General features: G+C 37.4%; 3 protein-coding genes across 5 annotated transcripts; all 3 read left to right on the forward strand.

The window, feature by feature from the left end:
• Nucleotides 1-11,321: 11,321 nt before the first annotated feature.
• Nucleotides 11,322-16,162, forward strand: LOC107786974 (DEAD-box ATP-dependent RNA helicase 7). Its single transcript, XM_016608489.2, has 14 exons — nt 11,322-11,928; nt 12,603-12,737; nt 12,826-12,966; nt 13,075-13,186; nt 13,390-13,460; nt 13,652-13,806; nt 13,911-14,022; nt 14,307-14,408; nt 14,492-14,552; nt 14,638-14,806; nt 14,888-14,984; nt 15,066-15,160; nt 15,305-15,438; nt 15,620-16,162. The coding sequence occupies exons 1-14, from the start codon at nt 11,422-11,424 to the stop codon at nt 15,802-15,804; spliced, it is 2,076 nt and encodes a 691-aa protein (XP_016463975.1). The 5' UTR covers nt 11,322-11,421; the 3' UTR covers nt 15,805-16,162.
• Nucleotides 16,163-25,215: 9,053 nt separating this feature from the next.
• LOC107786972 (mitochondrial metalloendopeptidase OMA1) lies at nt 25,216-30,202 on the forward strand. The gene is made up of 3 exons (XM_016608488.2): nt 25,216-26,431; nt 26,530-26,678; nt 29,230-30,202. Exons 1-3 carry the CDS (start codon nt 25,514-25,516, stop codon nt 29,477-29,479), a joined length of 1,317 nt encoding a protein of 438 aa, XP_016463974.1. The 5' UTR covers nt 25,216-25,513; the 3' UTR covers nt 29,480-30,202.
• An 81-nt stretch (nt 30,203-30,283) lies between these two features.
• On the forward strand, nt 30,284-50,989 carry LOC107786971 (pentatricopeptide repeat-containing protein At5g66520-like). 3 transcript variants are annotated; one of them, XM_016608487.2, is made up of 6 exons: nt 30,284-32,554; nt 34,259-34,360; nt 34,444-34,504; nt 34,590-34,758; nt 50,461-50,594; nt 50,728-50,989. In XM_016608487.2, exon 1 carries the CDS (start codon nt 30,641-30,643, stop codon nt 32,258-32,260), a length of 1,620 nt encoding a protein of 539 aa, XP_016463973.1. In that variant the 5' UTR covers nt 30,284-30,640; the 3' UTR covers nt 32,261-32,554; nt 34,259-34,360; nt 34,444-34,504; nt 34,590-34,758; nt 50,461-50,594; nt 50,728-50,989. The 3 variants fall into 3 exon arrangements, 2 of the variants coding, with proteins under 2 accessions (XP_016463973.1, XP_016463972.1); XM_016608486.2 differs by having other exon boundaries at nt 50,461-50,989; XR_001648260.2 differs by lacking the exon at nt 30,284-32,554 and adding an exon at nt 32,563-34,148 and having other exon boundaries at nt 50,461-50,989.
• Nucleotides 50,990-72,089: the final 21,100 nt, after the last annotated feature.

The raw sequence follows: 72,089 nt of genomic DNA on the forward strand, positions 1-72,089 counted from the left end.
TCCTTGAACTACACGCAACCTGATTCCCTTACGACCCAGGATATGTAGGTTGTCCAAAACCAGGACTCGGTTGCACCATTTCCTTTGTATGTTTTCCCTTTTGAATAAAGAGTTGGTCAAAAATTAGTCACACGACTCACTTTGTCTTTACCTGAAAACTCTTCATGTTTCCAAGTAAAGAAGGACAGCTGTGAGCACCTAATTTTTTACCATACTTGTAATTTTTCAATACTTTTTAGTATGTAAATAATTTTAAGTTTAATCTACATATTTTAAACTTTATTTCATTTTTAATAGGTTGTATTTAAGAAAATTAAAAATCACAAAAAAATTATATGTTCTTGATTTTAAAATATTTAGCCAGTATTTTTATTTTACACTCTTAAAAGAAAAAAAAAATTAATTAAAACAAGAGCCAATAAGTCATTTTTATGTGTCAAGATTTTTCATTTATCTTTTGTAATAAACTCACATGCTCTCCCTAAAAACTCGCATGCCTATACGCACTCTTTTTTCTTGGCCACCAATTAATCTCTATACCTGCACCTATATAACTTCTAATCACACACTCACAAGAGGACGGAATTCAGAGAGCAAAAAACAGGGAGGGATCGAGAACATGCCCCAACACCCATCTTCTTCATTTGGATTTTTCACAAAAATAACACCCATCTTCTTCATTTGGATTTTTGACAAAAATTAACCAGTAGATAGTACCCAAAATAGTAGTTAAGCAAGAAAAGCTTTTGTTTCCATCACTCATAAGCAACATCCGTTTTCCACCATTAAAAGGATCTTTCTTCTTCAGCCAAAATCAACCATGAAAGAGCCTCGAAAGCTCCATGTTCTTCACCCAAAAATCAGCAATAAAACTACCCGAAACATCTCCATACTTCTCCATTAAAATCAGCAGTTTTCTAGCCATGAAACCCACCCGAAAGCGACCTTGAAAAAGTCACAAAACCAGCTCTAAATTCACCAAAATGCAGCTCCAAAACCACCCAAAAACAGCCTTCTTCCTCAACCAAAAACACCCCAAAATCAGCACCAAATCCCAGTTAAGCACACCCCCTGAATAACCTCTTTTCGAACGTAAACAATGGCATCAAAGTGGAGGTCGAGGTTGCTGTTGAGGTCTCGAATCGCCGGTTCTGTTCAATTTTTTCCGATGTGGTTGTGGCTGTTGTTTAAGTTTGATTGCCGATTCGATTTCAAGCTTTGTACGCAGTTGGAATTTCTTTCAAGTAAATAGTATATAGTTTCAATCCTTAAGGTTAGTCTCCATTTTGTTTCGACTGTTTTTGAATAGCTTGAAATCTATGTATTTGTTATTATGTTGCCTTCATTAATTGTTAAGTCAATACCTGATTCGAGTGTTTGCCAATTTCTGATGTTGGTTAGATACTATTGTGCTTAAGAGCTTCTGTGTATATAACTTGGTTAAGAAATTTAGGAGATGATGTTGTCTTTTGATAAATTTGGACCTTTGCGTCTTTACATTGGGCCATGAGTATTGATCTTGTAGAGAAAAGTTGAATAAGCTACTGATTTAGTTTAGTCCAAATTTTGTTTGGGGTTCAAAACGAGCTTTCATATCCATTTTGTTAATGTCCTTTAGTTTGGGATTCAATGTACCTTTCATTATATGATAATAAGTAAAAATGATTAGAAGAATTAGGTAAATATGGGCCAATGTTCATGGGGCTTATTGGATGAGATGCTATTTTATTATGCTTCTAGTTTGTCCTATTAGCTTTATTTATTGAGATTTTTACATAGTTGTTCACTTTTTAAAAACTATTCTCATAAATGATAGTAGACTTTGTTTATTCCAAAAAGGTATATGTTTTTACCTTTTTAGCACTTTTACATTGATAACTCCATTAACTAAGGGATCCCTCTACATTAATATACTTTTTACTACATTTTCTTTTCCCTCACTCTTCCATAATTTCTTTTTTCTCTTCCATAAATAACACTTAGCAAAATATATTAAAGATTCTGCAAGAAGAATATCTCAAAAATAATTCCATCTGCACAATAAGAATTTTAGTATTTGTTTTTTGAGTTTTAAATTTTTTTCTGTACAATTTTATTTTAACTCAAAATATACCTTTAATATATTTCAAGTATATTATATTGTGATAATTTACAATGTAAATATTCCATCAATATGTCATATATATTTTTTATATGTATTTATACCACATATATAACTTACATATATACATCATAATACATGATTATATTGATATTATTCAAAGTATATTGCTAGCAAATACTTTACATAAAATTTAATCTAAAATATTAACATGCAACTAATATGTATATAGAAAACAAATATGTCACATATATTGTATATATACGGATAATTTATACAAATATGCACGTTATATTAGTGCAAAATATAAATGGTATATTAATAATAACTATTTAAATATAAATAAGTGTATAAATAACATATGCATATATACATGATTTTTCCTAAAATAAATACATGATTTATAATATACCACAAACATACATTATATATTTTTCACGAAATATATGTATTTTACTTCATTAGAATATACAGATATATAATTTTGCACAGATTAAGTTGAATAAAAAGGTCCATGTATGAAAAGAAAATAATTTGTTATGGAATGGATCGATGATATATTATTAAATATAAAGACGTATATAAACAACATATGCATATATACATGAAATTTCCTAAAAAATACATGATTTATAATGTATATATACCACAAACATACATTATATTTTTTTCATGAAATATATGTATTTTATTTCATTAGAATATAAAGATATATAATTTTGCTACATTACATTGTATAAAAAGGTCTATGTATGGAAAGGAAAAAATCTATTATGGAATTGATTGGTTTCCAACGAAAATATAAAACATGATATGGAATGAAGGGAAGAAACAAGGAAAGATATTAAATTATAGGACTGCCTTTTTAAGAAGCTTAATTCATGCTTATTTGAATTGAATGAAATCTGTTATATGTATAAATATTTTACTGCCATATTTGTTAATTATTAATTAATGATAATCTTTTGTATTATGTTTTTAATAGTCTGCTATTAATAAAAGTAGCCCTTATTTATTTATTTATTAATTAATTTTGTCTTGTTAGCGCGATTAATAATAAATCATCGTGACTATGGGTATGCTTCTCGTGGCATGGTCACGATACATAAATCCCAACTCAAGTGCGTGTTTCACATGACTTGACCACAACTTTAAATAAATAAAATAAATATGTTGTGATTCACGGGTTGTTTCACGTGGCGTGATTTGCAATATGTACAAAAACAACGAGTGCGCGACATCGCGACTTATTCAAAATAACTCCATAAATACTAAAAAGTGGTTTAAATACATAATTAAAAGCGGTCAAATGTAAAATACACAATAGGTTTAAACGGGTAATAAATAAGATAATTAGACCAAGTATTAATTGTTAAGTGACCGTGCTAAAACCACGGAACTCGGGAGTGCCTCATACCTTCTCCCAGGTTAACATAATTTCTTACCCGGTCTTCTGTGTTCGCGGACCATAAATAGAGTCAAATGTCCTTGATTTGGGATTTAAAATAAATCGGTGATTTGGGACACCATAACTTATTCTAAGTAGCGACTCTGAATTAAATAAATAATCTCATTTCGATTAATGTCACTTTAGTTGGAAAAACTCCTATATCCCCTCGGGGGAAAAAAGGTGTGACATTGATATAGTAAAATAAGGGGGGATTGTGTCTGTACGGTGGGATCGGGCTGCGAGTTGCGACAAATTGTGTATGTTGTGCTCATTGTCGTATTGTGTTAACTTTCAATATTTTCATATGAGATTTTGAGGAATGACATTTCTAGTTTCACTGATTTCAAGAATTGAGTTTGCTTTCGTCAATTAACAGTTTCATCGTTATTTCTTGTGTTATTTTTCTATTGTAATTATTATTATTATATTGTGTATAAGTTATTGTAAGTGACCCGCTTTAGTTTTGTCATTATTGCATCGAGGTTAGGCTCGACACTTACAGAGTACATGGGGTTGGTTGTACTCATACTACACTCTACACTTCTTGTGCAGATTTGGAGTCGGTCCTAACGGCGGTCCGTAGATTGCTCAGATTGATTGCCTGACAGAGACTTAAGGTACAACTGCTCGGCGTTCGCAACCCTAAAGGCTCATTCTACCTTATTCTAGCTGTTTATTTCATTTCAAATAGTTATGTTTTCATTTAGACCATTATTTATATTACTCTAGTCCCTCGTGTACTTGTAACACCAATTCTGAAATTGCATCTAGCTATCGTTGTCATTATGGTTTACTCACTCTATTTCAGCTTTATTCAGTTTCTGGGTATCGTTTAATCAGATTTGTTAAAATGGCGAAAAACCATTCTAACATTGGCTTGCCTAGTAAGTGAAATGTTATGTGTCATCACGGTCCCAGGGTGAAAATTTCGGGTCGTGACACCATGCCATTTTTATATCATTGATTTGACTGATTTTCGATTTTGGTGATTTACTTGGTTATTTCGTGTCTTCATACTTATCGTATTTATTATATCTTCCCCTTTTAGCATGTCCCTTCCCAGTTAGTATTTGATCAGTTTTCTTGTTATTTTGCCGTTTTATATACCCTTGTTCATGTTTAATTACGTAGGTGTCTTATCATAGCCTCGTCACTACTTCGTCAAGGCTAGGCTCGACACTTACGGAGTACATTGTGTTGGTTGTACTCGTACTATACTTCTGCACTTTTTGTGCAGATACTGGTATTGGTCCCACCGGTGCTTGAGGTACGTCGGCTCGAATTCCTTTCACACGGAGACTCGAGGTAGATCTACTAGCGTTCGCAGACCTTGAAGTCCCCCTCTATTTCTCACTTTTACTGTTTATCTCTTTCAAACAATTGTATTTATTTCAGACTATGTTTGTAGGCTTCTAGTTACTTTTATACTCGTGACTCCGGATTTCTGGGAGTAAATATTACCACGTGGTTTATATTAGTACTGTGTTAAATTTGGCATATTTCTCCTTGAATATCATTTTCTTATTTTTAACTGTTAAAATTTGTTAATTAATTATTCCACGTCGACTTGCTTAACAAGTGGATGTTAGGTGCCATCACGACCCCGAGGTTGAGATTTCCTAACAAAAAAATCTCATGCATTTTATATTAAGATCTCCTACATTTTACTATATAAGAATCTCCTGCATTTGTTACTAAGATCTCCTATGTTTTACTATATAAATCTCCTGTTTACACTGTCAAATCTCTTTTCTGGTTCACCTTTTACTTCGAAATACAAATCTCCTGCATTTTATACTATTATCTCCTAAGTGTTAATATACAAAACTCCTGTTTCAGCAATCAAATCTCTTTTCTGGTTCATCTTCTTCTTTGAGTCCTCCTTCTCAAAAAAAATCATAAAATATTTTTTTTTTTTAAAACAAAAGTTTGAAATAGTGTACTATTACTTACCCAAACATCTATGAACTCAATGAAACTATTGTTTCACGCAATGGAAGATTTGGGAGGCTTGGACTGATAACGGATGAAGGAAATTTGTTGGCTTCTTTTTTATCGTTTTCCTAGGTATATGATTTAATAATATTTTAATTACAACGAGGCTCTTCAATTTGTACCAATTTTCCCAACACAATCACAAATGTCGGATGGCTTGTAGGTCCCACAAGGGTCATAAACCAAAATGACAATTTGAAAAAGCCTCTACCCCTAACTTACGGTAGTGGTAAGGTCTGCGTACATACTATCCTCCCCAGATCTCAATAGTAAAATTATATTGGATTGTTGTAGAAATATCCTAAAGCAAAATGACATTTTGTAAAAGATCAAATAATGAATTGACACTTAGACGTAACAACCTCAAAGTTAGTTAATAAAGCGAGGCACAAAGGTGGACCTATGTTATGGGTTGAGGGGTCACGTGACCCCGTTAGCCTCGGTAAAAAGTCTGTATATACATATTATATATATCTACACATTTATATGGGACCCCTTAAATATTTTAAGTGTGCCCCAAAAACAAAGAGGCAGATGAAAGAACTGGTTGCTTTGGGCATTTAAATTCCCAACTTTGCTGGTGACGCAGGTTCGAAACCATGTTAAGCTTTTTTCTCCTCCTTTCTATTTTTATTCTTTGAGTATAATGTAATTTATATTTAATAGAAAATTACTTTATCTTTTACTTTTATCTTCTTTTTTTTAATTCAATTATAATTTAGTACTAATATATAATAGTCAACTTAATTAATATTTTAGTTCTTTGAATACAATGTAATTTATATTTAATTGCAAATTGATTTATTTTTTACTTTTATCTTTTCTTCCTTTTTTTTTTAAATTTATTTATAGTTTAGTACTAATACACAATAGTCAACTTAATTAATTTTATTCCTTCTCTTCCAATAGCACCATTTTGCGACGAAATCTCTCTTTCTGCGAAAAAATCTCTCTTTCTCTCTCCCTCTCTCCCTCTCTCTCTCTCTATATATATTTGTTCGGTTCCTTTGTTTTCTTCAGAACTTTTTTTTAATAATACTTGGATGATAAGTTATCATAATCGTTAAGTTTTCAAAGAGTTGCACGCTGAATTTTATTGCTAGTGATTAGCATACAGTGGTACCCCGTCGTGCTCAAATCCTGGGTCCGCCTCTGGCGAGGCACCATCTCATTCCTTCAAACGATACTCTGATGACTTGTTTGGTTTGAAGGATAGATGAAATAATTATGATATAAAAATTTGGTATAACTTTATTCAATGCTTGATTTGTAATTTAAATCACTTATAATTAATTCTTATATAACTTAATACACCAATTGCTATATTATTTTATGTCACCAGTAACGTGAAATAACTTATCCATATATAAAGCACCAAATGGATAAAACTACCATTGTCTTTCTCCTAGAAGCTAATAATGGTCAAGCACTGATTGCCTTTTAATTTAATTTAAGAGTTCGATCTTTAGTTTGCGTCCTAAGTCCTAATATCCTTCAAGCAAGAATAAAATAATTAAATATTTTACATGATATGTTGTATTAATTTTAGTGCGATGAACCAAATACTTAATAAAAAATAATTTTTTATTACTAATTCTTGCATTGTAATTCCCGTATAATTTATATTCGGCACAAAAAATCCTTGAGTGTAAGTTATATATACCATAAGTGTAAATTTCTTTTTACACTATCAAAATAAAAGTTTAATAAAAGAAGTTTTGCAGTTCAAGTAGGATTTAATTTAAATCAAAATCTTCATTCTAAAACATTGTTACTTGTATTTCTCTCCACTTCTTTCATAATCAAACACATAAAAACACTAAAATTTTAACTTTAAGGGATGTGTTGGTATGAAGGAAAATATTTTCCGGGTTTGGTTGGCTTAAATATTTTGGAAAATATTTTCCTCATGAACTCATTTTTCTCAAATTGGAGGAAAATATTTTCCCTATCAAGAGAAGGGAAAACATTTTCCAAAACTCCTTCTCAACCTTCCCCACCCACCCACCCCCACCCCACCCCAACCCTAAATAAAAATATTATTAATAGTACTTTCTTTTCATGTTATAGATAGATTTTTTTTTATTTCAACAAATGAGTATTATTTTTTCATGATATAAAAAAATATTTTTTCATTTTAACAAAAAAATACTTTATTTTCATGATGTAAAAAAAAGTATTTTTTTTTCATTTCAACAAAATAAGTATTTTCTTTTCATGATGTAAAAAAAATATTTTCTTTTATTTCAATAAAATGAGTACTTTATTTTCATGTTGTAGAAATAATACTTTCTTTCAACTAAAAAAAAGTATTTTTTTTAGTTATGGAGCACAAATTTCAACGTTATTTTTGCGTAAAAAAGTAAAGCAGCACATTAGTTCCTTTGGGTTTATATGAGTTTTTAGAAGAATAATTAAATTCTTAAAGAAAATAAAGTCCTAAAAACGTTGGGTATTTGGGGGAGCAAGGAAACATGGGGACTTGGAGGAGGGGAGGGGGGAGGGGGGGGGGGTGAGGAGGGTAGCATAAAAAAATATTTTCTACTCTCTAATCAAATACTAGAAAATATTTTCCGAAAAAAGTTTTTCACTCACCAATCAAACAAGGGAAAATAATTGATAAAACTAAGAAAATATTTTCTAGGAAAATATTTTCCTTCGTACCAAACACCCTAAATTTGAAGGAAATTCATATACTTCATCTATACTATATTAAAAGTACGAAGGCCCTTAGAGAAATATCGTTCGCCTTTTTTACCCTTTAAAGACAGATTTTATAGTGGATAAAATTGTAATTTAAGTTACTCTCCTAATATTTAGGAATTTAAAATTAATTAATATTTTACTTTCTAAAAATTCTTAATTTCCTTATTTGAAGCAAAACGGATTAAGAAAACAAAATTTTTGTTCTTTTTTCGTTTCAAGGGCTTTGCCGACTTTGCTCAAAGTCTTTAGCTAGCAAATTGTTGTTGCAACCTATTTGCCATATTTTTCTATCGAGATCAAAAAATATTTTCCCAACAGATGCAACTCAATTCTTATTACTTTATTATTTTTTGTTTTTTATTTTTTATTACTGAAAAGTTAACAATATAAAGATTTTTTTTTATTTTCCTTAGCAAGTACACTTAAACAATTTAAAATAGATGAGCTATTATAAGAATCTGAAAAATTAAAGAATTATTCTTAAAGCGCTAAGACCAAATAGTTAAATTTTTTAATTAACTAATTAGCAAAAGAATTCAATTCAATCGAACTGTGTGATAAATCCTAATATTTAGGGGTTTATAATTATTTTAGATTAAAAGATTCATTATGATATATCCATAAATGCAATAACAACTTATTTATGTATGACTTTTACATATATTTCAATATATGAGGTGTTTGATATTAACAATAATAAACATGAGTAGTAATATAACACTCTTTGAAGCTACAAGATACTAGGTTGGTTGCGAGTTGCGATAATACAAAATATATAGAGTTAATCTCTCAAGTTTCATCAAATTTTTACAGTACAATAAATATATATAGTCCATACTTTTATCTAACATGCTATTTTTTAAACAGAAATAGTTTTTATCGTAAAATGGTCCTAAGTATGGGTAAAAAATATCTATCTTTCTTTTCAAAATATATACAATAAATTGAGGGTATCATGTTAGAAGATGCTTAATTATATTGGAGTTATACGAAATTGTAAAAGTTGATGCAATAAAAATTAAAGATGAAAAGATAGAAGGCAAAAGCATATCAAGAAGACCAACAAAAAAAAGAAGAGGAAACATTGAAGACCCATAACTTCTAAAAAATTAAAATTGAAAAAGATTAGTCATTTTTTAAATAGTATAACCTCTAACTATCTTTTTACCAAAATTATAATTTTGTTCAAATACAGAGCAACTTGTGCTAGCACATTATTTAATATTTAGTTAAAAATTTCTAATTGAAATTATTTTAATTCGATTAAAACACGATATTAATATTTATTTGTATGATGAAGAATATAGTTTATCAATAGTTTTTTGTTATTGACTCAACAAACACGTGCTATATTAAAAGCACGAAGGCTCTTAGCGAAATGTCGTTTGCCTTTTTTGCCCCTTAAAAATAGTGTTCACATTGGACAAGATTGTAATTAATTATTTTTTTAATATTTAGGATTTTGAAATCAAATAAATTTTTTCTTATTAAATTTTTCCTTATTTGATCTATGTAAAACTCCTAATATTTAAGAGTTTGAGATTGGGTAAGATTTTACCTCAAAATTTTCTATAAATTAGTCCAAGTAATAACACCTCACTTTTAAGTTCCTTTCACGTTAAGTTATGGATTCCAACAAGTAAATAGGACCGAAATCTATAATTATTTCTTTAAAGAAATACTTTTATAAGGTAAAATTTTAATGAACTTTAAAATTCTAAATATTATGAATTTTTACCTAATTCAAATAAGAAAAGATTTAATAATTTTTAATTTAATTTTAAAGTTACAAATATTAGAAAATATCTAATGTGAAATTAATTTATAAAGGGTAAAAAAGATGAACGATATTTTGCTAAAAATAAAAAATTTAAAATAAAATAATATTATTTAAAATATGTGTTTGCATTATAATATAAAACTTAACGAAAAATGCAAGTTCTAAAATGATAGATGTGTTCATCATGACTAATGTACAAACTCAAATATTTAGGTACTTAAATTATATCATAAAAAATATCTAACTAAATTTATTTAGGTAAACTAATATTAATTAAAACTTCAAAAGGTAAAAGGAACTTTCCACGTTATAAATGTTTGGATAAAATTATTGTTAAATTTAAATATTTAAAGCTTAGATGAGCTAATATGAATTTGAGTCAACAAAAAAATTATTTCCTTTAAGGTGGAGAGCAAATAATTAATGTCCAAATTAATTAACTAATTAGCAATTAAAAGTATCCAATTCAATTTCTTTCCAAATTAATTATATATGTAAAAATTATTTTTCAAGTTGAAAAACTACTAGGCTACATAAAATTGTTTTTATAAGAAGAGCATTGGCAGTTAACGATATAAAAAATAAAGCGAAATAGTTATTCTATAATATTAAAAGTCAAATTGGTAAAAATATAAACTTAAAGCAATAATAATAAAACAGTAGTAGATAAAATGCATTCTAAAATGAATGAATTGGTATTAATATTTTTGTTTCTTTTCACATCCATTTCAACACATGATAGCTCCCTATATTTTTTTATATTGAATTATTTTGGTAAAATATTAATGAAACATTAGTAATTATTTTCAAATCTCTAAAATACCAAACGATTTAACTTTTTAATTTATTTTATTTGAAAAGATTTTTGTGATTTATTTGTTTTTAGTATTAGGTAAAAGAAAATAAGTTTAAAATCACAATAAGGCATTTAAGGACTTTTGTGGAGCAAACTTTTTTTCATTAAGTTAGCTAAATAAGATTAACATTTATTATTTTCAAGAACTTACCCTTTTTAAATTTTTATTTTATATTACCTAATTTTTTAAAATTGTGTATCCCTTAATATAAATACAGGCGCAAAGCGCCCCAAAACTAGTAAAAATTAAATACTAGAGTAGTAGAGTATCAATTAGCAAGGAGCTGATGGTCAAAGTATTCCCGCGAAGTTGGGGATGTTTTAAAAATCGGACGATAAGCAATTAACCTCAGGACTCATTTGCAATCCAACGGCTTCGAAGCGATCCCACCGCCAAACCCTATAAATAAGAAACCCTAAACTCAAGTTTCCTCCTCTTTTCTCCTCCTGCAGCTTAATTGCCACACCATTTGCAGCAGGACCGCCATCTCCTACCTTTCCTCTCTTACTCCAAGCTTAACAAAAGCTTTTTCATGCCTGCACTTGTTGTAAGTGAAACAATGGGGTCTGAAGAGTCGAAGGAGCTGAAGAAGAAGATGAAAAAGAGCGAAAAAGGATCATCCGCCGACACCCTTAAAAAGTCGAAAAAGACCAAGATTGATTCTGGGTCTGATTCAGAAGAGCTTAAGAAGAGTAAGAAGAAAGATAAGAAGCGAAAAGCCTTAAACTTGGATGATGATGATGAGGATGGAAGTTCGGAGATAGTGGAGCCGAGTAATTTGATTGGGGATGACAAGAAGAAAAAGAAGAAAAAGGCTAAATTGGTGGAGAATGATGATGATGAGGAGAAAGAGAAAGAGAAAGAGAAAGAGAGAGAGAAAGAGGAGGATCCTAATGCTTTGTCTAATTTTAGGATTTCGGTGCCTTTAAGAGAGGCTTTGATTGCTAAGGGGATTCAAGCGCTCTTTCCTATTCAAGCTATGACTTTTGATGCTGTCTTTGATGGGAATGACTTAGTTGGTCGAGCTCGCACTGGTCAGGTATATTATACTCTTCGAAATAACAATTCTTCTTTTGTGTTCAGTTAATAATTTTAAGTTGCATGCTGATATTTCAAAAATCTCGCTGTCATAGCAACTTGTCATGTAAAATTTGAAGGTCTCTTGATGTTTACTGGTTTGACTACGGGCTGTTTAGTTTGTGGCGTTTGGAAATTCTAACCCCGAATGCAATAACCTATGTCCATGCTTTCCTTGGAAATTAAGATTAGGCAAGTCATCTATAACCATCTACACATGCATTTGGCTCTTAAGGGGGAGAGATGGAACCTTAGTTCTTTATGTTATTCTCATTCCTGTGCTGTTCACTGAATACCTGACCTACTAAAAAATAGCTCGATTTTTTGGTGTTGTGGTTTCATGTCCCACATTTTGTCGCTCCATTTGTTAGAGGCTTACTGCAAGCTACACAAGTTGCTCTTTTGATGTGAATTATATATCTAAAATGAGTTTTCTGAGAACACGAGAGTTGATAAGAACTTTGTTCATTACTTGGCCATTATGATAAATGAACAATGCCCACTTTTGTTATATTATCATAAGAAAAATAATGAACCGAATTTGCCAGTATTACAAGACATATTTGTAAATATTTCGCTGCGTAAGTAGTCACTAACAAGCATTTATTACTTCAATTTGTGCTCCCACATTTGCAGGGTAAAACATTGGCCTTTGTGTTGCCCATATTGGAGTCCCTGACAAATGGTCCTACTAAAGCATCTCGGAAAACAGGGTATGGGAGAGCTCCTAGTGTTTTGGTGCTTTTACCTACTAGGGAATTGGCACTTCAGGTATTATTTTAGAGGCCCTGCCCAAGTTGACTGCTTCATTGAATGCGTAACCTATGAGTTTTGTTTTCTCACTTCATGTTAACTATAGGTGTTTGCTGACTTTGAAGTTTATGGTCGGGCTGTGGGGCTCACTTCATGTTGTTTGTATGGAAATTCTCCTATGGGACAACAACAAGTTCAGTTGAAAAGAGGAGTTGATATTGTTGTGGGTACTCCTGGAAGAGTTAAGGTAGTGTATTCACTGGTCTTATGTTAGGTGACTCTGGAATATTTGCTGTAGGTTTATGTTTTCATGCTTCAGAGAGTTTAGATTCACTCCTTACAAATTTTGCTGCAGGACCACATTGAAAGAGGAAATATTGATTTCAGGTCTCTAAAGTTCCGTGTTCTTGATGAAGTTGATGAAATGCTGAAAATTGGTTTTGTTGATGATGTGGAATTTATATTAGGTATGATACTATTCATCGGTATCTTACCCTTATTGTCTGATCTTTTCCCCTCTCCTTTATTCGGTGCTGTCACTTACGTGAGTGATATTCTCTGGGAGCTGAAATTTGCGTGTGCATTAAATGTCATTTCCAGGGATTTCCCATCTTATGGTTAATGATTTTGTTATGTTTATTCTTCTCCTTTTCTCTTTTGAATTTTGAAGGCAAGGTTGAAGATGCGAGCCAAGTTCAAACACTTCTTTTCAGTGCCACTTTGCCAAGCTGGGTGAAGCATGTTAGTTCATTATCTCTCCCTTTTTATAAGTACAAATCAGTGTTTTCTCCTCCTGGGAATATTTCTTGCCCCTTCGTTTATTTAGTTAAACAAATTGCTTTTTCCGGGGATTGGAAAATAGATGTACAACCTGTGTGTCCTAAGCTTGCTTTTTTCCCCCTCTCTTGAATAGTGATCTGTTTTCGTGGCAGATATCTTCTAAGTTTCTCAAACCTGATAAGAAAACAGCTGATCTTGTTGGTGATGAGAAAATGAAGGCCAGTAAGAATGTGAGACATATTATTATACCATGCTCTAGTTCAGCCAGAACTCAGCTGATTCCTGATATTATTCGCTGCTACAGCAGGTTGGTTGTATCTCTTTTTTTAGTATCTGTCCTTTGTAATTCTTAGAATGACAATCAACGTATGAATTCATTCTCCAACATTCTTTGTTGCCATGAAATATCAGTGGTGGCCGCACTATTATTTTCACTGAAACAAGGGGTTATGCTTCGGAGCTAGCTGGCTTATTGCCGGGAGCACATGCTTTGCATGGAGAGATTCAACAGTCCCAGCGTGAGGTAAAGTTTTGTTTAAAATAGCTTTATTCTGGTGTGCTCTCTTTTGCCATTCTTCTCGCTCTCCTTTTGATGACTTTCCACTTTAAGAGGATGAGAGTTTCTCCAGAAGCAATCACCATCTGTTGTTGATGTATAAGAATATAAAAACCAAACAGGACTTTGCATAAGTTGTCTGTTTGTCACTTTCCTTGACTCCTTCGACAAATTTTATATTTATGGTATGGGGTACATCCCTTCAATTCTCAACTAACAACTCTTTCCCTGATTGTTGTATGCTGTTACAGGTTACACTATCTGGATTCAGATCAGGAAAATTCCTGACATTAGTGGCCACAAATGTAGCAGCCCGTGGATTGGATATTGACGACGTTCAATTAATTATTCAGGTTTGATATGACTAAATTCATATTCGACTTTGTTGCTCAGACTTTATTTGTATTTGAATGCTGAATTTAACATGTATGGTCAGTGTGAGCCTCCACGCGATGTCGAAGCATATATTCATCGATCTGGAAGGACAGGACGGGCAGGTGACTGCTGATGTTGGAATTGCTTTCATTAGATCATTGAACTTCAGGAACATTCTTACTTATATTTGTTTGTTATGCCATTCAGGAAATACTGGTGTTGCTGTAATGCTTTATGATCCTAAGAAGTCCAACATTTCTAGGATTGAAAGAGAATCTGGTGTGAAGTTCGAGCATCTATCTGCTCCACAGCCAGCTGATGTTGCTAAAGCGGCTGGGAAAGAAGCAGCAGAAGCAGTTGCTGAAATTTCTGATAGGTAAGTTTTTTCATTTGTGCTTTTTATGGATTTTTAATGTACCATCGCTTTATCATAACATTTATTTGCAAATATATGTAGTGTAATACCTGCTTTCAAGGCTGCCGCGGAGGAACTTCTACACACCTCTGAACTATCACCAGCAGAATTGCTTGCCAAGGCACTTGCCAAGGCAGCTGTAAGTATTTCTCTTCATTACTTGTCTGGTGTTGGAACCAAAGGGCCTTATGGTTGACTAGACTGGTCTCTTGCTTTCTAGGGTTACTCTGAGATCAAGACTCGGTCGCTTCTTTCTTCCATGGAGAACTGTGTTACTCTACTTCTTGAGTGTGGGAGGCCCATATTTGCACCTTCGTGAGTATTTAAGCCAATGTTCACAAATGTTTTTCTTGCTTTCTCCGATTAACAAGTCATACCATGATGATGAAGCTCAGTGAGAGCTGCTATGGCCAGACCGAGCCTGCTCTGTTGATCTTTTCTACTTTGTCAATATGGCAGATTTGCATATAATGTTTTGCGGAGGTTCCTACCTGAGGATAAGGTTGAATCAATCAAAGGTCTTACTTTGACAGCTGATGGGAAGGGCGCGGTTTTTGATATATCTGCTGATGACCTGGATATGTTTCTAGCAGGTATGTTTCTTCATTTCCGTTATTGAAATAGATGAGAATCATCCAGACAAAATTCTATTCTAGAGCCTTCCTTCATCATAGTTTGCTTCTTATACCCATGATCAGTGATAAACTGTTGCAGCTTGTCTAATCTCTCTCACTGTATCTCATTGATTTTGCTTACCCCGGTGGGGCTTTGCAGGGAAGAATACCCAAGGTGTAAACTTAGAGGTAGTAAAAGAACTCCCTCGGTTGCAAGAGAAAGACCAGGCAAGAGGTGGAAGATTTGGTGGTGGTCGTGGTGGCTTCTCTGACAGGAGAGGCGGTGGTCGCTTTTCTGGAGGCAGAGGTGGAAGAGGTCGCGGAAACTTCGGCCGTAGATGGTGAAGAATACAAACAGTTTATCCGAACAGTTGACTGTACAGGAATATTTTTTTGCCCCTGCGGGTTCAAAATTTTGCGATGATGAAAAATGTATATTGCGGCTGCTGTTTATGGAACATGATCATTATATTTTCCACATATAGGTTCATGTTATAAGAAATATCAAATTATGGTGTATGTCTACTCTTCCTTAATGATCTTTATCTCAATTGCTTAATGACATTCAATGACATATTTTCTATGTTTAATGACATTCAATAACATATTTTCTTTCACTTTTCATGCCTATATAAAGGCCTTGTAATAGATAGGAAAATATACACAATTGAAGAAGAAATAAGAATCTCTCTCTCTTTCTCCATATATCTCTTAGCTTGTTTTTCCTTGTTCCATATTGTTACTTTGAGTTATATTTTATAACACGTTATCAGTACGAGACTACCGTCTCAAGAAGCTCTTTGAGAAAATTAAGGTATAACTTTTCTCCTCTTTTAATTATAACTGATATTATGAAAAGAAAGTTCGCTACCCTTGAAATTTCGGGCAAGAACTATATGACATGGGTGTTGGATGCTGAAATCCATTTAGATGCAATGGGTCTTGGAGACGCCATTAAAGATAAAAATAAAGCATCTACTCAAGATTGTGCTAATGCCTTGATTTTCTTGCGCCATCACCTTGAAGATAGAAAATCTCACAGTCAAAGATCCACTTATTTTGTGGAATGACTTAAAGGAAAGATATGACAACTTAAAGTTGGTCACTCTTCCACAAGCACGATATGATTGGGCTCATCTGAGGCTACAAGACTTTAAGTCTGTTTCTGAATATAATTCTGCGATGTTCAGAATTACTTCTAAATTGAAACTCTGTGGAGATACTATCACTGATTATGATATGCTTGAAAAAACGTTCACAACGTTTCATGCCTCCAATATGGTCTTGCAACAGCAGTACCGAGAGAAAGGTTTCAAGAAGTATTCTGAGTTGATTTCTCTTCTTCTTGTGGCTGAACGAAACAATGACTTGCTCATGAGAAATCACGAAAATCGACCCACTGGTTCTACACTATTGCCTGAAGTGAAGGAGGTGTATTCCCATTATTCTAAGCGTAGCCGTGGCAAAGGAAGAAATTTTCCTGGTGTTAATCACCCCCCAAAGAAAAATAACCACCAAAAGTGGAAAGGGCCAAGGGCAAATGGTTCAGAAACTGAATGGTATCGTTGCGGTGGAAAAGGGCATTGGGCAAATATTTATCGCATATCAAAACATTTGGTTGAGCTTTATCAAGCATCTCTAAAGGATAAAGCTCCTGAATCTAATTTTGTCTATGACAATGAATTTGACATCACTCACTTGGATGTGGCACATTTTTTTGAGCACCCTGATGGAAAAATAAACCACTCGATCGGTGATGGATCTATGGTTAAAGATGATTGAGCATTTTGATTTTTATGTTTTCCTATTCGTAGTATCTAATGAATAAACATCTTGTAATATTTATTGCACTTAATAATACTTCTTATCTAGTTTTTAAAAATATATGCATTTCCTAAATTTCATAAATTTCACAAACAAAGAGATTATCTAAGTAATTAGTGTCCTAGTCTCACTGATCTTTTAATTCCTTTTGATTTTTCTTTACGTTTCTTTAATTCTCTTTAAGAAGTGGTTTACAAGCACCATAGAACAACTTTTGTTTAATTTTTTTTTTCATGTACTTATAATTGTATTATTTTTGCTGCGTAATTATTTGTATAATAATTAGAATTTGCTAGAAAATGCATTAAAAGGTCACTATTGAATTATTGGTTTAACTTTATTTCTTTTCCTTTTCTCTAAAAATACTAATATTTATTCATATACTTCTTTTGTATGTCAAACCATGGAAAGCAAATACGGATATCTTTCAAAGCAAACTTGGATCAAAGTTCAATTGTAAAAATATTTGCTTAATTGATTCATGTACAACACATACATTATTCAAAGAGAAGAAATATTTCTCTCATTTAAGTATATGTAAGGCAAATATTACTATAATTTCTGGTAGTAGTAATCTAATTAAAGACTCTGGAAGAGCTAATATAACTCTGCCTAAGGGAACAATACTTATCATAGAGAATGCAATGTTCTCCTCCAAATCCAAGAGGAACTTGTTGAGTTTTAAAGATATCCATCGAAATGAATTTCATATTGAGACAATAGATGAGAATAATCTCGAATATCTCATCGTTACCAAGAATATCTCTGGCCATAAAAGAGTTATTGAGAAGTTCCCATCTTTATCTTGTGGCCTGTATTGGACAAGAATTAGTGCAATTGAGGCACATTCTATCGTAAACCAAAAGGTTTCTAATTTCAATACTTTTGTACTTTGGCATGATCGATTGGGACATCCTGGATCAATTATAATGAGACGAATTATAGAGAACTCAAATGGGCATCCATTAAAGAATTTAAAGATTCTTTTAAATAATGAGTTTTCTTGCACTTCTTATTATCAATGCAAGTTGATTATTAGACCATCACCAACAAAGGTTAGGATTGAGTCCCCTGCGTTTTTGGAATGTATATAAGGGAATATTTATGGACCTATTCCCCTACCTAGTGGGTAGTTTAGATATTTTATTGTATTAATAGATGCATCTTCTAGATGGTCCCATGTGTGCCTATTGTCATCTCGCAACCTGATGTTTGCAAAATTAATGGCACAAATAATTTGATTACGGGCACAATTTCCCGATAATCCAATTAAATCTATTCGACTTGATAATGCTACTGAATTTTCATCCATTTAATAATTATTGCTTATTAATTGGGATAAAAGTGGAACATCCTGTAGCTCATGTTCACACTCAAAATGGCCTTCCAGAGTCTTTGATTACACGTCTGCAATTGATAGGAACACCGTTACTCATGAAAACGAAATTACCCACTTCTGTTTGGGGTCATGCCATTTTGCATGCAGCAATGTTAATTCATCTCAGACCGATAAATTATCATAAATATTCCCAGTTGCAAATAGTTTTGGGTCATGAACCTAATATATCCTATCTAAGAATTTTTGGATGCGCTGTATATGTGCTTGTAGCACCGCCATATCGCACTAAGATGGGTCCCCAAAGAAGGTTAGGAATATATGTTGGGTTTAAATCGCCCTCCATTATTCATTACCTCGAAAGATTAACGGGAGATTTGTTCACTGCTCAATTTGCAGATTGTCGATTCGATGAGGCATTTTTCCCAAAATTAGGGGGAGAAATTGGTGAAATCAAACAGAAAATTTTGTGAAAAAATCCATCATTATATCATCTTGATCCACGTGCCTCTATTTGTGAAAAAGAGATGCAAAAGATTATCCATTTATAGAAAATAGCAAATCAAATGCCAGATGCATTTACGAATCTGAAAAGGATAACAAAATCACATATCCCTGCAGATAATGTTCCAATCCGTATTGATATCCCTGTTGGAAAATCTTCTAGTGTCATAGCTAATGAGTCAAAAGCACGCCTAAAGCGTGGCAGGCCATTGGGTTCTAAGGATCGAAATCCTAGAAAAAGAAAAACAAATGATTAAGATGACACTACGAAAGAGTCTCATAAAGAAACCCATGATTTAACCAATCCTGAAATTCATGAGGATATCGATGAGCCTGAGACTTAAGAAAATAAGGAACTATCAATAAATCCAATCGATATTGAGACAAATTTGAATCGATTGAATATAGTGATGGATTATGTCTTTGCATACAATGTTGCATATAGCATTATGCAAGATAATCAAGATCTTGAACCTCAATCTGTTAGAGAATGTCGACAAAGACGTGATTGGCCAAAGTGGCAAGAAGCAATCCAATCTAAGTTGGATTCACTTGCGAAACGTGAAGTTTTTGGATCTATAGTCCAAACACCTAATGGTGTTAAACCTGTTGGCTATAAATGGGTCTTTGTACGTAAAAGAAGTGAGAAAAATAAGGTACAAGGATATAAGGCACGCCTTGTTGCATAAGGATTTTCACAAAGGCCTGGTGTCGATTATGAAGAGACGTATTCTCCTGTTATGGATGCTATAACGTTCCGTTATCTCATTAGTCTTGTTGTCCATAAAAATCTTGCAGCCTACCTATACAGCTCACTTGATAATGAGATATACATAAAAATTTTCGAGGGATTTAAATGCCTGACGTACATAATTCAAAGTCCAGGAAAATATTTTCAATCAAATTGCAAAGATCTTTGTATGGTCTAAAGCAATCAGGAAGAATGTGGTATAACCGCCTTATTGAATATTTATTAAAGGAAGGTTATATAAATAATTCTATTTGTCCATGTATTTTTATAAAGAAAACAACATCGAAATTTGTTGTACTAGCCGTATATGTTGATGACATAAACCTTATTGGAACTCCTACAGAACTCCAAAAGGTAATTGATTATTTAAAGAAGGAATTCGAGATAAAAGATCTCGGAAAGACAAAATTATGTCTCGGTTTGCAAAGTGAGCATTTGGCAAACGAGATTTTTGTTCATCAATCTGCCTACGTAGAAAAGGTATTGAAACGGTTTTACATGGATGGAGCACATCCATTAAGTACTCCGATGGTTGTTCGATCACTTGATGTGAATAAGGACCCGTTCCGACCTCAAGAAAAGAATGAAGAGCTTCTTGGTCCTGAAGTACCATATCTTAGTGCAATTGGTGCACTAATGTATCTTTCTAATACTACAAGGCCTGACATAACTTTTTCAATTAATGTCTTAGCAAGATATAGCTCTGCTCCTACAAGGAGACATTGGAATGGAATCAAACACATATTGCGGTATCTAAAAGGGACTACCGATATGGGCTTATTTTATGGCAATGATTGCAGTCCCGATCTTGTTGGTTGTGCCGATGCTGGGTATTTATTTGACCTATACAAGGCTCAATCTCAAACTGACTATGTGTTTACATATGGAGGCACTGCAATATCTTGGCGATCGACCAAGCAATCAATCGTGGCTACTTCATCTAATCATGCTGAGATAATTGCTATTCATGAAGCAAGTCGAGAATGTGTATGGTTGAGGTCTGTAATACACCTAATTCAAGACAAATATGGTTTGAAGTGTGACAAACTACCCACAATTTTGTATGAAGACAATGCAGCATCCATAGCTCAATTGAAGGGAGGATTCATAAAAGGAGATAGAACAAAACACATTTCACCAAAGTTATTTTTCACACATGATCTTCAAAAGAATGGTGATATCAGTGTGCAACAGATCCGTTCAAGTGATAATATGGCTGATTTGTTCACCAAATCTCTACCGATATCAATCTTCAAGAAACTAGTGTACAAGATTGGGATGCGAAGGCTCAATGATGTAAATTGATGCTCTCATCAGGGGAAGTTAATATGCAGTGTACTCCTTTTCCCTTACAAGATTTTGTCCCAGTGGGTTTTTCTTGCAAGGTTTTTAATGAGGCAACAAAAAAGCGTATTCCTAAACATATGTACTCTTTTTTCTAATAAGGTTTTAACGAGACACATTATCTATGGACATCCAAGGGGGAGTGTTATAAGAAATATCAAATTATGGTGGATGTCTACTCTTCCTCCATGATCTTCATCTCAAATGCTTAATGACATATTTAATGACATATTTTCTATGTTTAATGACATATTCAATGACATATTTTTTTCACTTTTCATGCTTATATAAAGGCCTTGTAATAGATAGGAAAATACACACAATTGAAGAAGAAATAAGAATCTCTTATTTCTTTCTCCATATATCTCTTAGCTTATTTTTTCTTGTTCCATATTGTTACTTTGAATTATATTTTATAACAGTTCAATTGTACTCAATTCTTATTTATTTTTTGCTTGGCCTCTTCATAGGAGGCAATTTTCTTTCAGCTTCGATTTTTAACTTAACAGCTTTGCTGAATCCTAGTCAAACGATATCATAAATGTAATACTTCTTTCCATAGCACGGGAGTTTAGAGATCGCGTTTCTTGTTACTGTTATCAAGCAAAATGCAATCAATGCAAATGTAATTCATTTTTTTGACTGAAAAGAAGTGGACTGGTGATCAATGATCATGCATTTTTTTGTTTGGGTAGGTTCAAGTAGCAGAGAATGAGATTCGGTATGGCATGCAATAAGCAATACTAATAGCTCATGTTCAGAAGATGAAGGTAGGAGAGATGAAGATATTGAGATGGATGTGCGGGCACACTAGGTTAGATAGGATCAGAAATGAGGCTATTCGCGACCAGGTGGGTGTGGCCCTATTGAGGACAAGATGCGGGAAGCGCGACTTAGGTGGTTTGGTCATGTGAGGATGAGGAGCACAGACACCACGGTGAGGAGGTGGGAAAGATTGACATTGGAGGGCCTGCAAAGAGGTAGAATTAGGCCAAATAAGAGGTGGGGAGATGTGATTAGGCAAGACATATCGCAACTTCAGCTGACTGAGGACATGACCCTTGATAGGAATGTATGGAGGTCGGGGATTAGGGTAGTAGAGTCGGTAGTTTAGAGTGTTCATAACAGTAGTATTGACACGCAATCTCGCTTTCTGTTGATAATAGTTTTTTATGACTAGCCGTTATTTTCTTTCATTGTTGATCACCTTACTATGTTGTTTTTATTCTGATTTTATATGACTTTTTGGTACTGTCCCTTCTTGTCTATATTTTTATTAATGGGATGCTTATACTTTCTTGAGACGAGGGTATATTGAAAACAACACCTCTATCCTTACAAGATAGGAGTAAGGTTTGCGTACACACTATTCTCTCCAAATCTCACGACGTGGGATAATAATGAGTATGTTGTTGTTGCATGCAATAAGCAATACTAGCAAGTTCGTTTCCCTTTACCATTAACTTATTTACTACTCTTTTTGTCAGAAAAAGAAAAGATGTAGCACTTCAAAATGTAAGCATTTAATTACGAGGCTTGTGCTTTTAAAGAACTGAACACTAAAGTTAGAAATGAAAAAAGAAAGAAGTTAAAATAGTATCGACTAGTCAGTTTTTGAATTGGTAATTGAAATATAGTCAGGGTTTACAAAATCATTGAAAAATAGTCACTGTTTTGTTAAAACACGAAAAGTTCAAGTATAATATGCGGGATTATAGAGCCTCTATTTATAAACTTCCAACATATTATGTTGGAACTCTAGCACACAGATTATGGAGCTTTTGCATGTAAACTTCCCGCATATTATATTGGAACTCCAACATATTATGAAATCTCAGCACATTATGCTGGAAGCTCATATGTAAAAAAATTAAATTTCAGCATATTATGCTAGAATATTTTCGGATTTTTAGGGTGTTTTTGTTCAGATTTTATCTTTATATGAAAAGGTGGCTAAATTTCGATTACTTTTGAAACTGTGGCTATTTTTCAATTACCAGTTGTAAATCTGTCTATTTTTTATTTTTTCCAAAAAAAAATATATCTGAAATTAAAGTTAATAAAATAAAATAGAAGTTGAAAAAGCCATCCTATTTTTAGTAGTTTTTCTTTATAATTTACTATATTTGTTTGGGTGTTGGTAATTACAACAGTAGTTCCAGAGTCTGACAACTACTAAAACGTCATGTTTAGATCATTGTTACTCATTGTTTTATAATATATTATATTATACAATATCGTATTGTATCGTATTATTTCTAAATATAATATTTGGATAGATTGGATCTTTTATAAATAACACTTTGTTGTTTAGTTTGATAGTATCATATTACTAAAATGCACTCAATTAAATATTAATTTATCAAGAATTACACATAAAAATAATTTCAAAAAACCTCTTTTTACTAATTTATCGCCAATTATGTAGCTTGAAAACAAGAGTAAAAACCTGAAAAAAAAGGTTAACTATCATTAGCAAAAAAGAAAAGAAAAGAAATGAACAATGAAAAGAGACAAAGAAACGAACAGAGATTTAGATGAAAAGGCCAGCATTCCCGAAGATGGACAAAGAAAAAGTAAGTCAATAGGTTAGAGATTTGGAGTTAAAATAAAAAAGTAAAGGGTAAAATATAATTATGGAGTAATAAGTAAAGTCATAATTAAAAAAAAGAAATAATTCTACAACATCAAATCCGTTGTTTCATAAAATGGATCTTTTTATTATTTCAGAATAACATATTTAATAATACAATATAACTAATATTAAATAAACAATCAAAACAAATATTATTTTGAATAACAATACAATATAACACAATACAATGGGTAACAACCATGCAAACAAACTGTAAGTAGTAGATTCATTTTTACTTCTCCATTATTGACTTTGCACACCCTTTAAGAAATAATAAATAAAATATATAATTTATCATGATACCAATATTAATTAGTGTATAGTCTGAATAAATTTGAAAAATAATTTGGAATGAGTAACTAATACAAAAGGTAAAACAGAAAAAATATCTGGATATAGAAGGTGTTTGGCGAAGCTTATAAGCTGGTCAAATTAGGTTATAAACACTTTTCGGCTTATCTACGCGTTTGGTAAAGTTAAAAGCGCTTATAAGCCAAAAATAAGCAAAAAGCCATAAGCTGGTCACCCCTAGCTTATGAATTTTTAGCTTATAAGCACTTTAAGTTTGACCAAGATTTTTACTATTTTATCTCTAAAATATTCTTTTTCAAACCAAAACTCCTACATCGATATTATTGCCTCACGTATTTTTTCAACCTAAATCCCGCGTCTCTTCAAGTCTGCAATTCTCATTGACTATTTGAGATAAGTAAATTTTTTATTCCTTTGTATATTTGTATCTATGTGATTTTGTATTAATCTTTGAACTGTATGTAATAAACGAAGACATATCAAATTTTTGGTGTATTGGTTTCAAAGTGTTGTGGTGATGAAGACAATGTTTCTCTTCAAATATATTATCCTATTTAGGTTTATTTTTTTACTGAAAAACTTTTGTAAATTTATTAATTATTATAACTTATGATTATATGCTTATCATAAAATAAATTATATTTATCATAAAAATTATCTTATTTAATTACAGTTGTATTTAAAATAAAATGATAAATAGAATATTTTGTATTTGAATCGATCTAGAATCTAAAATTTTAAAAAAATTATGCGCTTATAAGTGTAAACAGTTCTAAGGTTATTTAAGTCATTTTAACAGGAAAAAGAGCTTATCGACACTTTTTTATCAAATAATGCAATCGTTTATTATCAATTTCAGTAGTGGTATCCAAACACGTAACTGCTTATTTATTAAATTAATTTTCAACACTTAAAAATACTTTTCAACACCTAATGCTTATCAGTTAGTTCAAATCATGTAATCCAAACGGGCTCGTACAAAAATGGACATATAAAATTGAAAATTTATTTTTAAAATCATTAACAAGTAAAAGTGGATGCAGGAGTACTTGATCCAGAAGAAAATAAGATAGAAGAAGAATTACTTCTGGGGTTCCACCGCTGTCCACTTCATTGCTTGCGCTTTTGCAAATTTCCAGACACGTCCAGACCCTCCTCCATTCATCTAATCACTCTGATTCCCCTTTTCTATATTTCTTCCATCCATTTTCTCTCTCTTTACCTCTTTTGGCCCTTATATTTAGGTTTAATTTCAGATTTAACTTCTGCTCCAAGAAATTGACGTCTGAATGATTTTTGTTCTTACTGCTAATCCTTCTTCTTTGATTTTGAGGTCCTCGCAGCAATCATGGGATGGTACAGAAGATCAAAATTCGGTCTTGACGCGTTTCGCCATTTCGCATCTAAGTTTTCACTCAAAAATTCCATTCAAGAAACCATTCCAAGACCCAACAAATTCAATTCTGCATCTGGGTTTTCCACCTCGTCCTCAAAGATTTTGAGAAACTCGTGTTTTCAATATGGCATCAAGCAAAATAAGTATACTACTGGCCCTTTTTTGGGTGGGGGTAGAAGATATTACTATGTTGATAGACACCAAGTTCATCACTTTCGTCCAAGAGGTCCACAGAGATGGTTTCAGAATCCAAGAACGGTTCTTACTGTTGTCTTGGTTGGTTCCGGATTAGTGATAACTGTTTACATGGGTAATTTGGAGACTATACCTTATACCAAGAGAACCCATTTTGTGCTTTTGTCTAAAGATCTTGAGAAAAGGCTGGGTGACACTCAGTTTCAACAGATGAAAGGGACATTCAAAGGGAAAATATTGCCAGCTATACATCCGGAAAGTGTTAGGGTGAGACTTATAGCTACAGATATAATTGAAGCTTTACAAAGAGGATTGAGAAAAGAACAAGTATGGACTGATCTTCACTATGCTTCAGGTGACATGGCATCTCATGGGACTACTAGTGGGCAGCATGAAACTTTAATGGCATTGAGTGATAGTAACCCCGAGGCGAAGTGGAGTAAAGAGGATGAGATTCTTGATGACAGTTGGGTTCAGAAAAGTAGGAAGAAGGGACAGGAAAAGGGGTCAGATTCCGCTACTGGGCATTTGGAGGGATTGAAGTGGGAGGTTTTGGTTGTAAATGAGCCTGTTGTTAATGCATTCTGTTTGCCTGGTGGCAAGATTGTAGTCTTCACAGGGTTGCTCGAACATTTTAGGACGGATGCTGAAATTGCAACCATAATTGGGCATGAGGTGTATTTTGTTGATCACTTGGTGCATTGTATACAGTTATATCACTGCCTTTTGTTTTAGTATGGTCTTATTCACACCTTTGCTTATCTGCTTGATAGGTTGGGCATGCAGTGGCTCGCCATGCTGCTGAGGGAATTACGAAAAACTTGTGGTTTGCGATCATTCAAATGATTCTTTATCAGTTTGTTATGCCTGATGTTGTTAACACCATGTCAGCCCTGTTCCTAAGGCTTCCATTCTCACGCAGGTATGTATATTGCCTTTTATTGTCTGGATTTTTAGTTTCTCTTGCTTGTGTGTTTTATATGATATCTTTCTCTTTTAGGATTTAGTTAACATTGTTGTGTATTATCGCACGATTCTCTCGGTTAGTCAATTACATTAAAGTTTATAAATAGTCATAGAAATGTCACGTCACATACACGTTCAATACGTTTCCAAGAAGCAGGAACTACTCTCCTGAAATGCTTGCATCATAGATTATGTCATTCTGGTATTTGTGTTAAATTACATTATATTTCGCTCAAATGGTTCCCACTGCACACATGTGGGCCCTTCTAAGCGGCTGTCCCCTCATGTGAGACACATATATAATAGTACAACAGAATAGGAGACATTTGAATCGTTGGTAGTTAGGAATTCAATGTTTTATTCAAAAGTGTAGTTGCTTCTATACAAAGTGAATAAAGCTTGTACAGCAACCAAAGAAAAAGAAAGAGACACGAGACTTGTTTCTGCCCCTTTGGACCAGCAGAACAGGGTGTATGGGAACTTGATAACCTAACTCTGGCTCGGCGTGGGAAGCATTTATAAGGTTTTTGTTTCGGAAGGTATTAGAAAAAAGTAGAGCAAGTTGGTAATGTAGACGACTTGGTTTTCAGGGCTTGTAAGGATGCTCATCTACATGCTTTCTGCATTGAATGGTAGGAGTGAAAGAGGGGATCTTCCCTTGAGTGCTTAATGTGAGGGTTTTATTGATTTAGACATCTCAAGATACTGGAAAAGACCATGTTCCCATTTTATCCATGTTAACATGATGATGGCTGGCGGGGTGCAATTGAGTGCACATTGCATTCATCTTCTGATGTTGTTCGTTCCTCCTTTCTAGAGATGCTTTTCGCTTCTTCTCTCTTTTCCCCATTTCATTCTTTTATTCAACCTGGATTCATCTCTCTTTTTCCGGATCAGTGATATAACAACAACAACAACATACCCAATGTATCCCCACAAGTGGGGTCTGGGGAGGGTAGTATATACGCAGACCTTACCCCTACCTTGTGAAGTTAGAAAGACTGTTTTGTTTCAGTGATATAAGTTCGTCAATTTCATTAACGAGCGAGTTTGCCTGAAACATAGCAAGAACAAAAAAGGATATTTAATGAGCGTCAGCTATCTAGCACATGCAAGACACAAGTACGATATGAAAATCAAGATACGGGGGGCTGTATATAAATGTTTGGTTATATGCTGTTTGATAGTTTTCCTTAAGATGCTGTAAACTTAAAGAATGTTGTAAAAATCATTAGTAACAATGAAAAACAAAAGCCATAAGACATATTCCGTCAATTCCTCTGATTTTGACAGTACAAAAATGTGAATTTAAGTCAAATTACAATATAGATATTTATTATCCGAAAGCTTCTCAATATTAACCGGAAAAAATGAGGGTACAAACTAAAGTTGATTGTTTGGAATAAAAGACAATGAAGCAGTGTTCTTAACTGCGAGGATAGATTGCAACCAGTTCTTTGCAAAGCAAATTTGGCAATTTCTGTTTTGACAAATATTCCTTTTCTTATTCATAAAAAGGCAATCCAAAGTTCCAAACTACCAGAAATCTAAAGAGTCTTCAACCAGAAGACACGAACTCCTAGCAGCCCTCCAAATTTTACCCAAGAAGTATTGGCTTAAATTGAGTCCTGGTTTTTCTTATTTGAATTAGCCCGCCCTGTTTCCTCTTCTCAGAATTGCACGGTGTCCAAAAAATTGGCCACTGAATTCCAATTGTAGGTGGATATTTGAATCTTAAAATCAGGGTGCTCTATCCAAAATTGAAACAAGAAATAGGTGACGTTGTGAGTAGCAAAAGAAACTATGTTAAAAATGATTGGATAATAGGTGACAAGCTTCTGTCTCCAAAGAGATTAGAAACCTCAACATTCAAAATGAATGGGAGCAGCAATATCTGTCGTGTAATCCACCTTTCCCTCCCACAGGTCCCACACAAAAAATTGAATAAAAACGGGGATGAAGTCACTGATTCCAGATGCTCAAATGTTTTAATTTGTGCCTGTTGTCTGGTGCATTTTATTAAATGTATTTAATGGTGGTCTTGTAAGTTTTTTCTTCTATTTATCTGTTTGTAATCACTATGCATCCATAGTTTTACTGTGATCCTGGAGTTCATATTTAATGAGATATGCTACAGTAAGTATATTTAGGTTTATTCTTGTTCTGGTTTTGTTGGTTAAAATCTGTAGTTTATTGCTCGATGAGCTTGTTCCGGTTGAAGAGGTTGGTGATATCACTAATCACTGATCATTGAGAGTTTGGAACCGAAACTCTTGGCTTCAAATCTTATTGGCATCACCTACTTGTTATACGGGTTTTTGTTAAATTCTGTTGAGGCTCACTGTTAATATCTCAAATGTTTTATCTGTGCGCTCTTCACGCGTCTTCTTAGCGAGCATGCGTATATAATGCAAGAAATAAGCTCATGGTGCTAGATAGGATGAACATTTGCCAGGTGTAATTCCTGTTGCGTAGACATCTCATGCATGCATTTTATGTGTTACCAGGATGGAGATGGAAGCAGATTACATAGGGCTGTTGTTGATGGCTTCTGCTGGATATAACCCTCGAATAGCTCCGTCAGTCTATGAGAAGCTGGGCAAGATTTCTGGTGAATCAGCCTTGAGAGATTATCTATCAACTCATCCTTCTGGAAAGAAGAGAGCACAATTGTTGGCTCAGGCTAAAGTAATGGATGAAGCCCTTTCGATATACAGGGAAGTGCAGGCGGGAAAGGGGATTGAGGGTTTCCTATAGAGGATACAAGTGCATACGCCATGTGAGTAACCGAAGGTTGATTTTTGTCTTTTACAAAAATTGTGGTTTTTGGACAACTCCAATTTCCTTTCGTGGCTGCACAAGTTGATTCGTCTCAAATGCTATTCCCAATGTGTTATTTAGTGGAGAAGTGTATTTTTTGAAGAATAAAAAGACATCACATAGCTCCCAGTTACGGAGCTGTAGGTTGGTAAGCCCTTCTTTTCTGTTTTGGCAAAACGATCAGTCATCGGAAGCAACTGCCAAGTCTTTAAGCCAAAGAGAATGGCATCTTCTTTTCAAGATGAAAAAACTTACAGTTTTGTGAAGACATACACTTCAAATAAGCTTTATGAACTCGAGAACAGGGTATCTCTTTCAAGTCCTGTGCCGTCAAGTTTCTAAGAAATCTGAGGAATGCAACTTGTAATGCAACTTCCCGTCATTTCAAGTAAAGTTTGTTGTTTATCAGCTACCAATGTTTTCATCTGATTGGCTTTCCTGTAGCAATATGTATAAGGCAATTTTCTATCTTCTCCTAGCTTTTTTATTTTTCTTCCAGAATTTGGCAGGAGATGTCAGATCACCTGGGTATTTAACGAACTTTAGCAATGCTTCAGTATTTTCGATTGGAATGAGCGCTTTGTTTTTGCTTCTGGAAAAACGATAACCATAATATTCCATCACTCTTTAATTTGAAAGGCTAGTCGTCATCTTGTAACCGAGTAATAGCCTGTTTGGCCCATTTTATCCAAATCCAATTTTTTTTTTTTTCAAAGTCAAGTGTTTGGTCAAATTTTTAGAAAAAAAGAAGTGCTTTTGAAACAGTTTTGAAGAAATAGAAAAACATAGATTCTCTCCAAAAATATTTTTGAAAAAAATATGAACAGTTTTTGAAAGGTTTGCCAAACACTAAGAAAAACAGTTCTTATTTTTGTTTGGCCAAACCGGCTATAAAGTTTGGTTCTAATGAAAGCAGTGAAACACAGTAAGCAACCCACTGTGGGCAGAAATGAAACAAGTACAGTTCTCAAATCTAATTATTATTCTCCCATTGAAATTCTAATCGTGAAACTGCAATGTTGAAGCATACTTATAAAACATACTCCAGCAACAAAGAATATGTCAACAGAAGCAGATTAAGTTGGAGCTACGAAAATAATGATGGAGCTCCAACGGTTAAATTTGAAGAATAAACTGACATGCCTGCTTGAGAATTGCAGGAGCATGAGAAAGCTGAAGCAGATACATGCCCACATCACTACATCTCCTAAGCTCTTTACCACTGACCGTTGCTTCCTAATCTCTCGTCTTATTTTCTTCTGCGCATTTTCTCAATCAGGGTCTCTCATCTATGCCAACGCCGTATTCAGATTCGTCCCTCGCAAAACTCTCTTCATTTACAACTCCATGATCAGAGCTTACGCTTCAAGAATCCATGACCCCACTTCATTTCAGCCCTTAATTTTGTACAAACGAATGCTGAATGATGGTATTACACCTGACTGTATTACATTACCCTTCGTGTTAAAACATTGCGTCAACAGAGTTAATGAATTTGTAGGAACAAGTGTTCATGCCCATGTTGTTAAGTTTGGGTTTCATAGTGATGTTTTTGTGCAGAATTCTTTGATAAGTTTGTATTCACAATGCGGGTCAGTGGGGATTGCAAGGAAGGTATTTGATGAAATGTCAAATCGGGATATTGTTTCGTGGAATTCTATGGTAATTGGGTGTCTGAGAAACGGAGAGTTGGATATGGCCTTAGAGTTGTTTAGGAGAATGAAGAAGAGGAATATTATTACTTGGAATTCAATTATCACAGGGTTTGTACAAGGAGGTAGGCCAAAAGAAGCTTTAGAATTCTTCTATGAAATGCAAATTTCAGGTGATGATATGGTTAGTCCAGATAAAATGACAATTGCTAGTGTAATCTCAGCTTGTGCTTCTCTTGGAGCAGTTGATCAAGGTAAGTGGGTACATGATTACTTGAACAGGAGTGGAGTGGAGTGTGATATGGTAATTTCCACCGCATTAGTAGACATGTATGGCAAATGTGGGAGTGTTTCTCGAGCACTTGATGTTTTTAAGGCAATGAAAAATAAGGATGTTTTGGCATGTACAGCTATGGTTTCTGCTTTTGCACTTAATGGGAATGGTAGAGAAGCATTTGAGCTGTTCTTGGACATGGAAGCGGCTGGAGTGAGGCCTAATGCTGTGACTTTTACTGCTTTGTTGTCTGCTTGTGCACATTCTGGCCTTATAGAGATAGGCCGAAGGTGTTTTGATGTGATGAGGCGTGCTTATCACATAGAGACACAAGTTCAACACTATGCTTGCATGGTTGACATTCTTGGTCGAGCTGGTCTCTTTGATGAGGCAGAAGGGCTAATCAGAAGTATGCCAATGGAGCCAGATGTTTTCGTTTGGGGTGCACTACTTGGTGGGTGCCAAAAGCACCGAAATTTTCAGTTAGGAGAAAAGGTTTCTCGGTATTTGATTGCTTTGGAGCCTCTGAACCATGCTTTTTATGTTAATCTTTGCGATATATATGCCAAAGCTGGTAGGTTTGACCATGTTAAGGAGATTAGAGCCCTTATGAAGGAGAAAGGGATTGAGAAGACAGTTCCTGGATGCAGCATGATTGAAGTTGATGGAGTTGTCCACGAATTTTCTGTAAGAGGATCTCCTCAAGTTTTGATGACAGAAATAAAGTCTGTATTAACCAGTTTGAGTGATGAGATGGGAAGGAGAGTTAATATGAGCCCTTCTCTGGAATGATGGAGAGAGAATTTTATTAATATGTGAAAATACTTACTGGTTTTTCAACAATATGTGCTCATAGCATGGTATTCCATCCGAAGACATTAACAGTCGCACTTTGGCTATCCCACACTTATGGTCCATCCCGTTGAGGTTTGATGACCTCTGCATTGATATTGCTTCTCTGGTTTTACAGTCAACACCAGGTATCACCAGATCAGAAAACGTTTTTGGCACCAGACCGAATTGGCTAAGGATCTTACAGCCGGCTTTAACTTCTAAGTCTTTCATGCCCCAAAAAGAAAACAAAAGGTATTCTTTGTCTTGAAATGTGATTTTTATTGGTTTACATTGTGAGAACTAATCTACACCTTGTAAAAGAACTAGGATATAAAACAGAAAAACAATCTTGAGTTCGGATTGGAAAAATACAGTTCCAACTCCAAAATGTTGGAACCATTTTCACACTTCAATTTTATCCATCAAGAAAAGGGAGATTTTTAAGGGGTAGTCCTCGAAAACTTGAGGCGTAGATAATTGGTAATTGATGGTCCAATAATCTTTGAAATTAGCTAATCAATTGCATCTATTACAAGTCTGTCAGTCTGATTATGGACCAAATCGCATATTTTAATTCAGCTGTATCTCTTTGTTTGGAGTATGGTGCATGGGAAATTCATGTATATGGATGACCAAAGTGTTCAATCTTTCTGAACATTAAGTCAGATGCTAGCATATCTCTGAGTGAGTGTGTTGAAGAACCAACATGAGCCACATTTTAAGCAGAATGTGATTGACGTCTGACATGATCAACCATGGCTTAGCAGTTTTGGGAGGAATGCTCTCTATAATTTGTGTTTACTGCAATGAAACTACTTTTTTTGATTTATGGGTAATGAAGGACTACGGCGTAAAAGAATCTTGGATTAAATTATTTACCATGGCAGATGCCAGGATTCCTTCAATTATACCAATCATACCCAAGTATATGTTTGCTAATGGTGAAGTCCTATTCAGCTGTGGAAGAAGAACTGAATTTATGACGTCTAAATGACCACATGGATTTAGCAATCTAATATGGTCTGGCTTACAGCCATAATCACCAGAAAGCAAAAAAGGGACTTGTGTATGGAAGTCTAATGATACCAGAATTATCCATAGTGACTGCTTTAATTCTAGGAAGGCTAACGATACCAGAATTAGCTTACTGTTGATTTCTTGAGCCTAATTTGAATGGTAGGGATGGTGATGGAAGTGTTGTTGGCCTAACACCAGGTTCTTAAGCAACCTTATGTCTACCCATAAAGGGTGTTCAGCTTCAGTGCTGCCACTTCTCCACTTTTTGTGAAACCATGAATGCAGGTCTTGTAATTTACTTACAAGTGTTTGTCTGTCGTCTAAATTTCATTTCTTGGTTCTTAATCTCCCGTTTCAATCCTTTTTTTATTCTTGTCATATTAATTTGACTTAAATATCCTACTTGTCTATTGTGCATGAGGTTGCCGTATCATATGGAGTAAAAAAGATAATCACATCCAATGCCTTGTATTTGTGCTTTGTGGAGTCGTGTTACACGCAAGTGACTGGGGATAACAATGAAAGAGATTCGATGACATCAAATAAGGTTCATAATAGAGCAAAAGAAAATACTATTAATATAACAAGAAATCCAACAATATAGTCTGTGTCAGCGTCACAAGGGGTTATGCTTCGGAGCTAGCCGGCTTATTGGCGGGAGCACGTGCTTTGCATGGAGAGATACAACATGTGCTCTCTTTCGCCATTCTTCTCGCTCTCCTTTTGATGACTTTGCACTTGAAGAGGATGAGAGTTTCTCCAGAAATCACCTTCTGTTGTTGATGTATAGGAAATATAAAAACCAAACAGGACTTTGCATAAGTTGACTGTTAGTCACTTTCCTCGACTCCTTCAACAAATTTTATATTTATGGTATGGGGTACATCCCTTCAATTGTCAACTAAAAACTCTTTCCCTGATTGTTGTATGCTGTTCCAGGTTACACTTTCTGGATTCCGATCAGGAAAATTCCTGACATTAGTGGCCACAAATGTAGCAGCCCGTGGATTGGATATTGACGACGTTCAATTAATTATTCAGGTTTGATATGACTAAATTCATATTCGACTTTGTTGCTCAGACTTTATTTGTATTTGAATGCTGAATTTAACATGTATGGTCAGTGTGAGCTTCCACGCGATGTCGAAGCGTATATTCATCGATCTGGAAGGACAGGACGGGCAGGTGACTGCTGATGTTGGAATTGCTTTCATTAGATCATTGAACTTCAGGAACATTCTTACTTATATTTGTTTGTTATGCCATTCAGGAAATACTGGTGTTGCTGTAATGATTTATGATCCTAAGTAGTCCAACATTTCTAGGATTGAAAGAGAATCTGGTGTGAAGTTGGAGCATCTATCTGCTCCACAGCCAGCTGATGTTGCTAAAGCGGCTGGGAAAGAAGCAGCAGAAGCAGTTGCTGAAATTTCTGACAGGTAAGTTTTTCATTTGTGCTCTTTATGGATTTTAATGTACCATCGCTTTATCATTTCATTTATTTGCAAATACTAGATGAGAATTGCCCGTGCAAGGCACAGGCCCAACATTGTAGATTTAAACCGACTATCATTCTCTAATGATGCTTTGGAGAATTCATTTAGAATCCAACTGGAATGGTCAAAGAAGCCGTAGGAAGTAACCAATATTTCATTACCCAATATGAAAGGACTAATCCCAATATTCATTACCCAAATATGGAATATTCAAGGTTCATTATTCTCAAATTCTGCAGAGTAGTATCCATCGCAAATACCACGACAAAACTTGCATCTTAGCTATCATCATTAGTTTTTTAACAAAATAAATGAATCCTCATTTAATTATTAAGTTGCAAAGTCGAAACAGTTGGTGCACATTGGTGAATCAGATGTCTAATACCTAACCTACTGACTTTCATTACTATTCTTTTCCTCCAAACCTTAGGAGCTTGACCTTTCACGTAGCCTATAGGCTGAGTCACTTAGTTTCGATTACATGAACACAAGTCCTGAATTGTCGTATAAGCTTCTTTAAAAAAGCTGGTCAAAAATCTTGATTTGGTCGATCATAAGTTTTAGGATATCATCTGAATGTGCTCGTGGATCAACCTCAACACCACTTCCAAGATGGCATTGATGTATTCCTTATAATTTCTCGAAACCTTGTACATGGACTGATTATTAACCAAAGCTAAAAAATAATTTCATAAGCAAGCAGAAGTGTAGAACATAAACATTTGTATCTATCATACATTACATTAATTAATTTTATGTGTCAAGGATATCGAAAGTAAATACTTTTAGAAGTATATATGATCTTATTCCGTAAGACATAAAACTGGCACAAAATATAGACATAAAACCCCATCAGAAGAACTGAACAATACTATGGATGTGCGCTAGTATTTCTAGGGAGGGAAAAAGGGAGGGAGGGAGGAAAAAAGATAAGTTATACCTGCACATGTGGCTACAGAACATAGGAAACAAATAAGACAAAATGGTACACTAATCCACAAACAGCAAAAATATAAGCTCTGAATATACAGAAAAATAATGATAAATCTAAAAGTAAAAGAAGGAAAGGCATTTACAAATATTCCAGATGTTATGCGTGTCAGAAAAAAAGTAAATGTAAGTAACAACAAAATATGTCTAGAGGACTCAAAATACAACTTGAAAAGATTATAACTTCAGTAATCGAGAAGGAGAACTATCAAAAGAGAGATGTTGTACTTATAAGGTAAGGTAGAGAAGATTTCAGAGGATGATAACTTCAATAATTGAGATGATATAAGGAAAACTATCAAGAGAGAAGTGGTATTCATAAGATGAGCTAGATAAGTATTTTACTCACGGAAGGTGATCCCACTAAGTTCAAGTTATAGCAGTACACATGCCAACTTTTAGTTTACTTTTAATGATTTCAAATGGATGAGATAGAAGTATTCATACATTATTCTAAACTCAATCACTGAAATAGCAAGTGGATGTTTTTAGCCCCAAAAAAAAAAAAAGAACAGGGAGACCAATTAATGAGTTGACTCTAAGTCATATGGATTTCGTATTTAGTTCGTATTCAACAGTTGAGCGCAATAGGAAATTACCTTTTCTCTAAATGTTTGAAAATTTTGAGCTGATTGTGTTCTTCTCCGCCATATGTGGTTCCTGTAATCGAGAATAGCAAATCATTAGACATGTAGTTACAACTTGAACATCAATTAAAAAAGAAATAACAAGTAAATAGTCAATCCAATATAAACCAAAGTGCTATTGTAATCATTCGCGACATTATCTCTTCCTAGATCTTTTTGCTATATTAAAAGAATAACAATCTTAACTCCATAAGTTATTATTCTGTATTTTTAACGAAAATCATGAACTTGAATTACAACTTGTTGTAGTACCCAATGTAGCAACATATTATTCTTTTGCATAACTGATTGTTCAATTATAACCAGTAGGACTTGAGTATATTGTCATAGACAAATGTCAATAAAAAGAAAAGAGAGAACAAGGCATAAAACTATTTATTCTACTTTTTAATATCTTATGTGAGCATTGGTTATGTCCGCTGATAAGCTAAATTATAGTTGAAATGCACATCCTGCAAGTTCAAATAGGTAGACACCGTACCGCTGAATCCATGATTTTTGTTTGGTAAGAATGAATATTCTGAGGTGTGAATTGAAAATAAGTACTCAAATTGAAATGCAGTATAGAGTTCTTAATTTAACAACAATCATGATAGGTAAGGTAACTGATCCATAATGACTTATTCTTGCTATTCACATGGCAGCCACTGAAGCAAGCAAATGGCGTAAAGATAAACAACCTCCACACAGTCTCCTCAAATTTTTCTAGTTAAACTATAAAAATGATTCATCAAAAACTAACCACTGATTATTACCTTTATGATCCTAAAATCCCTTACACTGCACTGACTATGCATTGACAACCCACTTCGCACATTATGGGATTCCTAAAAATATTTTAATAGTTAAAATATTAAAATAAAGGAATCAAAAGTACAAAAGCTACCATTTCTAATCATGGGATCAACCTTGAACCTCATTCAAGAGGAGGTTGGAAGAAGAATCAAAAGAGAAACAATGAAAACACACAAAAATCAGGGAGCGAAAGAACAGGACTATAAGAGCATAGATGAGGAATCAATGTGGAATGTAGTCCGACAATGCAAACAAAAATATAAAAGGAGGTTATACATCAAAATTTTAAATCAGCGATTAGTAAATTTTCCCTGTTTTAAACCTTAAAAAATTCAACTTTTCAAAGGGGTTATACCTCAAAATTAGCAGAGAATCTTCCTTCCACTGACTAATTATCATAAATAAAAAAAGAAAAAAATAACATATAAACCCTTCAAAATAATAATTGAAAGGGTATACCTCAATATTTTCATTCAGCAGTTGGAAAGCTCCAAGAATACTCCATCCTAGTAGATGATTGCTGCTTCAAGAGTTCATTCAGCAAAAAGCAGTAGACAAGTTTATCCCAAATTGTGAAACACAGAGTTGTGTTTAAAGTCTGATTAGAGATAATAAAAAGTAAAAATCCTTAAAGAAGATTTGAAGTATAAGAAAAGGTTAGTGAGAGAGGTCTACTACTAATGACAGACAATTACGGCTTGAACTCATAGCAAATGGTAGATGATTAACAAAGAAATAGTGAAAGAGGATTCTAGAAGGAAAAATGTGAGGAAGGACACGTATTTCATCAGAGCAATAAAAATTCAATTTAAGACCAGCTATGTGAAATTACCACTTTATCCTTGGTCGACCATTAGGGCTTTTCTATATAATAAAAAAATAAATATATATAATATATAATAGAAAAGAAATATGTAGTGTAATACCTGCTTTCAAGGCTGCCTCTGAACTATCACCAGTGGAATTGCTTGCCAAGGCAGCTGTAAGTATTTCTCTTCATTACTTGTTTGGTGTTGGAACCAAAGGGCCTTATGGTTGACTAGACTGGTCTCTTGCTTTCTAGGGTTACTCTGAGATCAAGACTAGTCGTTTCTTTCTTCCATGGAGAACCAGAGGCGGAGCTAGGGATTTAAGTGTGTGGGTTCTAAATTTTAAAATAAAACACTATTTTCAGCGGGAATCGAACCCCCATCTTTTCCAGCGAACCCACAACCTTTACCGTTGAATCAAGACCCCTTTTGTTACTTGGTTCGGACAGTATATATTTGTTTACCCGAAAAAATGGATAGAGTTGAATTTATACGTAGTTCCGAAGATATATGGTACAACTTAATACAGAATGCTAGGATAAATAAAAGTATAAATATAGATTGGAGAAAACGTAATCTAGGCAAATCAATTATGAACAGTGAATTTTAGGATTTAGCAAAATAGAATCAATCTAAGAAACTAGAAAGATCACTCTTGCTTGTAGAGGTAATAATACAATTTGTGATAGTGTAAGTCTCAGAAAAGATGTCCCTACAAGAATGATAAACAAGCCCTTTTATAGTGAAAGAGTTTGGCTCCAAGCATAATAAAATAAACATTCAGTGGGAGACCCATGATAAATCAGCTTTTCCATAATTTCTGCCAAGATTCCCTCTAGTGGGATTACAACGGCTTTTGTCTTAGAATCTTAGATTTTGGTTCGAGCTTGATTTCGGCTCGAACTTGTGATCTTGGCCCTCGAATGGATTCCAGGTCGATGTAGGTTGGTTTTTAGATTATCAGCACGATAGATCTACCCGCGCCATGGTTCGATTCTTGTTCGAGTTTGATTATGATATCGATCTCAACACGGACCGGCCTCCCCGGGCTCTAGGTTAGTTCGTGCCCCCTTTCGGGATCTTACTTCGATACACCACCCTTCGAACCGTACCGGACATGCCAAGGCTGAAATCCATTTTGACTGTATACAGATAGTCCCTTCGTTTCTCAGAAAGAAATATGGCGAGAAACGATATGATTTTCAACAGCTCGATCGGATTATATCTTGTCGATTCCATCAGGTTCGACCATGACGCACATGATAGTTGTCCTGTCGGTTTAGTCTTTCAAGGCATTTAATGCATGTCAGGCAGTGGTCGACCACTGCTGATAATGAACCGCCGTCGCTTTGAACCTATAAATAACTCTCACCTTTATCTTTTACCATTTTTACATCTTGTATCTTCTAAAATTTCTCAATTTCTTATTTATACTCTCCAGCTTACCAAAAAACAAAAGCTGTGATTTCTTTCCGAAAGGACCCCTCAATTCTACCAAATCTCTATCATTTTTTTCTACTCCTTATTTTTGAATTCAAAAATGGCAAAAACATCGCAAACCGTTCCTCAGAAAGAGAAAGCTTCATCTTCACAGTGTGTCGCCGATAAGACACCGGCGGAACCACGGCCAGAGGAGTATGTCCCTGGGGCGTGCGTCCTTACTTCAGATTTTAAAGTTGATAAAGGTTCATCGGTCCCTGGCTGGTGTGAGCCGGTATCGAGGTACATGTGTTCGATTACTGAGAAGCACCTCGATCTGTTAAAGGACTGCAATTGGGGAAAAAAAGAAGTGATAATACCTACCCCTGACGAAGACATCACTTCTCACGTGAAAGGGGTTTTGAATGTATATACTTACCCTTTCACTTTGGGTCCCCTCGATTCCGTCGTTATCGACTTCTGTCGACAGTATCAGGTAACCTTAGGCCAGGTCCATCCTTCTTTGTGGTGAATCGTTATTCTGATCCGATATTTCGTGAGCAAAATCGAGGGGATGTCGTTCACCTTCGATCATCTTATCCGGCTGTACCGTCCCCGACTTTTTCGGGGAGGGTTAATAAAACTCCAGCGTCGGGCTACCAAGGCTTTGTTCTCGAGTATTGACGAGGACAGGGACCGGGGTTGGATGAGCAGGTTCGTTCGAGTAAGGACTTCGGACCTGATCCCGACTGAAAAGATGCCCTTTCCCGAGGAGTGGAATTTGAAACGTAAGTGTGATTTTGCTGTTGCTTCTATTTTGTTCTTTCATTTGTTCTCTTATCGACACCCCCCTTTTCGTGATGTAGCGGTTCCCTGGATGCCCGGAGCGGTTCCCGACCTCAAGAATTGGGTACGGGCTCTTGTTTCGACTTCCACATACGCCGAACGCTCATGGCGTGATTTGTCTAAGGGTCGATGAGAGGCCAAAAATCACGGTAAGCTCATTTCTCGGACTCTGGCGAGGCATTTCTCGATATATTTTTTATAAGGTTTCCCATATGTAGGTTTGGGTAAGGACGCGGTCTTGAGACCTCTGTCTAATGAGGAGGATGTCTCGACCTTCGTTCCAAAGCCGGTGAAGGAAAATAAAAGGAAGAGAGCTTCGTTGCCCGAATTTCCAAAACCGAAGAAGAGGACGGCTCGTAAGCCAAACAAGAATGTTATTCCTTTGACTGTAGAATCCGTTTTGCGCCTAAGGGATGAAAAAGAAGAAGAAGAAGAAGAAGAAGAAGAAAAGGATAATGAGCCCACGCTGGCGGTCCGGACGAAGAGAGCCACCGATGCTTCAATGCCGGCTGGATCGATGATGCCCTATGGGGCTCCGTCTCGAACCGAAAATATACCGGAGAGAGGTTCTGGTAGAGTCACCGAACTATCGGATGTCGAAGACGCTTCTCATCGGAATCAACCGGCAGGGGTTACAATCGAAGAGCCCTTCGAACCCCTCCGAGCCGAGGGGAATGCTCCGAGCGAGTCACTTGGGGCAGCAGCGATCGAGGACTCGCCTACCTTTCCCGCTTTTTCTGCAGGGGTGATTCGGGAAGCTCAAACTCTGGGGGCCCTCGATCTAGGTAGGCCTCACGATGAAGAGGATCCGTTTCGTGACCTGTTTACTGGTATCGAGGACGTTGCCGGTGATGAATCAGATCTTTTTCACGGTTTGCGGTAGGCTTTGAACCAGGTGAGTCTTTTAAAAATCTTTTTGTTGGTATTGCCTTTATGTTCGTCTTTCGTTAACTTTGCTTCTTGTTTCTTCGTAGGCTACGGCAGTCCATCGAGAACAATGTTCTCGTTCCCAGAATGAGCTGCATCGATATGCGGCCGACCTGAAACGCGCTACCGACGAGAGGAACTCTCTTAAACTTTCCTTAGGGCAGAGAGAGGAGGAAATAAAAGATCTCCGGACCGAGCTGGACAAGGCTTATCGAGACCAGAATGGTTTGTCTGAGCAAGTAATGATGCTTTTGAAAACCTATGGGTTCGATACCGGAACGATAGCTAACATTTCGGTCTCACAGCTGCAGCAAAAAATCGAGATGATAGGGAGGCTGCGTGAGGAGGTCGATGTGATAAGGATGGAATCCTTGTGGTGGAAAGAAGGTATGGACCGCTTTGCTGCAGAAAAAGAGACTGCTCGAGCCCAGTTATCGTCGTCTGAAACCCAACTTCAGAAAATGAAGGAAAAAGGCCTGGTTCAAGCAAAGAGAATTGAGGAGCTCGAGGCTCGGTTGGCCTCAGTACTCGCCAAGGCCGAATCCGATGCTGAAACGGCAAAGACTTATGCGGATGCGCTCGTGGCCGTCTATCGGGCTGATGCTGAAGCTGCCCAAGTTCAGGCAAGAGAGGCAGCCGAATCCGCCGATGGTCGGGCGCATTGGGTCGCCGAACTTGCTAAGTACCGATCCAGGAGAGAAACCCTCGAGGAGATTCATGCTCACGACTTCGATCTCACGGAAGAGATAAAAAGGGAAAAAGAACTCGAAGCTGATGCTGAGGCTCTGGTTTTCGATGATGATGACGACGACGATGGGAGCAAAAGCGGATCCGAGAACGGGGGGGGGGGGGGGGGATAAAGAAGAGACCGCTCCTGTTTAAATTTTGTAGATAGGCATATCTCTTCTTTCGCTTTTGCTCCTGTAGCCACCCATGTAGATAAATTTTGTGTATAGGCATATCTCTTCTTTCGCCGACTTGCTTTTGCTTCTGTTTCCTGGGTTGCTGTGATTTGCCTTATGAATATTTCAATAATGTATTAAACCACTTAATCAAACTTGAACCTCGTAGTCTCTGCAACCGAGCGAGCGTTTATTCAAACTTGGGGCAATGTAACCCTTTAGACTTATTAATTGTCAACGATTCGATTTTGAAGAGAATATAGCCCGTGGGCGTGACGGTCGAGCGAGTGTTTGCTTGTGCTCGAATTAATGTAGCCCGTAGGCTTGGTTGAGTGAGTGATTCGAACTCGAATTAATGCAGCCCGTAGGCTATTTGGTCGAGTAAGTGTTTTCTCGAACTCGAAATGAGAAATAGCTCGTAGGCTTGAATGATTCGAACTCGAATTAATGCAGCCCGTAGGCTATTTGGTCGAGAGAGTGTTTGCTCGAACTCGAAATGAGAAATAGCCCGTAGGCTTATTTGGTCGAGTGAGTTTTTGCTCGAACTCGAAATGAGAAATAGCCGGTAGGCTTGATCGAGTGAATGATTCGAACTCGAATTAATGCAGCCCGTAGGCTATTTGGTCAAGTGAGTGTTTGCTCGAACTCGAAATGAGAAATAGCCCATAGGCTTATTTGGTCGAGTGAGTTTTTGCTCGAACTCGAAATGAGAAATAGCCCGTAGGCTTATTTGGTCGAGTGAGTTTTTGCTCGAACTTGAAATGAGAAATAGCCTGTAGGCTTGATTGAGTGAATGATTCGAACTCGAATTAATGCAGCCCGTAGGCTATTTGGTCGAGTGAGTGTTTGCTCGAACTCGAAATGAGAAATAGCCCGTAGGCTTGATCGAGTGAATGATTCGAACTCGAATTAATGCAGCCCGTAGGCTTATTTGGTCGAGTGAGTTTTTCGAACTCGAATTAATGCAGCCCGTAGGCTATTTGGTCGAGTGAGTGTTTGCTCGAACTCGAAATGAGAAATAGCCCGTAGGCTTGATCGAGTGAATGATTCGAACTCGAATTAATGCAGCCCGTAGGCTTATTTGGTCGAGTGAGTTTTTGCTCGAACTCGAAATGAGAAAATAGCCCGTAGGCTTGATCGAGTGAATGATTCGAACCTGAATTAATGTAGCCCGTAGGCTTAATGGCCGGGTGAATGTTTGCTCGAACTCGAATTAAAAAATAGCCCGTAGGCTTAATGGTCGCATTATATCTTAATTCTTCGCATGTTATTACACGCCTGGGTTCAGACCAACTTATATGAGCATGGCTCGCTTCGACCATTTGGCTCTTTACAGTTTTCCTATCGGGACCCTGTTGCTGTGAAGTAACTCTCTTACGGGGCCTCGAATATTATTATAAATGCTGCATGACCAGTGGTTGCCTCATTAAAAACCTTGCCGAAAAACCCATTTGGGATAAAAACCGGTCTAAGGAAAAAAGAGTGCAACGCGTGCTTTTTGATGAGAGATCCGTCCCTTGTTCGGACTTCTGCAGGGGTCAGTTTCGAGATATAAACGAATATGGAAAGGTTGTACCTTAACAGTAGTACCGTTTTAGATGTGATACATTCCAGTTGCTTGATAACTGTTTGCCGTTTATAACGCCGATCCTGTACGATCCCTTTTCGATGTCCTCGAGTACATGATATGGTCCTTCCCAATTCGGTCCTAGCTTCCCTTCATTCGGATTCCCGGTATTGATGGTAATATTTCTCAACACTAAGTCCCCAGGCTTGAAATGACGGAGCTTAGTTCTTCGATTATAATACCTTTTGATTCGCTGCTTTTGGGCGGCCATTCGGACGAGGGCAGTTTCTCGCCTTTCGTCCGATAGTTCGAGGCTTGTGTTCATAGCCTCGTTATTTGATTCTTCCATCGAGAATCGAAATCTAGCACTGGGTTCACCAACCTCGACTGGTATCAATGCTTCGGATCCATATACTAAGGAGAACGGGGTCGCCCCCGTACTGGATTTTGATGTTGTCCGATATGCCCAAAGGACTTCGGGTAGGATTTCTCTCCATCTCCCTTTAGCATCGTTCAACTTCTTCTTTAAGTTTTGAATGACAGTTTTATTCGTTGATTCGGCCTGCCCGTTCCCACTGGGGTGGTACGACGTCGACATTATCCTTCTTATCTTGTGGTATTCGAGGAATCTTGTTACTTTGCCGCCAATGAATTGTTTTCCATTGTCACATACTATTTCGGCGGGTATCCCGGACTGGCATATGATATGATCCCAAATAAAGTCTATAACTTCTTTCTATCTTATTTTCTCGAACGCCTGCGCTTCAACCCATTTAGAAAAATAGTCAGTCATAAACAAAATGAATTTGGCTTTACCTGGGGTCGATGGCAGAGGGCCGACGATATCCATTCCCCATTTCATGAAAGGCCACGAGGATAGGATCGAGTGGAGTTGTTCTCCGGGCTGGTGGATCATCGGTGCGAACCTTTGACATTTATCACATTTACGAACAAATTCCTTCGTATCTTTGCCCATATCGATCCAATAATACCCTCCTCTGATTATTTTTTGGACTAATGTGTCGGCTCCAAAGTGATTCCCGCAAGTACCCTCATGCACTTCCCGTAGGACATAATCGACATCCCCCGGACCCAAGCATACCGCCAATAGTCCGTCGAACATTCTTCGGTACAGTGTTCCATCTGAAGCCAGAGTGAATCGAGCAGCCTTGGTCCGTAGGGTTCTGGAATTTTTAGGGTCCAATGGGAGTTTTCCGTTTTTCAAACATTCGATATACTTGTTTCTCCAATCCCAGGTTAAGCTTGTAGAATTTATTTCGGTGTGTCCTTCGATTACCGATCTCGAAAGTTGAACTACATTCCCCGAGCCCGTATCATCTACCTCGACCGATGACCCCAAATTCGCCAGTGCGTCGGCCTCATTATTCTGTTCCCGTGGCACATGCCGTAAAGTCCATTGTTTAAAATGGCGCAAAGTGATAAGCAGTTTATCTAAATACCTCTGCATTCTACCTTCTCGAACTTCGAAAGTTTTGTTTACTTGACTTACTACCAGCAAGGAATCGCAGTTGGCTTCAATGATTTCTGCTCCCAAATTTCTAGCTAGCTCGAGACCTGCAATCATGGCTTCGTACTCAGCCTCGTTGTTAGTCAACCTGATAGTTTTAATATATTGTCTAATAATACCACCCGTGGGTGGTTTCAAAACTATACTCAGCCCGGATCCCTTTACGTTTGAAGCCCCATCCGTAAAAAGGATCCATACCCCCGATGATGTACCTGATTTCAACAGTTCTTTTTCGGCTTCGGGTACGAGGGCTGGTGTGAAATCGGCCACGAAGTCTGCTAGGACTTGAGACTTGATGGCCGTGCGGGGTCGATATTCGATATTGTACCCACTGAGTTCGACGGCCCATTTGGCCAGTCGGCCTGATAACTCGGGTTTGTGCAAAATATTACGAAGCGGGTAAGTAGACAATACGCATATGGGATGGCATTGAAAGTATGACCTTAACTTCCTTGAGGCGCTTATCAGTGCAAGCGCCAACCTTTCTAGGAGCGGATATCTAGTTTCCGCCTCTCCTAAGGTTCGACTTGTATAATAAACTGGGAATTGCGTACCTTACTCTTCTCGAACTAGGACACCACTTACGGCGACTTCCGATACTGCCAAGTACAAACAAAGTTTCTCATCGGTTTTTGGAGTGTGAAGCAGTGGTGCGCTTGATAGATATTGTTTTAGTCCTTCTAATGCTTGTTGGCACTCTGGGGTCCAAGAAAAGTCGTTCTTCTTTTTGAGTAGAGAAAAAAATTTATGACTTCGATCGGATGATCTCGATATGAATCGGCTTAGGGCGGCGATCCGACCCGTTAGTCTTTGCACGACCTTCACGCTGTCTACGACGGTGATGTCTTCAACAACCTTGATTTTATCGGGGTTAATCTCTATTCCCCGATGTGATACCATGAAGCCGAGGAACTTGTCCGAACCGACCCCGAAGGCACATTTTTCGGGGTTGAGCTTCATTTTGTATTTCCTCAGAATCTCGAACGTTTCCTGCAAATGAATTAAATGGTCCTCTGCGCGCAGGGATTTGACTAACATGTAAAACCTCCATTGATTTTCCTATTTGTTCTTCGAACATTTTATTCACTAGGCGTTGGTAAGTGGCCCCTGCGTTTTTTAGCCCAAAGGGCATCACATTATAACAATACGTTCCATATTTGGTGACAAATGAGGTTTTTTCCTGGTCCTCCGGGTTCATCTGTATTTGATTATACCCGGAATAGGCATCGAGAAAAGTGAGGATCTCGTGGCCGGCCGTGGCATCGATCATGCGATCGATGTTGGGCAACAGAAAAGAATCTTTGGGGCATGCTTTGTTGAAATCCTTATAGTCCACGCACATCCTAAGTTTGTCCCCTTTTTTAGGGACTACAACTACGTTGGCTAACCATTCGGGATATTTTACCTCCCGAATAGACCCTATTTTGAGAAGTTTGGTTACCTCGTCCTTTATGAAGACGTTCTTTCTATCAGACTGGGGTCTTCTTTTTTGCTTCACCGTTCTGAACCTATGGTCCAAACTTAGCTGATGCGTTGTTATGTTTGGCGGGATCCCTGTTATATCTAAATGGGACCGGGCGAAACAATCGATGTTATTGATAAGAAATTGAACGAGTTTCTTCCTGAGTTCAGGGCTTAACCCCGTTCCCAAGTATACCTTTTGTTCGGGCCGACGCTCGATTAATATGACTTGCTCTAGCTCCTCGATCGTCGATTTTGTGGCATCGGAGTCATCGGGAATTACGAAAGATTGAGGGACCCTTTGGTCTCCATCCTCTTCGACTTTCTGGTTGTCTGGCTGGGTTGAAGTCGCTGTCTGTGATTGCTATTTGGTGTCCCGTTCTCCTTCCGGGCCCGATCCTTTTATCGGCGAAAGTGAGGACATTGGTTTGGCTTTGTCGACGACGAACATTTCTTTTGCGGCTGGTTGCTCTCCGTATACCGTTTTGACATCTCCCGACGCCGGAAATTCGAGGACCTGGTGTAGGGTCGAAGGCACGACTATCATGTTGTGGATCCATGGCCTTCCGAAAAGGGCGTTATACCTCATATCGCCTTCGATCACGTGAAACTTTGTTTCCTGGACAGTTCCGACCACGTTTATTGGTAAGGCTATCTCCCCTTTGGTGGTTTCGCATGCCATATTGAACCCGTTTAGGACCAGAGTTGCAGGTACGACCCGATCCTGTAGGCCGAGCTGCTCTACTACCTTCAATCGGATGATATTGGTCGAGCTACCTGGATCGATCAACACACGCTTAATTTTAGTTTTATTTACGAGTACAGATATTACCAGTGCGTCGTTGTGAGGTTGGATGACCCCCTCTGTATCTTCATCACCAAAGGACAAAGTCCCCATAAGTGCGTAATCTTGAGTCCGAGATCGCTTTTCCCTCACCATTGATGTTTTAGTGCGCTTAAGCATCGGTCCCCGGGGGGTATCGGTGCCGCCAATGATCATGTGGATAACGTGCTGTGGTTCTTCTTGCTCGTTCTGCTTGCTGAAATCCCTACTTCTAAAATGGCTCTTTGCCCTATCACTCAGAAACTCCCGAAGATGCCCTTTGTTAAATAGGCGAGCTATTTCCTCTCTTAGTTGCTTGCAATCTTCCGTTCTGTGGCCATGGGTACCATGATATTCGCACGTTTGATTGGGATTTCTCCAGGCAGGATTGGTTTGCATTGGTCGAGGCCATTTAGTCTCTTCGATGCATCCGATGGCCGACACGAGAGCGGATGCGCCAACGCTGAAGTTATATTCTGATAATCGAGGTGCTTCTATAGGCTCGGCATATTTGTCGAAGCCGCTCTTACTCTTAAGCCCCCGAGAATTTTGTCCCCGATCAATTCTTTGATTGTTCCGAATTGCGTTGCGTGTTGAACCATTGTTTACTCGATCGGTGACGTACGGTCGATATCGGTCTCTGTTTGACCTTTGCTCTCTGTCGATCTGCTTTTGATTAATAACTGTCCTTTTCTGATGAACAGGTCCGTACGGAGTCCCCGACTGATCATCCTCGACCCTAATTTTCGATTGATATCGGTTGTGCACATCTGCCCAAGTTACCGCCGGATACTCGATCAAATTTTGCTTCAGCCGATGTGATGCTGTCGAACTTAGCTCGTTCAATCCTTGGGTGAAAGCTTGTACGGCCCAGTCGTCGGTGACCGTGGGTAATTCCACGCGTTCCATTTGAAATCGGGATACGAATTCCCTCAGCATTTCTCCCTGCCTTTGCTTTACTTTGAAGAGGTCTGATTTTCTCGTTGCAACCTTTATGGCACCAGCATGCGCTTTTGCGAACGAATCTGCTAACATGGCAAAAGAATCGATGGAATTTGGTGGTAAATTGTGGTACCAAATCATAGCTCCTTTCGAGAGGGTCTCCCCGAACATTTTCAATAGCACGGATTCGATCTCATCATCTTCCAAATCGTTGCCTTTTATGGCACACGTGTAAGAGGTGACATGTTCGTTAGGATCGGTCGTACCGTTATATTTGGGAATTTCGGGCATACAGAACTTTTTGGGGATTGGCTTCGGTGCCGCACTTGATGGAAAAGGCTTTTGTATGAATTTTTTTGAATCAAGCCCTTTTATCATTGGTGGAGCCCCCGGGATTTGATCGACCCTGGAATTATACGTTTCCACCCTCTTGTCGTTGGCTTCGACTCGTTTTGTGAGCTACTCGAGCAATTTAGTAATTCCGGGAGTAGTCCCCGATTCCTGCTTGTTAGATTTTACTATGGCAGGCTCTGTTTTGGGGGTGACCTCTCGAAGTGGATTGGAAACCGGCCTGCTTTGTGCGCGAGTTTGGCTCTGTAGCTGAGCTATCGTTAATTGCTGGTCTTGCAACATCTCGAAGATCATGCGTAAGCTGGCCCCGATCTCCTCTGGGTTTTGGGTGTCTTGGGCTACGGATCGAGCACCGCCCTAAATGCTTCTTTCCGGTTCGGAACGCTGGTTTGCTTCCAAAGCAATTTGTGAATTGACATCTAGTGGTATTTCGGCTCGAATCTCGGATAGTGCCAAGTTGTTGGTTTCATCTTGAAGGCCAGCTTCGTAATCGGTCGGTGAAGCCATTTGGTCGGTGGCTATTCGTAGCCGAACCTGAATTGAAGGTGTTTTTGGAAATAAGTGACCACTGTTATCCTCTGCCCCACGGTGAGCGCTAAACTGTTTACCCGAAAAAATGGATAGAGTTGAATCTATACGCAGTTCCGAAGATATATGGTACAACTTAATACAGAATGCTAGGATAAATAAAAGTATGAATATAGATTGGAGAAAACGTAATCTAGGCAAATCAATTATGAACAGTGAATTTTAGAATTTAGCAAAATAGAATCAATCTAAGAAACTAGAAAGATCACTCTTGCTTGTAGAGGTAATAATACAATTTGTGATAGTGTAAGTCTCAAAAAAGATGTCCCTACAAGAATGATAAACAAGCCCTTTTATAGTGAACGGGTTTGGCTCTAAGCATAATAAAATAAACATTCAGTGGGAGACCCATGATAAATCGGTTTTTCCATAATTTCTGCCAAGATTCCCTCTAGTGGGATTACAACGGCTTTTGTCTGCGAGCTCGATCTTGCTTAGAATTCTAGATTTTGGTTCGAGCTTGATTTCGGCTCGAATTTGTGATTTTGGTTCGAGCCCTCGAATGGATTCCAGGTCGATGTAGGTTGGTTTTTGGATTATCAGCACGATAGATCTACCCGCGCCATGGTTCGATTCTTGTTCGAGTTTGATTATGATATCGATCTCAACACGGACCGGCCTCCCCGGGCTCTAGGTTAGTTCGTGCCCCCTTTCGGGATCTTATTTCGATACATTACCCTTCGAACCGTACCGGACATGCCAAGGTTGAAATCCATTTCGACCGTATACAATATTTCGTAAATATTTCAATACAAATACAGGGTTCCGGAAAAAATCACTGGTTCGCCCGAACCCGCACCCACTACTGTAGCTCCGCCCCTGTGGAGAACTGTGTTACGCTACTTCTTGAGTGTGGGAGGCCCATTTTTGCACCTTCGTGAGTATTTAAGCCAATGTTCCCTAAACAGTGTTCTTACTTTCTCCAATTAACAAGTCATACCATGACATGAAGCTCAGTGAGAGAGCTGCTATGTCTATGGCCAGAGCCTGCTGTTGTTCCGTTGAAAAATTCCTCTGTTGATTTTTTCTACTTTGTTAATATGATGGCAGCTTTGCATATAATGTTTTGCGGAGGTTTCTACCCGAGGACAAGGTTGAATCAATCAAAGGACTTACTTTGACAGCTGATGGAAAGGGTGCGGTTTTTGATGTATTTGCTGATGACCTTGATATGTTTCTAGCTGGTATGTTTCTTCATTTTCGGTAACTGAGATATATGAGAATCATCCACGAACAAAATTCTATTCAAAAGCCTTCCATCATCATAGTTTGCTTCTTACACCCATACTCAAGCAACCCCACTATCTCATTAATCAGTGATAAAATGTCGCAAGAGAAAGACCAGGCAAGAGGTGGAAGATTTGGTAGTGGTTTCGCTTTTCGCGGAAACTTAATTCGGCCGTAGATGGTGAATAAGGCAAACAGTTTATCCGAACAGTTGACTGTACAGGAATGTTTTCGCCCTTATGGCTTCAAAATTTTGCGATGATGAAGAGAAGTGTGTATTGCGGCTGCTGTTTATGGAACATGATCATTTGATTTTCCCCATATAGGTTCAACTAGTGAACTTGCCTCTTTTTGGAATGATCTACTTTTAATATTCGAATATTAGAAATAGGTTATATACCTAATTGTTTACCTTATTATTCTTTTGCATCATGTCGGATTTAGCAAAAGGAAGGAGAAAGATAAAGGAGAGAAATTTCTTTTTATTTTCTTCACATAAACTATTCATAATTTACTCGTTTAGTTGCTGGCACATGCCTTCTCACCTTTGTCTAATTTTGATGCGATATAAAAAATTGAAGTGAGTAGGTATTTCTCTTCTATTCATGAAGTATAAAAATCTTATTATGGCGCACATGTAAAAATTAACGAACATAACAAATCTTTGTTGGGGAAAATCACTACCACTGCATGTCTACCGTTCCGCAGCTCCCGCGGTCTTCAAATCGCCACTATTTTTTGTTTGACAGAGATTTCTCCTCATTTACATTCGAGATATTCAAGAGGAACAGAACATTAGAGGGGAGAAACTTGAACGACGGTGTTACTTTTTTGTCTTTGATGTTTCAATTACGTGAGGAACATAAGGAATATATTAGTAAGTAAAGAACCAAAATACGACTATTTTAAACTGAAGGGGATTACTCACAATTTTACGTTTTAGAGATGACAATTTTAACTGGACCACATTAATAATCTTACTAAATGGTATTTTAATAAATTTCTTTAAAATAGAAAAGATAAAAAATTTCACATGTAGTCAAACATAAATAATTTTTATAAATGATAAAATCGCAAATATAATTTTTTCAATGATATCTATGAGTGCGATTTCAGTCCTTCAAGCACCATATAATTCACAACCTATGTATGAGGGCGTGCAAATGTCCCAACTTCTAGGTACCCTATCGAATATAGTCCTAAGTACCCTGCCTTATATTAATCCTCATTGCCATTATGTAAGTCTACTCTGCCAAAGGAGATGTCGAGCCCGTTTGGATTGACTTATTTTAAGTACTTTTAAACCAAAATAACTTTTAAGCTATTTTGTAGTATTTGGATAGAGTAAAAAGTACTTTTAAGCGCTTGTTTTTAAGCTAAATGACAAAAACAAGCCAAAAGTTATAATTCCTAACTTATGACTTAAAAGCTATTTTGACTTAAAAGTCACTTAAAATAAGTCAATCCAAATGAGTCAGTAGTTTCATTCTTCATAGACAGCTGCATTTAGCTTTTTCGAATTTGCCAACTTTTAAGGAGAAGGGCTAGTCATGTAATTAAAGACTTGCTCCTTGATCTTGGTGTAATGATATTTGAAAGTCAATTTGCAGAGGAGAAAACTTCTTATCCGTGATAGATCAAACAAACTTGGGACTTGCAGATTATGCTTTATTAATATTTTAAAGTTTCTTATTGATGAGTCTTTTGTCTTCCTTAAAGACCTCTTTCTTATCATATTTGGATTTTAGCTTTTCTCGAAGGAAGGACAAAGAGTTTAATATAATTATTTTTACCTTTTTAAAAGAAAAATATAGATCTCTTCCATATTTGACAGATTCATTTCTCGAAAAAAAAAAGTTGCGACCTCTATAAATTGAGGATCCCTTCTTCACACAACAATACAATAGCATCTACAATATACTCTTTAAGAGAGTTTTGTTTAGAGGGGAGAATTTTTTCTCTCGATAAGTTTTTTATTTTATTTTATACTAGTATTATAACCCGCGCGATGCGCGGTCAATATTACAGAATATTAATTATTTTAAATTATAATTTATCTTTTCAGTATATTACATCATGTTGTATTAATAGAATTTCAATTTGCATCTTACTTCTCAATACAATATTTCATTAACTAAACTATATGAAATTAAAGAAAAACAAATTATATAGTCAGCATATAACATTTTTGTCTCTTATTTTTATTATTATAGTTTTTATTATTTAGTATTATTATATTTTTAATATGATGTTTTATTAATGTATCACTTGGCTTAATATCATTGTCTACTACTCCTTTTAACATAACTAGTAGTGTACCAGTACGATGCGCGGTCAATATTAAACAATATTAATTAAATTATATTAGATCGTATTGCTTTAGTAAATTAAAATTGTCATCTTATTTATCAATACGATATATAGTCATTGAAGAACATTTTTGTTCTACATTTTTCTTTATTATATTATCCCATATTTAGTAATTTTACATTGTTAATATAAATTTTTATTAGCATATTACTTTGTTTAATATTTTTATCTGATCGCTTTCTTTTTGTAATATAAGAGAAGATATATATTTTATTAATCTTGAAATATTTTTTTATTTTTTATTTTATTCTGTTGTTCTCAATAATATCATTTGAATTTTAATGAATAAAATCTCTATTAAATTAAAGGGACTTATATAGTCATCGAATAACTTTTTTAATATGTTTTTCTTTATTATATTATCCAATATTTAGTATAATTACATTGTTAATAGAAAGTTTTATTATCATATTACTTTATTTAATATTTTTTGTCTACTACTTTCTTTTTTGTAATATAATAGAAGATATATATTTTATTACTTTGAAATATTCTTTTATTTTAAATTTTATTCTACTGTTCTCAATAATATTATTTGAATTTTAATGAATAAAATCAGTTTTTATGTTTTTGTAATTTTAGTTTTTTTATTTTAAAATAATTTAAAAACTCCAACTTGAAACTACTCTCCAATTTGATGAACATTGAGTGATACAAAGTCTTTCATCCATATAGGTGGTTTCTTGCCTCTGCAGGATTTTCTGAGTTTTGACTGTTCTGAAGATATAACAGGTATAGTCTGAGACTGTTGAGTCATTGGTGCTTGTGTAGTTAGTGTCTGCTGACCAACTGTTGTTGGTGGTTTTGGAGGCAGTGAATCATGTAATTGTTGAGTTGCTGGTGCTTGTGTGGTCAGTATCTGTTGAGATGTTGAATCTGAAGGAAATGGATTACTTGACCGCGTGACATTATTTCATGTTGATTGTGTATGCTTGCTACAAGATTGAGGAAAGTCCCAGGACTTGTGTGTAATGAGGATAGATCTTCAGTAAATTGTAGGTTATACATAAATTGATTGTTGCTTTGAGGATGAGTAAAAATAAGTTGTCTATTGCATTGCTTGCTTTTAAAAGGGAATATCTTCCTTAAAGATGACATCTCTGTTGATAAAAAATATTTTATCAGCTATGTCATATAGTAAGTATCCCTTTTGGACAGAAACATATCCCATATGAATAGAAGGCTTTGATCTAAGCATTAGTTTATCATGTTGTTGAACTATCTTAACATAGCATAAACATCCTATAACTTTCAGATGCTGCACAGATGGCTTCCTGCCATATAACTTCTCATAGGGAGTTTTGTTTTCAATAGCTGTGCTAGGCAATCTATTGATAAGGTAAACAACAACTTGAATGCAATATCCCCAGAATTTGATAGGAATACCAACCTGAAATCTAATTGCTCCAGTTACCTCTAGGATATGTCTATGTTTCCTCTCAGCTACTCCATGTTGCTGAGGGGTATATGGACATGTTTTTTTGATGAACTACTGCTAGACTACTGAATATATCATTGCAGACTGAATTAACAAACTTTGTTTTATCTGTTCTAACCACTTTCACTGATTTATCAAACTGTGCTTTCGCAAATGCAAGGAACTGTTGCACAATCATACATACATCAGGTTTTAATTGTAGGAGAAATATCCATGTCATTCTGCTGAAATCATCAACCACAGTTAGGAAGTATTTGTTGCCATCAATAGTAGGTACTTTATAAGGCCCATATGAATTAGCTCAAACCAAGTAGTAGTTCTAATGCTACTGACAGAAAAGGGTTGCCTTGTTTATTTTGCATAAGGAGATATACTACACTTATCTACTCTAGCAGATATTATTTTTACTTTACTGGGAGTATCTTCTTCAGAACAGTAGTGGAGACATGGCCAAATCTTTTGTGCCAAAGGTCTATATCATTTGAAGTAATCTTTTTATTGAACTCAAGTTCCTTTGCTACTAGGCTAACTACTTCATTTCCTTGTGCTGTTTGTCTACTCAGAACTTACAACCCACTGTCTTCTTTACCAATCGCTTTTACCCTCCCACTGAAGAGTTCCTGAAATATACAAAAATCAGGAAAGAAATCAATTGAATATTTCAGCTCCTTGGTTACCTTAGAAACTGACAAACGATTATACTTGAATTGGGGAATATAAAACATATTGGTTATAATGTTTTGATATGTTATGGTGCTAGATCAAATATGAGTAATCTGTGTTGTTTCTCCATTTGGTAGATATACCTTCATTGGTTGACTTGTTTGAGCTATGGAAGCTTTGTTTAATAATTCTAAGTCAGCTACCATATAGTTTGTAGCTCCTGTATCTATTATCTATTCTTGCAAACTATTTGATGCAAGTAATGCACATGGTATACCTATTGCATTTGCTGTAGGAAGTGTTGCAGAAGATGTTGTGTTGTTTTTATTCAGCAGCTGCACTATGTGATCATACTGCTCCTTGGTGAATGTGCAGTTTCCTAGTTGAGGCAACATGCCAAATGATGTTTTCTGCATTTGTGTAGTTGTGTTACCTCATGTGTTGGTTGTCATCTGTAAATTCTGCAGATTATTTTCTGTCCAGCCTTGAGTGGTAGCTCTTGGTAGTTGATTATTCTGCAACATTATTTCAGACAATACATTGTAGGCAGCATGTGGATTAACATTTTTCTTCCTTGACCTGCTGGATATCCCACTATTTTGTAGCAGTTTTCTTTGCTATGACCCTTCATTTTGCCGACCTCAATGTAAGAATCTAATTTTTGACTATATTTAAATTTTTTCCCGCTCATCTCACCGATACACCATTTTCCACTCCACTTTTCTTGCCCCCACTCTTTATCCCCACTCCACTTTCTTGTCCCCACTCAAAAAACCAAAAAACCCCGTATCCCATTTTCAGCCGTTAAAACACACATAACACACAAAGGAAAAACGGACCAGACCCCCTCTTCTACACCAAAAAAACTAGCGCCTCATGCTCCTTCACTAAGGCAGCCGCGAAAAGCTGCCATCTTCTTCCTTAAACCACCAGCAAAAGACTAGCCAAAATTCCAGTCCCAACACCACCAAACACACTCAAAAGATCGAGGTTGCTGGGTTATTCGGTGGAGGTATCCATCGTGGTTCTCGTTTTCGGTTTCGGTCGCCAATGAGTTCTCCGTCCATAGCTCAAAGTCCCAATTGTTGTCCTGTCCGTGTCTCTATTTGGTCGTCAATTTTGTCGCTTCTGTATACTCGTTTATTTCTTAATAAAGGAATGTTTCTACTAATTAAAAGGTTTTTTTTCTCTCTCACTTCAATTCATTCTCTAATCATCAATGGCTCAACATCATGTTTTGTTTTACTAAATCCATCAAATTTTTGGGTTGCTCTGTTTTGTTGAATGCCGAGTTTGCTCTCTGTTGCTCCATTTTTGTGGAATATTTTGATATCTTATCAGCTCTTGTTTGTTAGAATTTGAGTTATTATTGTGTTCATTTAAAATGTATTGTTGGGATAATAACTTGACTGTTATTGGTGAAAGGTTCGAATATCCAGTTGGGTTTTAGTTTAAGAGATATTGAATTGGTATTTGGTAGGCTAATTTACTAATCTAATAATGTTTCTTTGATTACTTTAATCATGTTAATCTTGTTTCATGTTAAGTGCTTTTTCTACGAAATGTTTAATGCTATAATAACTTATTTGTCTGGATAAGTTGAATTAGTAGAGGTCATTATCATGTTTCGTTGGTTTCTTTTGTTAAAGTCAAAAACAATGATGGAGGAGGAAGACAACAATTTGTTTAAATAAAATAGACCATGTTCATAGGTAAAGTGGGGTTTAGGTCCGGGGATATTGGATTTGGGCCAAATGTTTACTAGGCCCAACATCAATAAACAAATATGTTAACCTTTATTAGGCTTTAGATATAGATGAGCTTCTCAATAATAACAATGACTAAATCTTACACTTTGTCCGCAATAACTTTTATGGTTCATGGTCTTACAATAATCTCAAAACTAGTTTAGGAAGAATAGCTCATAAATCGTTAGTATGCTTTTAGGCATGCTCTTAATATCAAATTATCATGATTATGTATATGTTCGCGTGGCATAATTATGACTTTTAAAATTAAAACCAAGGTATGTGTTCGCGCAACTTGGAGTAAAACAATCTTAAATTAATAAAGTGTTATCGCAGATGGAGAGAACACGCACAACATCTACAGTCGAACAGGAGTCGGCGCCCCATGTGGCAGCTACTACCAAGGGCAGAGGCCGAGCTAGAGGTTGAGGCATAGGGAGAGCTCAGCCTAGATCTCGAGCAGCAGCACCCGCAATGGAGCCTTAGGTAGATCTTGAGAAGGAGGTACTAGCTTAGACTGTACCTGTTGGACCAGCTCAGGTTCCGAAGGGGTTCATAGCCACTCTAGTGCTTCAGGATGCTCTAGTCCATTTGGTAGGCCTTATGGAGAGTGTGGACTTACCGGTATATTCCAGGTGGCACCATCCATCTCTTAGGCTGCGAGAGGAGCACAAACTCCCGCTACTCATACTCCAGAGAAGGAGGCTCCCAGTATCAAACTCCAGTAACCCCACCAGTTGAGGTGATTCAGCCGGTTATTACGACACAGGCTGGTGATAGGCCTGTTATGTCTTCTGAGGCTTTGTTGGGGTTGGATAAGTTTACCAAGCTCTTTTCTGTTCATTTTAGTGGCGCACCTTCTGAGGACCCATAGGATTATCTGGACCGATGCCATGAGGTGTTGCGGAACATGGGTATAGTTGAGAACAATGGGGTCGTCTTTGAAGCATTTCAGATGACTGGTTCCGCCAAGAGATGGTGGAGAGATTTTATGTTGATTAGACCAGCTAGGTCGCCTACACTCACCTGGGATCAGTTTTCACATCTATTTCTAGAGAAGTTCATCCATGTCACTCTGAGAGAGGATTACCGCATGCAGTGTAAGGGTCTTTAGTAGGGTAGTATGACTGTTACCCAGTACGAGACTCGATTTGTGGACCTAGCTCGCCATGCCATTATCTTGCTTCCTACCGAGAGCAAGAAAGTGATGAGATTCATTGATGGGATCACTTTTACTATCATGCTGTAGATATTGCCAGACGGATCGAGATGGTCCGTTCTTAGGAGAGGGGGTTGATGTCTAATAAGAGGCCTCGTCATTCTGGTAGTTTCAGTGGTGCCTCATCTGGAGGCAGGGGTACTTTTGGTAGAGTCCATCTTCCCAGGCTATTTCAGTCAGTGCTTCAAGCATCTCACAGTGCTTCAGGGATTCGTGGTCCTTATGTACCTCATTCTGCGCAGCCAACCTACAGTGCACCATCATCTCGTATTAGTAAGCCTCCAATTCAGAGCTATCACCATGGTTATCCGGCCCGTCCGGGTCAGCTTCGGCTTCAGCAGACACAGCAGCAGGATGGGTGTTTTGAGTGTGGAGGTACTGGTCACATCAGGAGGTTATATCCAAGATTGTTGGGCGGCATGCCACAACAGAGTTCTCGTGCCATGGTTCCGGCACCGGTTGGTCCACCGCTCGCTCAGCTAGATAGAGGCAGGGGTCAGGCAGCCAGAGGTAGAGATCAGGCCGTTAAAGGTGGAGGTCAGGCCGTTAAAGGTGGAGGTCAGACCGTTAAAGGTAGAGGCCAGCCAGATAGAGGCCGTCCCAGAGACATAGGTTAGAGTAGTGGGGCTCATTCCCGATTTTATGCTTTCTTAGATAGGCCTAAGGCCGAGTCATCTAATGCGGAATTCAAGTTGTTTGGCCGAAAAACGCAAAAAATGAGGAACGATCATGGCGGGGCGGATACTATGGTTCCTTAGGTCGTATTTGATGGCCCGGAAAATTTTTAGGCGATCGGGGTCCGCGGCTCCCGGGACCACTCGGAATGCGTGGGTATAGCACACGAAAATATGGGAATCGAGCGGAATTCTAGTTTTTTGGCAGAAAAATGCAAAAGACTAGGAACGGTCATGGAAGGGCGGTGACTGTGGTTCCTTAGGTCGTATTTGATAGTCGGGAAAATTTAAAGCGATAGGGGTTCGGGGTTCCCGGGACCCCTTGGAAGGCGTGGGCTAAAGCACACGAAAATATGGAAATCGCGCGGAATTCTAATTTTTTGGCTGAAAAACGCAAAAGACTAGGAACGATCATGGCGGGGCGGTGTCTATGGTTCCTTAGGTCGTATTTGATGGCCCGAAAAAATTTTAGGCGATAGGGGTCCGGAGGTCCCGGGACCACTCGGAAGGTGTGGGCTATAATACACAAAAATATGGGAATCGCGCGGAATTTTAGTTGTTTGGCCGAAGAATGCAAAAAATAAGGAACAATCATGGCAGGGCGGATACTATGGTTTCTTAGGTCGTATTTGATTGCCCGAAAAAATTTTAGGCGATCGGGGTCCGCGGCTCTTGGGACCACTCGGAATGCATGGGTATATCACACAAAAATATGGGAATCGGGCGAAATTCTAGTTCTTTTTCAGTAACATGCAAAAAATGTGGAGAGATCTTGGCAGGGCGGTGACTATGGTTCCTTTGGTCTTATTTGATAGTCCGGAAAAATATTAGGCGATAGGGGACGGAGGTCCCGGGACCACTCGGAAGGCGTGGGCTATACACATAAAAATATGGGAATCGAGGAACGATCTTGGCTGGGCGGTGACTATGGTTCTTTTGGTCTGATTTGATCGTCCGGAAAATTTTTTGGCGATAGGGGTCCGCGTCACTTGGGACTACTCGGAATGCGTGGGTATAGCACACGAAAATATGGGAATCAGGCAAAATTCTAGTTGTTTGGCCGAAAAACGCAAAAAATGACGGGGCGGATACTATGGTTCCTTAGGTCGTATTTGTTAGTCCGGAATTTTTTTAGGCGATCGGGGTCCGGAGGTCCCGGGACCCCTCGGAAGGCGTGGGCTATAACACACAAAAATATGGGAATCGCGCGGAATTCTAGTTGTTTGGCCGAAAAATGCAAAAAATAAGGACATAAAGGAACCTCGTACCAAATCAAGGAATACAACAATTAATACAAGGCAACAAGACAAACCAAATATATGACAGTTAAAGTGTACAAGCAAAGCAAATAGCAATTAATCATGGAATCATGGAACAAATGAACATTTCAATACAAGAGTAAGTAGATGACAAGTAACAAGTTACGTCATAGAAAACAATTAAAGCATGTATCACTTAAGACATGGAATAAGACAATTAATGAAATACGGGAAAACATGAAAATGACTATTTTTACGGTGTATATACACCCGTCACCTCGCATATACGTAGTTACACATGTAATTCACATAACATATAGTTCAAGGGTTCCTAATTCCCTCAAATCAAGGTTACACCTAATACTTACCTCGCTCCACAAGTAAATCAAAGCTCAACTGGGGCCTTTCCTCTAAAATTCGCCTCCGAACCAACCAAATATAACCAAAATTGACCTAATATTAACAAACAATGCTAGGGAAATCAATTACAATACATAAAGCTAAGATCTTTAAACTTTTCCCAAAAAGTCAATAAAAGTCAACCCCGGGCAAGCTTGATCAAAACTCTAAATTCAGAACAAAACCCAATTACCCATTCACCCCCGAGCCCGATTATGCAATTAGTTTCAAAATCCGACCTCAATTTGAGGTCTAAATCTCAATTTTACAAAACCCCCCAATTCTACCAAAATTCCTAACTTCTACCATGAAAATTCTAGATTTAATGTTGAAAATACTTGGAAAGTAATGGGTAATTGAAAGAAATAGATTAAAGTTGCTTCTATAGTTTTTGGGAAGAAAACCCTCTTAGAAAATCGCCTCTAGGGTGTTTAGGGTTGAGAGTTTGAAAGAAATGAGCTAAATCATGTCTTCTCGGCTTTTTGTCCAAGTGTAGATGTCGCAAATACGACATGTGGTTCACAAATGCGACCCCCGCAAATGCGAGAAATCTATCGCAAATGCGAAGAAACCCACATCTCCATTGTCATAGCAATTGCGATGATTTGTTCGCAAATGCGAACACTGGAGCTTCGCAAAAGCGATCAATTGATCGCAATTGTGATCCCTGATGTTCCCAGACCCTATTCGCAATTGCGAACAAAATGTTCGCAAATGCGATCATGACAAACTTGGCCAGACGTCGCAAATGCGATCCCCTACCTCGAAATTGCGAGGTCTACAGACCACACCAACAACAGAGATTCATCAGCTATTCTTCTATGTCCTAAATCACTCAGTAGCCTATCCGAAACTCACCCGAGGCCCTCGAGCTCCAAACCAAACATGCACATAAGTGTAATAATATCATACGAACTCACTCGCACGATCAAAATGCCAAATAACACCAAGAACTACGAATCAGGCACAAAAGGAACGATATTTTCAAAGAAACTTAAGAACATGCAATTTTATAACCGGACGTCTGAATCACGTCACATCAACTCCGTTTTGCACCAAACTTTGTAGACAAGTCATAAATACTGAAATGAACATATACTAAGTTTCATAACTGAAATTCGAACCCGGTAGCAACAAAGTTAACCGATGGTCAAACTTAGGAATTCTTTAAACATTTAAATTGCTAGTTTTCAAGAAATTACGATAATCAAGTTAGGGACTTCCGAATTCTATTTCGGGCATACGCCCAAGTCCCAAATTACGATACGGACCCACTAGGACCGTCAAAATATTGATCCGGGCCCGTTTACAAAAAACATTGACCGTAGTCCACTCAAATGAGTTTTAAGGTAAGATTTCACTTTTTCTTCAATTTTCACATCAGAATTTTACGGAAAAAGACACGGATTGCGTACGCAAATCGAGGAGGCTAAAATGGAGCTATTCGAGTTTTCAGAACACAGAAATGAAGGCTAAAACTAAGAATGACCTATTGGGTCATCACACACGGTATCACCCTTCGTGCTTTTACTCTCGTCCTCACCATGTAATAATATGAATGTAATGACACGACATCACCCTTCGTGCTTTTACTCTCGTTCCCACCATGTAATGATATGAATGAAATAACATGGCATCACCTTTCGTGCTTTTACTCTCGTCCTCACTATGCAATACTATAGATCCGAATAATAAATAATGCGGGGAATAATTTAACTTCAAATATGATGCCATGATATCAAACTTCAACTTCCAAAATATTCAACATTTTTAAAATAAACAATAAATTCGAAACGAATAATTAAAGAAGTAATAATCTAACCTAAGCATGGATAACATAATTAACGAAATAATATAATACAAAGAAATAATTTCTACCCGCATGCTTTAACCCAAATGACAACACATAAGTACTTGTCACCTCACATATACATTGTCCCCACACATAAAATACGTAGCAAATAGACCAACAAGTCCTAATCCCTTGAGTCAAGGTTAACCATGACACTTACCTCACTCCGCAACCAAATCAATGCTCAACCACGACTTTTCCTCTAGAACTAGCCTCCAAACCAATCAAATCTAACAAAATATAGTTCAAATAATCCAAAATAAGCTTTATAAACTACCCACGAGTGAGAAATATTCAATCTTTAATATTTTTGGAAAAAGTCAACAAAAGTCAACCTCGAACATACTTGGTCAAAACTCGAGATTCGGACCAAAACTCAATTACCCATTCAGCGCCGAGCTCGGTTATGTGATTAGTTTCGAAATTCGATCTCAATTTGACGTCTAAATCTCAATTTATGAAAATCCCTAATTTCTACCTAAATCCTTAATTTTACCATGAAAAAGTATAGATTAAAGGAAAATCAATGGGTGTTTATGAAAATATAAGGAAACAAGTTAAAATCTACTAACCTATGAAGTTGGGATGAAAAACCTCTTCAAAATCGCCTATAGGCCGAGCTCAAACTTGAAAATGATGAGAAATTGTCACGACCCAAAATCCGATATAGGTCATGATGGTGCCCAACGTTGCCTTTAGGCAAGCCACGGTGAACCATCTAAATAATTATTCATTTTGTTACTTTGAAATCATAAGTTTTATTAAGTAAAGGAATTTACGCATTGGAAATCATAGGTACATACATAGTTAGTAAGATATAAGAATAAAAGATAACAATATTGTGCAATTCCCTAAACATCAACTAGAATATCCCAAAATCCAATGTCACAAGTGTATGAGCATCTGCTAAAGAGTGCAATAATAATACAACATCTGTCTGAAATATGCAATAGACAAGATAAAGTAAACAAATAAGATGGAAACTCTGAGTGTTGCTGTGCGTAGCATAGAAAGTAGCTCATCATAAAGTCCCCTCAGCGGTTGTGCCTACGCGCCGGGATGACCACCAAATAAACTTGTCAGATCCTACACATTTAGTGCAGAAGTGTAGCATGAGTACGTAAATCAACGCATACGTAGCAAGTATCTAGCCTAACCCCGGAGAAATAGTAATAAGGGATCGGCATTGACACTTACTAGTGGTCCAATAAATCAATTATAATAAAGTAGACAAGTATAAAACATGGTAAGTGAGTGAGAACAAATATATAGGCAAATAATACGGTCTACAACTGAATAGTGAACACAAGGTACTCAATTATCGGATACTTACTCAAATGGAATACGTAATGGTCAACACCAAATCAACGGTCACATCTCAAGTCAGAAAACTCATGAGTACGCAGTCTCTTTATCATGTATTTCACACGATTCTGGCGAGGCGAGCGGCCCGATCCCATAAGAGTATTTCATAGAACTGTTGAGGCAAACGATCCTATCCTATAAGAGTATTTTCATAGAACTGTCGAGGTGAACGACCCGATCCCATAAGAGTATTTCATAGAACTGCCGAGGTAAACGACCCGATCCCATAAAAGTATTTCATAGCACTGCCGAGGCAAACGACCCGATCTCATAAGAGTATTTTATAGAACTACCGAGGCGAACGACCCGATCCCATAAGAGTGTGATACATAATCCTACTGAAGTGAATGACCCATAAGAATATGATACATGATACCACCGAGGCGAATGGCTCGATCCCATAAGAATATGTTACTCTGCTGAGGCGAACTACCCTATCCCATAAGAATATTTTATGCTGCCGAGGAAAACGGCCCGATCCCATAAGAATATATTACTCTGCCGAGGCAAACGGTCCAATCCCAGAAGAATATGTTACTCTACTGAGGCAAACGACCTGATCCCATAAGAGTGCGTAGCTTTTACGGGTCCTTGACCCCACTCACGAATGTACGTGTAATTCAAGAAATCTTTTCGATGAATACGCATAATGTTTCCGTAAGGGAAGTACAATTTCTTCGGCTATCAAGTAGCTCATCACGTATCTAAATAGCGAGTCCATTACACTACGCGAGTCTAGTCTCAGGTCATGATGCTAATTAAAGCATTAAACAAACAATAATAACTCAAATAGTACAATTAAGGCATAACATGAGTCTAAGTCTACCCGGACATAATAAGGAATTCTAGCATACACACGGACACTCATCACCTCATACGTGTGTAGCCCCCATAACATGTAGCACATAACGAATATAACACCTATAGGGTAATTTTCCCCTCACAAGGTTAGACAGGAGACTTACCTCGCTCCGAAGTTCCATAACCGGCTCCAATGCCTCTTTAACACCTCAAACCGATGCCTATCGATCAGAAACTAGTCAAACAACGTGCAAACCAATAAAAATATACTCCAATACTCATAATTAATCAATTTATAACAATTCCCAACTCCGCTCTAAAAGTCAACAAAGCCAATATCGGGGCCACGTGCCCGATTTTCGAAAATTTTATAAGATAAACATTACCCATAGCGCTACGAACTCAAATATATAATTTATTCCTAATTCCAAGTCCAATTTCATAGTCAAAATCCAAAAACACCATTTCTAGGTCTTCTACCAAAAATCCCACATTTTCTACTTAAATTCTTGAATTTACAAGCCTAAATTCGTGTATTTAACTCACAACGCGTAGAAATCACTTACCTCATGATTGATGATGAAAATGACGCTCCAAAGTCGGCTCCCATGGAAAAAATGAAGTGAAAAATGAGCCAAAACCCCAATTTTAAAACAACACTGCCCAGCCTGACCATCTTCGCGAACGCGGCAAGTCCCTTGCGTTCGCGAAGCATTACCAGCTTCTGCTCCCCAATTCCTCTACGCGAATGCGATACAGGGCCCGCGAATGTGAAGCTTTACCAGCTTACTCATTGTGAACGCGGCTGCACATTCGCGAATTCGAAGACCAAATTCCCCGACCAGGCCAGCCTCTCTTACGCGAACGCTACCAGGCGATCGTGAAGGCGAAGCACCACTGCCCAACACTTCGCAAACTACTAGAGCAAAAGCTCCCCAACTCAAATCCTTCTTAGCGAACGCATGAGACCCTTCGTGTTCGCGAAGAACAAAACCAAACACCAACATCAACAATTGTAAAACAAGGAAAAATTATTTGAAACCACTTCAAATCACACCGAGGCCCCGGGGACCTTTCCAGTCACACCAAAAAGTCCTAATACTTTACCCAAATTTATCCAAAGGATCGAAATGCCATGAATAACATAAAAATTACAAATCGACGACCAAAATTCGTCTTTTCAATTTTTAAACATTCAAACTTCGACGAATGCATCCGAATCATACTTAAACATTCCCGAACGATGCCAAATTTTTGTGTACATGTCACAAATCACGATACGAACCTATTCCAAGGCTCGAAATCCCAAATGGACATCTATTATGCCAAAGTCCACTTCAAATCAAATTTAGAAAATTCTAAAACCTTCAAAATGCCAACTTTTCACAATAAACGTCGGAATGCTTCCGGATCACCCGATACTCAACCCGAACATACGCCCAAGTCCGAAATCATCATATGAACCTACTGGGGCTTTTCGATCCCGATTCTGAGGTCGTTTACTCAAAAGTCAAACCTTGGTCAACCCTTCCAACGTAAAGCTTCCAAATTGAGAATTATCCTTCCAAATCCATTCCAAACTTCCCGAAAATCGAAACCGACCACGTGTACAAGTCATGTTACATGAAGTGAAACTACTCCAGGCCTCAAACCGCCGAACGACGTGCTAGAGCTCAAAATAACCGGTCGGGTCATTACATTCTCCCCCACTTAAATATACGTTCATCCTCGAACGTGCCAAGAACCATTCCGGAGTTGCCCAAAACCACTGTTTAACACCTTGTGTAACTACCCGTGCCACCACAAACCACATGAGCACATTCGCTCAAGCCCGACTGAAGATCCTTCCTGCTAACTTAGCCCACAAGCCTTAGAGCTAAAGTTCCAACATCCGGAATTCTCTACGAGACCTGATTCTAACATACAAACACCGTATCAATCTCAACACTTTGTACCTAACATGATCATGTACCCATGCTGAAACCACACAATGCACCGCATAATTCGTATGCCCATAATAATATCCTTTAACCGTAGAAACTGCAAATTCACCAATCGGATGCCCGCAGTATACCTCATAACGCGCATAAGCATTGATACAACCCTCGCGATACTGCAATGATGAAAGCGACACGTAGAAGCTCATATCCACCTGCCAAATCATTAAATCATGGAGTCTCTTCGCTTGACAAGAACCATTACCTCATTCTAAATTGAATAGTGACATTTCCTCTTTAATATACCCTACATAAATCCGATTGCACTGATTTCAGGTCTTATAACCTCGTCTCACCCAATACAAGATGCTCGGGCAATAAGCCATCTCAAACACCGTATAAAATCTATGACGCCATCAGTGCACCAACAAGCTACAACTCAATTATGACAAATTAAGGAAAAGTGAGCTCGGGTAAAGAACTATCCATCTCGCTTAACAAATAAAATGGCCAAACAGATGCTATGAACCTATCTCAGAGATGAGAAACAAGAAACACAAGATAAGTATAAGGAACCGTACTTAACATCTCACTGTTGCGGCGTGCAATCCGATTCACATATGATACCGTTGCGGCGTGCAACCCGATCCAAACATGATACCGCTGCAACGTGCAACCCAATCCAAACATGATACCAGTGGCGGCGTCCCACCCGATCCACACATAACAATCAATAGGGAAATACCTATCAAACCATAATGCTCAAACCCACGAAATGTCCGAATATTGACCACAAGCATGCCAAGTGCATAAATACATCCATGGGGAGACCGGTAGCACCATGCGCTACCAAAACCCGAGCACGACTAAGGTGCAATAAATGACCTGTGTCTCGAGAGCCATCTTGCTCACGTAGCACCACAAGCTACACGAGATCACTACACATGAGCGAATAATCAAGCAGTCTCACAACCCACGTGGCATAATAGAGTAGCACCTAAAATAGCCTAAGGCAGGAATACCATCCACCACGCCCGAAGACATCCATAAGCAATGCTATACTGAATAGGCATATCTGATCTCGTATAAAATATACATTCACATAAAGCTTACCCACATAACTCAAAGTCGGTTTTGGTCATTCCAAAATAGGTCAATAACCTTCCAAAGATCTATAACGACCCTATCCATGACACATACGATCAACCGTCAAATCAGGAACAACTCCCACAATCCGCAACCAAAAGAACATAGTGTCTCTTAGACATAAATCCTCCAATCAGTGACAGTACCAGAATCCTCCTACCTGATTTCAATCTCTAACAATCAAATGACTAACACATCACACTCATACGATCTTCCCGTGGGATGTACTCCCACAACCTTCTGCACCTGGTAGTAAAAATCCGGACTTCAACCTTCCGCATTTCAATAACCAACACTTCTTCCACAACATAGACCATCCTTAGGCCTTTTGAAAATAGTGCCACTATACTCTGAACATCTGAAATCCTCCCCCTTTCCTCCGAGCTCGTGACACATCAACACTGAACCGCAACCTTGATCCTAAACTTCCAATTTCCATACCGCTCACTTCACCTATCATGCTGTTACGCGAGAGTACAAGAATTTCATCATAACCCCTAAACCTCCAATAGAATAAACACTTCATCGGCTAGAACCCTTTCACGCAACACATTTCAGAAGAACAATTGCAACACGCAACTGAATTCCCATAACCGTAGAAAATTCAAACCTCCAAGTCATAGTCTAATCGCTATAACGCTTCTGGGATCCATTCACACACAATGAGGCCATCATAATCAAATGCTTCCAAATTAATCAAATTATGGAGGATGTCAAGAACCACAAATCGCTTGTATAACTTAACATGCCGAAGGAACTGATCATTTCCATGATCATGCTGATTCAAACCATCACTAACTGACTCAACTTCTTCCAATTTACTCTTGACTTGCCTTTTAAATAATAGTTCTATTCAAACACATAATGGACCCCAAACTACACTCTTCCAAGTGACCCCAAATCATGAGACCGCATCGTCTCAATACCCATAGGTCATTGTTGAGATTCACCCACTTGAATCCAGTCCCAATATACAACCGAAAACTAGTGATCCGTTAACACATGAGCACTCCAATAAAGCAACCAGGTGAATATTTTCCCTTGTACATCACATCCATCAAATCCCCTGCCTAAATTACCCCCGATGTTCTCTTCCCTTAGTAATAACTAATCCACTAATGTACCGATAACTCAAAACTGCAAAGGCACATCACCACGTGACCCAATCATAGACGGTAGGCTCCCCCACTTAGCTTTAAGCCAGAATCACAAAAATTCAGAACCCACAATGACTCCTCCTCCTCAGTTGCCATAAACTCGCACTGTTGCTCAGCCAAATGTATTTTCATAAGTTCTTGTTGGACTAATCATAAACAATCCCTCTACGTTCTAGGTAAACTCTTCCCGTCACATTCAAACTTCCTAAGCAACCTATTCGATCTCTTTTTCTCGTACTTGACCCGCTAACAACTCATCTACCACTAGACGTAACCCTCCATGTCCCTCCTCATCTTTCGCTACTAAAATACTGCCTCAATCCATAGTACATTTTCATAGCATCTGAACTAATGAATTGACGCCAACCCTAAGCCTCCATGAAGACCATCTTTCTCGAGCCATCAATACTAGAAACACCGATTTGGCCCTGAATCTGCCACACACTACCATATCTAATACCCGCTTCTCGGGTACCATTTCACAATACCCCGCCCCAAAGGAAAACCAATGAAGAACATCACACCGACAAGCCTAAATGCGCTCAAACAAAGATGGCGACACCACATCACAAACAGAATTCCACCAAGTTCGAAAATATCCGATCTCGCTACTCCATCAACCAAGGCCTGAACATCCATAGTCCAGCTGCCTTTCTTCCTCAAGAATTAAATGCCGAACCTCTAAACCCTGAACCGAGCAATCCTTCCTTCGAGTCATTCATTGTCGCGATATGTAAATAAGCAACCTACTATTCATATCAACACTGCACGATAACAATGCACGAACCCCATAATACATTGCGCATAGCCTCGAAATTGTAGGCAATACTAGCACTAGGCTAAAATGATAGAGTGCCTTTCCACAAGGCGATGATAATAACCCACTCGAATACGCAAGGATAAACATCCTACACCACATCTGCAGTACCACTATAACACCTCGATGCCTAATTGATAACAAGCGCTTAACATCATATAAAAATGAGTAGGAGGGAAATGAAGGCATAAGCTTCAATGGAATCAAACCACACGACGAAGAATCAAGAAGGGAACTGCTCCTAATAGCCTTGTAGCCTCTAGAAGATAAGTACAAATATCTCCGAACCGATCTACAAGACTCTACTAGACTCGCTCATGACTCGTGAGATCCAAGTAAACCTAGAGCTCTGATACCAAGCTGTCAAGACCCAAAATCCACTATAGGACGTGATGGCGTCCAACATCGCCATTAGGCAAGCCAACAATGAACCATCTAAATAATCATTCATTTTATTACTTTGAAATCATAAGTTTTATTAAGTAAAGGAATTTATGCATTAGAAATCATAGGTACATACATAGTTAGTAAGATATAAGAATAAAAGATGACAATATTGTGCAATTCCCTAAACATCAACTAGAATATCCCAAAACCCGATATCATAAGTGCATGAGCAACTGCTAAAGAGTGCAATAATAATACAACATCTGTCTGGAATATGCAATAAATAGGATAAAGTAAATAAATAAGATGGAGACTCTGAGGGCTGCGGCGTGTAGCATAGAAAGCAGCTAACCATAAAGTCCCCTCAGCGGTAGGGCCTACGCGCCATGATGACCACCATATGAAACTGTCAGATCCTGCATATTTAGTGCAGAAGTGTAGCATGAGTACGTAAATCAACGCATACCTTGTAAGTATCTAGCCTAAACCCGGAGAAGTAGTGATGAGGGGTCGACATTGACACTTACTAGTGGTCCAATAAGTCAATTATAATAAAGTCGACAAGTATGAAATATGGTAAGTAAACAGTGAGAACAGATGTAAGCAAATAATACGGTCTACAACTGAATAGTGAACACAAGGTCCTCAATTATCAAATACTTACTCAAATGGAACACGTAATGGCAATACCAAATCAATAATCATATCTCAAGTAAGGAAACTCATGAGTACACAGACTCTTTATCAAGTATTTCGCACGATTCTGTCGAGGCGAGCGTTCTCATCCTATAAGAGTATTTCATAGAACTGCCAAGGCGAACGACCTGATCCCATAAGAGTATTTCATAGAACTGCCTAGGAGAACATACTGATCCCATGCGATACACCTTTCTCAGAGTGAAAGGAATAAACTTCTCCAAAACTAGCTTCGAAAACTGATCCCAGGTAAGTGAAGGTGAACCATCTAGTCTGGTCATCACATAATCCTGCTACTATCTCTTGGCAGAACCGGTTATCTAGAACACTGCAAAGTCGACCCCATTGGTATCAACAATACCCTTGTTAGGCAACACCTCATGGTAATGGTCCAAGTAATCATGTGGGTCCTCAGAAGGTGCACCACTGAAGTGAGTAGGGAAGAGCTTTGTGAACTTGTCCAATCTCATCAATCCCTCAGTAGACATCGCGGGACTCTCCCCGATCTATGCAGCAACAACAATTTGAACTACCCCAATTGGATGGATTGTTTGAGTCTGATATATAGGAGCCATCTGCTCCAGAGTGTGAGTAGAGGGAGTCCGTGCTCCTCCCCCAGCCTAAGAGATGGCTGGTGCCACCGAAAATACACCGGTATGGGCCATACTCTCCATAAGACCCACTAAACGAACTAGAGCGTCTTGAAGCACGTGAGTAGCTATGAATCCCTCCGGAACCTGAGTGGTCCAACTGGTACGGTCTAAGCTGGGATATCCTCCTCATGATCAATCTAAGGCTCCACTATGGGTGCTACTGCTTGAGCTCTAGTCTGATCTCTGCCTCTTCCTCAGCCTCTGGCTCGACCTCAGTCTCTTCCCCTAGTAGTGGCTGCATTAGGGGGCTCTGGCTCCTGTCCGACTGTAGATGTTATATGTGTTCTCACCATCTGCGAGAGAACAAGAATGGAATGATTCAAACATCAATGATAGAATAAAATTGCACGATAGGGAAAGAAAGAAAGAAGTGAAATTTTTCCTAAGACTCCATAACCTCTAGAAGATAAGTACAAACGTCTCCGTAACGATCCTCCAGACTCTACTAATCTTGCTCATGAATCGTGAGACCTAAGCAACCTAGTGCTCGGATACCAACTTGTCATGACCCGAAATCCCAACCTGGGGATCGTGATAGCGCCTAACATCCACTTGCTAGGCAAGTCGACGTGAAATAACTAATTAACCAATTTTAACAGTTAAAAATAAGAAAATGATATTCAATGAGAAATAAATGCCAAATCTAACATCGTACCAATATAAACAACATGGTAATATCTACTCCCAAAAATTCAGAGTCACGAGTACACGAGCAACTAGAAGTCTATAAATATAGTCTGAAATAAATACAACTATTTGAAAGAGATATAACATTAAAAGTGGGAAATGGAGGGGGACTTCAACAAGATCTACAAACACCAGCATATCTACCTCGAGTCTCCATGTGAAAGGGATCCGAGCCGACGCACAT

The sequence above is a fragment of the Nicotiana tabacum genome, chromosome 4, assembly GCF_000715075.1.
Source record: "Nicotiana tabacum cultivar K326 chromosome 4, ASM71507v2, whole genome shotgun sequence".
Taxonomy (NCBI): Eukaryota; Viridiplantae; Streptophyta; class Magnoliopsida; order Solanales; family Solanaceae; genus Nicotiana; species Nicotiana tabacum.

Coding starts and splice junctions, on each gene's coding strand:
- LOC107786974 (XM_016608489.2), top strand. CDS start 11,422: ATGCCTGCACTTGTTGTAAGTGAAACAATGGGGTCTGAAGAGTCGAAG. Junction 11,929..12,602: donor GTCGAGCTCGCACTGGTCAG/GTATATTATACT, acceptor CCACATTTGCAG/GGTAAAACATTGGCCTTTGT. Junction 13,187..13,389: donor TGATGTGGAATTTATATTAG/GTATGATACTAT, acceptor TGAATTTTGAAG/GCAAGGTTGAAGATGCGAGC.
- LOC107786972 (XM_016608488.2), top strand. CDS start 25,514: ATGGGATGGTACAGAAGATCAAAATTCGGTCTTGACGCGTTTCGCCAT. Junction 26,432..26,529: donor CAACCATAATTGGGCATGAG/GTGTATTTTGTT, acceptor TCTGCTTGATAG/GTTGGGCATGCAGTGGCTCG. Junction 26,679..29,229: donor AGGCTTCCATTCTCACGCAG/GTATGTATATTG, acceptor ATGTGTTACCAG/GATGGAGATGGAAGCAGATT.
- LOC107786971 (XM_016608486.2), top strand. CDS start 30,641: ATGATGGAGCTCCAACGGTTAAATTTGAAGAATAAACTGACATGCCTG.